This window comes from Corylus avellana, chromosome ca8 (genome assembly GCF_901000735.1).
Source record: "Corylus avellana chromosome ca8, CavTom2PMs-1.0".
Classification (NCBI taxonomy): Eukaryota; Viridiplantae; Streptophyta; class Magnoliopsida; order Fagales; family Betulaceae; genus Corylus; species Corylus avellana.
In genome coordinates this window covers 18,749,285-18,813,716 of record NC_081548.1, presented here as the reverse complement: position 1 = coordinate 18,813,716, position 64,432 = coordinate 18,749,285, and the positions used below count along the sequence as shown (strand labels likewise).

General features: G+C 34.0%; 3 protein-coding genes across 3 annotated transcripts; all 3 read left to right on the top strand.

Annotated features, from left to right (window-relative positions):
- Positions 1-18,666: 18,666 nt before the first annotated feature.
- Positions 18,667-24,291, top strand: LOC132189751 (very-long-chain aldehyde decarbonylase CER3). Its single transcript, XM_059604534.1, has 11 exons — positions 18,667-19,168; positions 19,266-19,498; positions 19,599-19,831; positions 19,912-20,131; positions 20,266-20,393; positions 21,113-21,369; positions 21,480-21,587; positions 22,937-23,143; positions 23,251-23,361; positions 23,566-23,739; positions 23,836-24,291. Exons 1-11 carry the CDS (start codon positions 19,118-19,120, stop codon positions 24,007-24,009), a joined length of 1,896 nt encoding a protein of 631 aa, XP_059460517.1. The 5' UTR covers positions 18,667-19,117; the 3' UTR covers positions 24,010-24,291.
- A 6,499-nt stretch (positions 24,292-30,790) lies between these two features.
- LOC132188996 (uncharacterized) lies at positions 30,791-36,145 on the top strand. Its single transcript, XM_059603461.1, has 4 exons — positions 30,791-31,292; positions 31,398-31,532; positions 35,153-35,371; positions 35,929-36,145. The coding sequence occupies exons 1-4, from the start codon at positions 31,133-31,135 to the stop codon at positions 35,970-35,972; spliced, it is 558 nt and encodes a 185-aa protein (XP_059459444.1). The 5' UTR covers positions 30,791-31,132; the 3' UTR covers positions 35,973-36,145.
- Positions 36,146-54,634: 18,489 nt separating this feature from the next.
- On the top strand, positions 54,635-55,669 carry LOC132190297 (transcription factor IBH1-like 1). Its single transcript, XM_059605244.1, has 2 exons — positions 54,635-54,756; positions 54,949-55,669. The coding sequence occupies exon 2, from the start codon at positions 54,950-54,952 to the stop codon at positions 55,514-55,516; it is 567 nt and encodes a 188-aa protein (XP_059461227.1). The 5' UTR covers positions 54,635-54,756; position 54,949; the 3' UTR covers positions 55,517-55,669.
- The last annotated feature ends 8,763 nt before the right edge of the window (positions 55,670-64,432 follow it).

Here is a 64,432-nt window from a genome sequence, read left to right as displayed (position 1 = left end):
TCCAAGCAATAAAGTCAAAATCACTTAGCCTAATACACAATTTCATACCTTGATGCCATGCAAATATCACAGCATTTGCTTCACCGCCTGACAATGTACTCTAATTGGATTGAATTTGAAACATACTTATCAATCCAATTGCATGACAAATATTATGTCTAATACTTGTCATAACATACATGAGGATGCCCATAGCCTGGGCATAGGGGATATTTCCATTTCTTTGTTATTATCTCCTCATTTCTCGAGCACATAGTTTCTTTGCCCTTCGCAGACAAGTTTGCTCAAAACTTTACAATTTTCCAAATTGTACCATTTGAACACTTTATCTAGATAATTTTCTATCCAAAAACAATAATCCTGAATTTCTATATCTAGAAATTTTTGTACCAAGAACATGAGTGTCACTACCCACATCTTTCATTTTAAATTTGAATCTTGAGAATGCATTTTATTTCATTCACCATATCCGGACAATTACCAGTTAATAATATATCATTAACATATAATGGCTATATTGTTAACTTATCTTGGCACCTCTATGTATAAACATAGTGATTTAACGAACTCATCTCATATCCTATTTCCAATATGATTTGGTGGAACTTCAAATACCACTGTCTAGAATACTATATGAGTTTATATATGGATCTTTTAACTTGTTGACTTATTTCATCTGCACTCAGAACATAATGATCCTTGACTCCTAAGTATACTTGATGGTTGCCTTTATTTCTTACTCCCTGACTCCTGAGTATCACAAGTGGTTGGCACATACAAGACATTATATAAGACAATAAAGGGACCATTAACAGAAATCTTACATTTTCCATCAGTAGTATCAGAGCCTTACGAACAATGGACAAAGGGAAACAACGAATTGAAGAACAATGTGCAAAAGAATCCAGACAATTTGAAGATCGTCGAACTTTTCTACAACAGATTATACAAACAATCAGCAGACAAGTAGTGGACTTGGCATCGACAATCACCTTCTACAATCTCCAACAAATGCTTGACAATCCAAATGTAAAACCCCTTACTGTTACTATGAGAGGTTTTCAATATACAAGCAATGTTGAAGTTTTGAAGAGACAATATGAGAAAAATTACTGTAATACTTATCTGGAGGTGCATCTCATAATTGATTTTAACCAAACCAATTAATAAATCATTTTCGAATCTGCGCTGTAAAGGTTCGAACCGGTGCCTTCTTCCTCTGAAATATTTTCTTTCTCCTACGATTCTTCCTCTGCTCAAACCGGTGCCTTCTCCTTGGCAGAAACTTAACCCTGTAGAATCTTAACCATTAGACCAGACGCCTCTAATGTTTGATTTTAACCAAATCAAATCTTAAATCGTGATTGAATTTGTTCGAATATGTTTACACAGATTACTTGCGATGTATATGCATCCGTTAACACAGATTTTTCTGACAATCACTGTGCAAATTTCAAACAACTGATCCGATAATTGATTTTAACCAAACAAATATTAAACCGTGTTTGAATCTATTAACACAGATTAACACAAATTTATAGCCAAAACAAAAGAACATAAAAGAAAACGGCCGGCTCTGTTTCTGTTTCATCCGAAAACAGAAGAATCATCATTTCTAGACCTAACCCATTGTTTTGTTTGATAAAGGAACCAAAAAATTCTTCAACTTTTTGGATTTTTCTTTGGTGGTGTGCGTGGGTTTTGTTTGTGGTCGTCTATCTTCCATCTCTTGATGGCTTAGTAGGGCAACCCTTTAGTTCTTGATGAATTTTTCTTTGGCCATTTAAATTGGTTCACCCGTTCACGTTCATAAGAAGAACCAACACATGAAGCAATTTTAAGAAGAACCAACACAGCAATTTCAAATTCTCTTCCTCTTTCAAAATTGCTCCTTCTCTTTACAAAGAGAAACACATTCACCAGTTCTGTGAGAAATCAGAACTGGTACTCGAGAAGTCAACATCAGACCATCAATCTTGCGTATCTGCAGGAGTATTTGCAGAATTTTCTTGATTCTCTTGATCTTCCACAACCTGGCTTTGATACCAAACTTTATTTATTACTCCGAATTTTTCATCACTTTTGCAATCATAGTTTTAAATTTTTATGAAGTGTCAATTTAGGATTACAATTGTTTGCTAGCTTGCAATGTCAACTACTTATCATCACCAACTGATGTCAACTGAATTTGATTGATGTATATAGTCATATACTTCTGTTTTTTATTCTGAAAAAAATCAAGTTAAAAATATTTGTTATTTAGTATGAAAAGTTTTTTCTGAGTGTTAACATGCTTTTACACTGACGAAAAGCGTTCTACTTGAGTTTTTTTTTAAAGAAATCTGCATAATTTCTTTTCAAAGAAATGATCTATTTTGAAAAAAGATAAAAAAGAGATGAGTTGCATAGTTAAGTATGGCCCACCTTACATACTTAACTAGTAGATTGATATTTACTTACTAGGTGGTGGACTGAATGTTTTCATCTGTAAAATTTTGATATTTTACAAACATGGGCGCGACCGGTAATTGTCTTCACGCTTTTTTACTGTTCACATGGTGATGTGTGAACAGTGCACACGTCGTTACCTCATTTCTAGTCTACCAGATTGAAGCCGTTTTAAAAAAAGTCACTACCGGCACGTAACTATCTCATTAATGACTTATTTTTGGCCAAAAAACTTCACTAATCGGTAGTCATTAAACATCAAAAATTTTGTACCGAGGAACTCTACTTTAGCTTCGGGCCTGTTTGGGATTGTGCAAAGAGTCTAAAAATGCTTTTCATACTTAAAATGTCCGTTTAAAGAAAAAAAAAAAAAAAAAAAAAAAAGTAATCGTTTGTTAAAAAAATTTAAAAAGCTTTTAAGTGTCCAAAAAACTTAAAAATTGTCAAAAAAACACTTTTGACAAAAGCTTAAAAATAAAGTTTTTATCCAAAAACTTTATTTTTTAAATGCAATCCCAACTACTACCCTTAAGATCCACATGCGATCTCATCTTTTGGAGTCAACTGAACATTTGAGGAGATTCAGCCTGTGCGTTAGTTGCCATAAAGTGGCACCTTTGTATTAGGCTAACTGTGTTAGGCTTAATATGTAAATAAGTTTGATATTATATATAAAGTTGTCAGTTTAGTAAGCTCTGGTGCTTGGTTCAATTTATATAAATAAATTTGTGGTTGGAAAAAAAAGATACATGCAATTTTTGCTGCATGAATCATAAGTCGGTGGTTGTGCTACTTGGAATATGGGATTGTTTAACTTAGTTGCTTAATATTTAAGGCTCTATTTGTTTTGGCATAAAATGATTTTTAAAAATTTTTTACTGTATTTTTAAGTGTTTGGTGCAATATTGTTTCCATTTTTAAAAACCATAAACCATTTTTCAAGTTTGAGCATCTCATTCTCAAATCAACAGACCTAACCGAGATATCATTAGAACCCGGCACAACTTAACTGAGACCATATTGGGACCCGATTGAGACCCCACTAGGAACCAGTCTGGACTTTGCCAAGACCTAGTCAGGACCCTACTAGGACTTAGTTGACCCATCGCCGAGACTCGACTGGGACCCCAAGGGCAACCACCTGGACTTCACGGGTACTCGATCGGGACTAGGTTGGGACTCTGCTTGTACCGCGCTAGGACCCGGTCAAGATACCGTCGGGACCTAGTCGGGACCTCGCCATGACTTTGTCGAGACACCGTCGGGACCTGATTGGGATTTGCCGAGACCTGATTGAGACTCAGCCGAGCTACCACCAAGACCTGATCGGGACTTGTCGAGACCCACCCGAGCCACCACCGGGACCTAGTCGGGACTCGCTGGGACCCAACCAGCCACTGTTGAGACTTCGTAGGGACCGAATCGAGACCACGCTTAGATCCGGCTAGGTCATCGTTGGAACTTAGTCAAGACATTATCGTAATTTAAAGTTTAATATATATATATTGTGATTTTTCATATGCGTTAAACACTGAAAAATGTTTTCCGCCGAGGACTAGTATGGGTGTAACACCAAGAATATCAGGACATTGGGTGTCCACATGGCATGCCTGCAATTTCCCATCCTAATACCTGTAAACTTGCTTTGTTGGGCTGGATTTGGCTTATCATTGTATGGATTCAGGTAATCTCTTATTGGGCTTACCTTGGGCCTGCAGGAGCTCAACATCTAGGAGGATTACCCCCGAGTACATCACAAATATTAATTAAATGAATAATAGATATTCAAAACACATTACTCCAAGCCAACCATTTTTGTTTTGCTCTTTTCTTTTTCTTTTTTCCACCGCACAAATAATTAGTACTTATTAGGTGCACGTAAGAAGTCACTAATGCAGTTGGAATTTGGTCACGTCCAAATCACTATTTTAATACAATGTTGAACTTTGCACATGTGACCAGTTAGGATAATGTAATAAAAAATCGATATTTTAATACAAATCCCAAAGGTTCATTAAATGATATTATGCCATATATATGTCATGCCAGCCCATTTTATATAAGCAGATAACAATTTGATTAATCTAGAGGCTCTCGTTTCTCTTCATGCTTATCAAATTAGTTGTGATCTCAAAGTGGGACATCAAATTGTGAGCAATGACACATGAAACCAGAATGGTATATGCCATGTACATGCCAACCCATCACACAACATGTCAAATGGACAATAATTTGGTTAAGGGATATGTTCGGTGTTATTATCCTCAACATCTCCGGTCCCTTCTTTTTTTAAAAAAAAAAAAAATTTAGAAGCTCTAATTTCTCTTTACACATATCAAACGCAAAATTAATTGTAATTAACTTTAAAATGAGACTTTGTTGCATGTGAAACCAACGACCTATGATAATTAATGATAGAAAACATAGAAACATACTTCTAGGATTTTGATTGATTAGGTCAATTAGGCCCTCTAATTTATAGAAAGCCTTAGAAAGCCCCAGAAGAAGGCATTTTATATTAAATTTATTAAAAATAAAAAGTTTTAAAAATAAAATGAGAGGAGACCATTTGACATGCTACACGGGTCTAGAAAAAAAGCAAAAATAAAAATAAAAATCATTAAAAATTTCAAACTAAAATATGACCCACTTGCTTTATATATATATATATATATATATATCTTATTTTCTTTCATAACTTTTGATCTTTTGCTTCTTGTTTCTATCATTCTTTATTCCTTTGATTTTTTATATGTTACTATCAGCTATCAGATGCCGTTGAATTTAGTTATTGTTTCGTGTAATTGATTTTAGTATATAATTAATTAAATCATACTTACAATCGTTTATCTTGAGAAAAACAAAAAGATGTTAAATTATCATTTATCTCAAAAGTTTAAACTAATAAGATTGGATGAATTTAATCATTTAATTTATATTTTAACAATGAACTAGTCATATTCTCTATTGAGATTTGAGAATAATATCTTAGCAAAACTTGAACGTGATAATATTTATATTATTTGTGATGAGCATATCTTGTAATCATAAATAATTTAATTTTGTTGATTTCTACTTTAAGCATTTACGAATTGAAATTTCCTATAATTCTTAAGAATTATTAATGAAAGCACGAGATTTCACCTTAAAAAAAAAAAAAAAAAAAAAAAAAAAAATTATAAAAACATGCAATTCTCACAATCTTAAATGAAGGGTTGAAAACAAGTCATGTTAATAAGGGAAATGCTAGGTGTTCTTCTACTGTTCTCCTGATGTCCTTCCAATTTTGATATGACTTTTAAAATCACCAATAGATTAAAAATCAATAATAATACTCTCAAATTCAAGTTAATATTAAAAGTCATATCATAGTTGAAAGAATACCAAGAGAATACTAAAAGAACACTTAACATTTCTCCGTTAATAAAGACCCAAAAAAAAGTCCAAAAATGTTATTTTGGAGGGCTTGTTTGGGACGCCCATCATTCCCAACTTATCTCTTTTTTTTTTTTTTTTTAAGTTGATTTGACAGTTGACACCACTAACTCAACTCAATTCAAAATTTTTTAACTTTACTCAAAAAATTTCAACCCAACTAATAAAAAAATTTTAAAAATCAAGAAATTTTTTTTAAAAAAAATCAAGAAAATTATGGGTGGTTGCCGGACCACCCCTAAGAGTCTCAGGGTGGTCGATCCACCCCCTGGGGGATGAATTGGCCATCCCCGACGCCACCAGTCTAAGTTTCTGAGGTTGTTCAAAAGCACCTTTTTAAAATTTTTTTTGTTTAATTTTTAATTTGATTTATTATTATTGTATATTATATTCTTCAAACGACTCAAACATAATCTCAACTATTTTTTGCCATCGATATTCACAATTTTGAGTTTAGTTGAACAAAATAGAAAAAAATGGCACACCCAAACCAGCTAGCCACCCCTATCAACTATAATCAGGTTGCCGCCCGGGCCTCCAAGGAAGTTGTCGACATCCTAAAATAGGGAGGGGGTGACGAACAAGCATTCGAAGGTGAGAGCAATGCTGGCTTCTCCATTAAGCCAATTAGGTAATTGCCAAGGCATCCAATAAAATAAGGCCCCAAATAGTAATACTATAATTAAGGCCTCTTTCATTTAAAAGAAAATGCCATAATTATGATAAAAATTGTACTCAATATTTTCTAATTAAGGCTCCAATTATAGTAAACAATGAATACCAATTGAAAAATGGAAAAATTCATTACCTAAGATATAAAGACTTTGAGAGAATGAGAAAGAGGTCTCCACCATGTTTTTGTTTTTGTTTTTTTTGTTTTTTTTTCCCTATTTTTTGTATTTGTTTTTGTATTTTTTGACATGTCTGCACAAGAAAAAGAAGATTCAAACTAGTAATCTCCGCTTCATGAGATGTAGTCTACTATCGATTGAGCACCCCTTAAAAATCTATGAAACCAACCCTAAGTGGGAATATGATCAAATCACCTTGAAAAACATGTTTGGAAATAGTCCGACCGGTGACCACCCCCAAGATATCTTAGGTGGAGGGAGTGGTGGAACATTCATCCCATGTGAACTTTGCCCTTTTTTGGTCTTCTATTTCTATGTTGAGTTCTCTCTAATCCATTTAGCCATGATTTTTGAGTGCCAATTTTGTGCGGGTTCTGTGGAAATCACAAGCATTAATCGAATATCTCCCCTAGGGTTTAAGATCTTGGCCATATGCATTAGCAAGTTTGGTGAAGTGTCCAATCAAATCGTGCGACCAAAGAAGTTAGAACAAGAAGTGAGATTGAGCACATGAAACTTCTTTGAGATGACATCTGTCATTAAACTTTAATGTTGTCCAAACCCAAAGATAACATCTGTCATTAAACTTTAAAGTTGTCCAAACCAAAGGGTTAGCAGGTGGACAGCAACAGATGCCACCTGCTTAATTATAACCCTTTGGATTATTAGAAGACACAACTGTTAACGACCTAGCTGTTGCATTAATTAATAATATGCCAAGCTAGCCTTCGTAATTGAGAAATGAGAGAAATATATTCATTTGAAAAAACCCCAATCACCCTAAGGGCATGCCTAGCTAACGGCTAACCCTAATTGTAGAAAGTGCATGTGGAACTTCTGAACAAGATATAACATGTGATTTGGAACTGAAAGTTGAGGGTGGGAAGAAAATATGTTTGTGTTTAAACGTAAATAATAGCTTAATTTTTTCATTTAAATAGTTTTGTTTTCCTTTTTTTTGAGGTTTTTTTTTTTTTTTTTTTTTTGAGTGTCAATCATGAAGTTTATATAAGTATATAACCATATGGAATAGAGTAATGCTATACATCACCTCTCATAATCTCTTTAGTCCTCGTCATTTTAAAGCCTATATGATGTAGTTCTCAAATCAAAAAATCAACTTGTCTTGGTGAGTGCCATGACTTGCCTTTGATGAATGCCATGGCATGCCACGACTTATATTGATAGGTGTCATGAAATGCTTTGGTGAGTGCATCTTTAAGCACTAGATGCTATGGAGGACTTTAGAGGAATGAAATTAAAGGCGATGCATATCATTATTCTATGGGATATCACAATTAAGGAGTCTTTGAAGGAGATGCTTTAGTGTTCTGACACCGATATAAATTAAACGCATTGGATTGGAATAATTTTTTCAAACTAATTGATGGCTTTATGGAGATTGAGATTCAGAGTATTATCAATGCAATAACTCTGAAAATGAATAGGTCAGGAGAGGAGAATTCGAACTAGTGACTTCCGTTTCATGAGGCATGATCGTCTAGTCGATTGAACTATCCCTTGAAGACGATTATTGAGATAGCTAAGGCACCATCTATGATTAAAAGGAATGGTCCAGTCACTCCGAACCACTCACGTTGCTTGCACGCCACTCCTACGATGTTTTTGTTTTGTTTTTTTTTTTTCCTTTTTCACAAATAAGGACCATTGCACCCGGTAGGGTATTTGCATTGAATTTAAATCCGATTCATCTGTGCTAATTTCGGTAGTTTCGGTGTACTATTTACCTAAACAACTTAAAATAAAAATTTATTGTACTCAAATATCCGGACTCTGAAATATAAAGGTGACCCTTAAATATAAAGCAATCAAACACTACTTTATTTATTTATTTTTCTATTCCATCAAACACTACTTAAATAACATTTCTTAGATATTAAGGTTCTGCGCGCAGGACATATTTAAGAATATATGATGAAACATTTTGTTAAGGTAGCAATGAACGCCTATAATAATTACATAAGAGGCTTAATTTGGTCATGAAAACTCCAGAGAAATAAGTGCAAATCACGTGGCCGGAAGACATGTTTAGTATATGTGGAACATGAATTACCATAATGTTCTTGGATAAATGCAAAATTAATCTTTGTGGTTGGCTTAAATTAGAAAAATTGCTTCCTACGATATAAAAAAAAATTCAAAATGACATATGTCATCATTTCATTGGTGTTAACGTGACACAGAATCCGTTAAGTGTTTTGACGGAATTTGACTGCAAATACTAAATTGTTATTTTGGCTTACCTTGATGACCTCTGGATAATTTTTTATATCGCCTGAAGCGATTTGTAATTTAGGCCAACTACAAAAATTGATTTGGTATTTATCCCCAATTCTTTTCACAAAAATTATATATACCTGAACCAGAATTAGAAGAAATGATGGATATATATATAAAATATGTTTATTTCACCTTCTGAGTCACTTATTTCTTCAAAATAAAATACGAAATTGATTTAAATGTTTGTTTTCTTAATTTAAAAGCATTAGATCATTATATAGTAGAAATGAACTTTGAGTATCTCAAAGGGATACTGATTTTAAGACACCTTCTCTATCTTTTAAACTGTTAATTATTTTGATTATTGTTGTGCCTTTTTTGGTCCAAGAATTTGCTACCTAGTGATTTTCTTGATGTCTGAACTGTGAAGAACCCCTTGTATGGCAATGAGACCTCTACAAGACAAAAACAGGGTCAAAGGATCTTCGCTTGTGGCTGAAAACTTTTTGATGCTTAAGTTAACATCTTTATTTGTGAATAAAAAAATATAATAAAAATTTGTCTCTAATATCTATGAATTAGTGTGTGTTGAGTGAACATACAAGAAATAAGAAGAGAGAGTCGTTAACGCTAGAGATATGCAAGAGAGAGAGAGAGAGAGAGAGAGAGTGTGTAGCTCTTTCGTGGAGGAAGGAGAAGCACCCCTTCTCCTTCTCTCTTATCTCCTTTTATCCTTAAGTGCAAAAGTGGTGTATACTAGGGGTGTCAACCCGATCCTAGTTCCCAGTTATTGGCTAAAACCGGGAACCAAAACTGGAGTATTCGGTTTTTAAATTTTAAAAAACTGAAAACAGAATTGGGTACCCAGTTACCCGGTTATACAATAACCGGCAAGTTCTGGTTGGTACTCGGTTATCTGGACCGGGTAACCGTTTTTTCTTTTTAAAAATTCATTTTGGGCTTATTTTAAGTATTAAGCCTAATTTTTGAGCTTATTTAAGGTATTGGGTCTAATTTTTGTGCTTAATTTAACAACTTTTTGCCCATTTTTAAAAAAACACAATTAACATCCTAAAAAAAAATTGGGCTTTGTTGTGATTATTCACAAAAAAAAAAAAAAAAAAAAAAAAATCCTAAAAAATAATTGTTTTTTTTGGCTTTTTGGGTCTAAAAGAAATAAAAATCCAATGTTTAAAAATGTCATAACACTTCATTGTTTAAAAATGCCCTAAAAATCTAATGTTTACAAATGCCATAAAAATTCAATGTTTAAAAATGTCATAACACTTCATTGTTTAAAAATGCCCTAAAAATCTAATGTTTACAAATGCCATAAAAATTCAATGTTTAAAAATGACTTAAAAAATTAAAAATTAAAAAAATATATATTTTATATATATACCCGATTACCTGGTTATCCGGTTGTAACCGGGTACTCGATTACCGGTTTTTTCCAACCGGTTTCCCAGTTGGTACCCGGTCCAGTGTGTACATGTGTCATCCAATGAGTAATAAGGGCAATGTTGTAAATAAGTGAGAAAAAAATAGGGCCCACTAGGAGATATTTTCTCCCCAACAATTATCATTTTTAAATTGGAAATGACTTTGAAATAGAAATTTTAATTCTTTTTTATGGAAAAGTAAAATAAAATTTTGTTTAGTAATGAATTTTTTATTTAAATAATAATAAAAAGTGATTTATGTGATATAAAAAGTAAAATTGTTATAAAGTTGAAAAAATTGAAATAGCCCATAATAACTATATTTAACTCTAAATGATCATTTAGATTATATGTTGGAGTTGGAGGGCTCACTTCTCTTTTGTTGCTTTAATTTTACACTTTTCGGTTAGAGTCGATATCAAATTTGAAAAGTTCCTACTACATACAACACCGAAAATTATCGGCTGTATTTGGCAAAGGGCCGGACCGGACCAGACCCAAAAACCCAAAAAATTCTTCTCAAAATTAACCATAACATTCTTACTTTTTACATCACATTAATCACTTTTTATTACTATTCAAATAAAAAAATCACTAAAAAACAAAATTTTTTTCACTTTTTTATACAAAATATTCTTATTTTTTTCTCTCATATTTATCAAATCTGCAACAATATCGTTCCACTCCATTTTTTTCATTCCATTGCCAAACACAGCCATTGATATCGGTTTTTCTTATTGCTAGATGCCGGGTCGAGATTCGGTGGCGGCCAAATAGGCGGCACTCTATTGATGTGCACTGTGCACACCCCTAGTTTGAAGTCAATATTGGGCTGTTACGCAGAGCGTAATTAAAGCTCATAGGTGGGTTGTTGGGCCCATACCCATCCCCATCCCACACACAATACACACGGACTCAGTCTCTTTCTAACTCATTCATTCAAGTGCCTAGGAACCCATGCCTTTTCGGTGCAAATGTTTCATACCAAATTTTCGGTGCAAATGTTTCGCGAGTACTAGAGAGTCGGCTAAGGATATTTTTTCATAAATTACGTAATTTGTTATTTTTAAGCATCAAAACATTTAAAAAAATACTACATATTAAAAATATGACGTGTTATGAAAGTAACTAAAAAAAATATTTCTTCTCAAAAGGCTTTTTCTTTACTACATATAGAGTATGGACCCATGAAAATATATCTAATTTTCAACTAAAGCATAGACGTAGCATTATTCAATTTGTCCATGCTACTCTAGTTAAAATTGCACAAGTCAATTGGTAATAATTATTCATTTATGAAGATGTGTACGCAAGTCAGTTTGGAGTTGGAACGTGGAAATAATCACACGTCAATTTGTTACAATTGTTAATGTATTCTTTCAATTTTGGTTCTGTTGCAATTAAAGGTCGGTTAACTACTTTCTTTTCTTTTCTTTTTTTTTCTTTTTTTTTTTTAATTGAAAAGGGGAAAAGGTTAAAGGGGGGTCGGTTAACTACTTAATACCATTAAATCAGTCGGTAATCATGACCGTGGTGCTGATTCAGAAATCTCAAGAAAGGCTTTGGGACATATTAAATGTATTGGGTTTTATTAATATTTTGATGGGACCAAATTAGGCTTAATTAGCACTTGGTATTAGGAAGAGTGAAACTAAAATAATAATTTTTTTAAAAAAAATTATTATTTTAGTTTCACTCTTCCTAAAAATAATAATTTTTTTTTAAAAAAATCACTTCTCTTTTGTTGCTCCCTTTATAGCCGCCACTACTAGCATCCTTGTTGGACCACGGCATGCGGTGCTCTTGGATCACATAATGTTATTAGGTGGCTCTCCTCTTATATCATTTGTAACGACATAGAGAAATTACTAGTTATATATATATATATATATATATATATATAATATCATTTGAGATAATATAAAGCAGAAATATAAAAACCATTTTTTTTCTCTATCATCACATTATATGCAAAAAGTAAATCCAAATTTGAAATTAGAATGGCAAAGTCTCCTAGCCTAGGGTTTAACTTCCTTTTTTTTTTTTTTTTTTTTTGAAAAAATTTATTTCTGATAAGGTTATCGAAATTCCATTGAATAAAATCTCTTGCCATCAAGATTTTAACAAACATTGTACACTAAAATGCACAATTTTTTACTTTAATTAAAATATTAATCTAATTTTAAAACTAAATCTAAAAAAAAAATTAAAAAATTAAAAAAAAATTGGCACACAAAGGACTACATTGAAACCCCTCAAAATGGTTAATGAGCCAAATTCCCATGGGTGGAAGGGTGGATGTGCATGCAGCCCCCCAGTCCCCAAATGGGTGGTCAAGGAGCCACCCTCGGGTGGTTTCACACCGGGTGGCTTCAAGCCACCTCCGTGGTTTGGGCTGGCTTCCACGCCACCCCAGCCACCCCTGAACTCCCAATGGGTGGTCGCGAGCCACCTCATGGGTGGTTAGGGGTGGCCGCAAGCCACCCCAAACCACCTGGGGGTGGCTTGCGGCCACCCCATAGGAGTTGGGGGGTGGTCAGGCCACCTTTCAAATTTTTGTTTTTATTATTTTTTTAAATTAAATTAATATTTTAATTAGGTAAAACAATGCGTTTTGAGTGGCTCTAATGGCTATTAAAAAATTTTCACGGTAAGGATTTTATTGTCATTTCAAATTACCGAGGGAGTAAATTTTCGAAAAAAAAAAAAAAAAAAAACTTAGGGAGTTTTAAATTTTAGAGGGTTAACTCAGGAACTTATTATACATTTTCCCTTGAAATTATGGGCAATTGAATGGATTATTCCATATTGAAGAGAGGGAGAGGGAGAGAGTATAATAATAGAATAATATATAGGACTGTTAAGGATATAAATCATTTTGATTAATAAGGATTTGATTTGTGATTATTGTTGATTTGAGTACATAACTCTATTTATAGACCTTTGACATAATTTCAAAGAGTAATGCTAGGTATCATCATTTTATCTTCCTAAAGTTAATGCGCCACAATATGAATTATACTTGAATTTTGATCAAATAGTGATTTTAAAAGCTACATTAGCTTTAGGACGATAAAAAGATGGTATCTAGCATTACTCAATTTCAAATACAAAACAAATCTCTTGAATTAAAAATAATTAATAACAAATCAAATCAATAATAATTACAAACCAAATCCTCATTAATCAAAATGATTTATATCCTTATATCCTTAACAAGGACGTACACACACACACATACATATATATATATATATATATATATATATATATAATGCCCAAAAGCATGAAAGCAATGGCAGACACACCATTGATAAGTGCCGGTGAAACACGTAAACGCACGAGAGGTGAAGAGGATCCTCCACGTCATTCTGAGCCTCATAGAGACGTGCCAAACAAAGGCATGAATGATGATGATATATAATGGACTGCAAAATCTTCGATATATTAATTTTGGCCATAGATAATCCAAAGGTAAATATACTCAACCAAATTTAATTCTATTGTATAAAAAAACTCCGTGATTTGAATCCTTTAAAGATCAATTTTTTTTTTTTTTTTTGGTAATTTTACTTACCCCATAAAGTTACGTGCATTTGCAAACACCCTCTCAATATTCAAAGTTTCTCACTTTGATGTATTGAACTTTATTTTCCTTCTACTTTTGCCATTCTATTAGGATTTTTTGTTAAATTTTAACGAAAATGTGTGAAATTATTAAAATATACTTACCGAAATTACTCATTCCACCATTTAATTTAACTGCAATATGTAACAGAAGGAAGAAAATGGAAGGAAATCAAAGTTCGATATACTAAAGTGAAGAGTAATGCTAGGTAGTATCTTTTTATTTTCTTAAAATCTTCTTATAACTGATGTGACTTTCAAAATCACAATTGGATCAAAATTCAAGTATGATTCATCTAAAATTTAATGGCGATTTTGAAAGTCATATCAGCTTTAGGAAGATAAAAAGATGATATTTAACATTACTCCAAAGTGAGAGACTTTGAATATTGAGAGGTGTTTGCAAAATGCGCGTAACTTCGTAGAAGAAAGCAAAATTATTATTTTTTTAAAAAAAAAAAAAAAGAAAAAGAAGAAGAAGAAGAGATACATTTTTGGTCCCCATGATTTAGATTTTAAACAAATAGCTCCCCAGTGGTTAATCACTTTTTGTGATAAGCAAAAAAGAAAAAATTAGTTCTTGTTAAAAAAAAATTGATAAAATCAGTTGATATGTAAAATGAGAGTGGTTTGGCCATTTCCTTTTCCTTGCATGATTCATGCTGATGTGATATAGTAACTGATTCTATCAATAAATGTTTAAGAGGTAAACCAATAAAAAATAAAAAATAAAAAATAAAAAAAAAATTTGAAGGGGCCTTTTTAATACTATTTATTAAGATATTTTATTTTTGAAGGAAGCATTTGAGCCGCCCATGACATGACATGACATGATCCCCATCTCCCAACGTCCAACTAATCACTGAAAATTGTACGAATTCCATTAACATCAACCCAAACAAGTTTAAAAATGTTCATGTAAGTTGGAAAGGTGATAAAAAATAGTTGTGAGCTCATCTTGCAACGTTTACATTAATAAAGAATAGGTGGTTTCGTGACGTTGGTTTTCAAGTGAAGCAAAATTGAACAATTAATATCATATGAGGTAAGAGCAATAAAACAAAGTGAAGATTCAAATAATAAATTAAAAATTAAAAATGCCTTGGACTCACCCAAGCAAAGTAAATTAATGTTAGCTAATTACGACGAGCTAACAACTGCAACTTGGCAAAGGCTCATTTGCAAGCTTTAGTCAAAAAGTTTTTTGAACATCATCAGAAGAAAATTCTCGAAACTTGAGCCATATTTGAACGAGTCATTTACTAAGTAATTTTAGGAGGTCTATTTCTATTTTATTTGTATTCTATTAAGAATGATGTGACTATTAAAATCACAAATAGCTTGTGATTGATCATTATTAAGTTTTGATCCAAAAATAATTTTAATAGTCATATCATTCTTAATAAGACACAAATAAAACACAAATATGCCATTTAAAATTATTCGTCAATTACTCATCGAGACACAACCAAAAAGCTGTTTTTTTAGGAAGATTGACTTGTATTAAAATGTCTTTTTTTTTCGGTATTGTGTAAGTCCTTTAGTACACGATTTTGAAAAGATCCTGGGCCCATTATTTTGTAAGCTAGAATTTAAGAGGGTGTTTCATTGTAGACAAACCCCACGGCTGTAGACCTTTGGTAGGGTGCCAAAAGATCAAGTACAATTTGAAAAATAAATAGACGGATGATGGCTAACAGGCTCGATTTGAAAATTAACATTGTAGATAATTCCTAGTTTGCCCCTTCAAACCAATGATGAACATTGGTTTTTTATTTTTCATAAGGGCATATTTGTCCTTCAAACGAAATTGGCTTCTCCAATACACACGATTTGCAGGTGTGTAACTGCAACATGGTCAGACTTTTTCAATCGAGAAACAGTGCCGTGGATGTGGGGGAACATGCTTTCACTTAACAAACAAGGCCTTATTGCACCCTTATCCTTCAATACATATGCAACTTTTCTTTATAGCATTAATATTGGTTTATGAATATTTTTATATAAAATGGTTAATTAAAACCTACTTTATCTAGTTTAGTTAATGAGTTTTAAACACAATTTATCTTTTTTTCTTTTCTTTTTTTATATTTTTATATATTTTTTTTTATCTATATCATTTAATTTTTTTTAAGAATTGTATTTTTCTTAAAGAACTTATTTTTCAACTTTTGGAAAAAAAAGAGATGTGGAGAGAAAAATAGTATAAGAAAATTTTGGAAAAAGAGAAATGTCAAAGAGAAATTGTAGGAGAAAATTTTGGTAAAAGAGAGATGTGGAGAGAGAAATAGTATATTAGTAAGAATGATATGTGAACAGTGCACCTCTAAAAATGTATTTTGCATTTGAGATGCATAATCCGATGTAGATGGTTTTTTAGTATTTTGCTTATATATTTTAGATGAAAATAAGAAATGGTTAAGCCATTGTGTGCTTTTAGAGTTTGATTAAACCACACAAGTTCTTAAACCTTCAAGCTACAAAAGTTATAGGTTGCAGAGGAGGCTGAATAGAAGATTTGTAATAAAGCGTTCTAAACAAGGATTTGTAATAAGGGTATCGAACTTTCAATTTCTTTCAATTACTGTCTTTCGTTAGAATTTTCTATTAAATCTTGTCAAAATTTTCAAAATACCTATGTTTTTAATTATAAAAAATAAATAAGTTTTTAAAGATTTAGGCATTTAATTTAATTTAAATTTTTTTTTTTTTTAAAAAAAAACATCTTTACAATATTTTTGCAACATCCTTACAATTATTTTTTTCTAATTTTTTTTTTTAAAAATCTGTATTTTGGGCATTTTGACAAAAATGAATGAAAAATATTAACATAAGGTGGTAATTGAAAGAAATTCTATTATTTATTTGAAAAACTATTTAAATGGTATAGGAAAAGAATAATGGAAGCTATTGTACAATTTATTTGAATATATTAGCACTTTTTAGATTTCTTTTTATTAAAAAAAAAAAAAAAATTGCTAATACTACTACTGTTAGAGGAAGGTGTAGCCATCAACTACATCTCGTCCTTTTAGATTAATGTACTTTGAAATTTGGATTTGACTTGAGGTAGTCTACTCCTTTTAACATTGGCTATGTTTGGCAAATGAGTGAATTTAAGAAGTGAGCCGAAATTATAACAGATTTGATTGATATGAGAAAAAAAAAATAAAAAAGAATATTTTGTATAAGAAAGTGAAAATTTTTGTTTTGTAGTGATTTTTTTATTTGAATAATAATAAAAAGTGATTGATGTGATGTAAAAAGTAATAATGTTGAGGTTGATTTTTAGAAGAATTTTTTGAAATTTTGGGTTCGGTCTGGCCCGGCCCACTCCATTGCCAAACACAGCCATAAACTCCAAGAAGGGAATCTCTACCTAGGGAATTTTAGTTGCTGGGAGGGTAAATTATAAAACTTAAAAAAAAAAAAAAAAAAAAAGACCCTCAACTTAACTTCAATTATTTTTGTAATAACCCTTCAAAATTCAAAAACTCCTAATTTAGTGTACCAAATTTTTAATTTTTTGCAATGTCATCCATTCGTTAAATTTTTCATTTAAATCGGGTCAAAATTCTCAATATATATAAAATAAAATGAATTAAATCAAGATTGCAAAGATTCAGGTGTGAATTTTTTGCAAATTTTGTAAGATCCTAACCAATGCTTAAATCTCTACAAATTGTTTTTTTTAAATGAAATATTTTGGTAATTTTGACACACATACGTTAGGATTTAACGGAAAAACCTAAAGGAATTGTGACGTTGCAAAAACTGAGAAGTTCGATACATTAAATTGAGAGTTTTTGAACTTTGAAGAGTAATTACAAAAGTGATGAAAGTTCAGGGGAATTAAAAAAAAAAAAAAAAAAAATCCTGAAAAAAAAGAGGATAAAAGAAAATGTTAGAGTTTTCCTCTAAACTTGGTTGAAGGAAATTCTTCAAACTTAATTTAGAAAAATTACGCGTCTATTTTTTAATAGCATGCGAGATGTACATGAGTTCTTAATACGATTTATTACAATATTGTCCCTGCTATTAAAAAAAAAAAATGCTAGAAGTCAATATTTTCTCTATATTTGACATATCTCCTCTTACAAATCAATTATTAGATTTGTGAATTTATGTTGACCCCACATAAGTCAATGAAAAAAACATTTATTTTTTACATGTTTAAGAGACATATGTCATTTTAAAAAATTAGATCAAAAAAAAATTCCTCAAACCTAGTTAAAAGAAAAACTCTATTGGAGATCGAGGAAATTAATTTTTGAAGTCTACCTCTTAAAAAGGAAACTAGCTTAGGGAAAAGTGTCATCAATGAACATAGTTGCCCAACCCGGCCACCTAGGTGCTTATTTACAAGTGTTTATGTACAATGAATAACCAAACCAATCTGTTGCTGAGCCTTTGTAGGAATGCTTCAGGGATGACTCGAAGAAGAAGCCGCCATCTTAATGAGAGGCAACCAACCCCGTAAACTCCTGTAGAATTAAGAAACTATTTATGCTATTCCACCCCAACTGCCAAACACCCCACCCCCAACCATACGAGGCATTAATTATAAATTTCTTTGCGGGGGATGGGAAGGAAATGCTTCACATAAATTTAGGCCATCCGTACAGCTGTTCATTTTTGAAGAGAAAGAGAGAGAGAGAGAGAGAGAGAGCCTGAAAGCTTAGAACGCGTTGAAAATTCACGCATAAATACAGCTTTCATGATTGGCGACCGCCCATGTCCACAGCAAGAGCTAACCACTGTACTTGTAATCTTCTCTTATAAGTTGAGGCCTCCCGGAGTTGCAGAGTAACACGACATATATACAAAGCAAATTACAAAACGCAACTCTCTCTCTCTCTCTCTCTCTCTCTCTCTCTTACCAGAGTTGCAGATTCCTTACATCTGGGATCTCTTGTTCACTCTTTTCAATTATATAGGTTCTTCCCACTTGCTCTTTTGGGCTACTTTTTATTATTAGATTATACAAGAGGAAGCATTCAGGAACAGGGGATATAAATAAATATTGTTATAATATTTAAAAAAGGGCAAGATTTTTCCTGTCTTGTCGGTAAAATGGTTGCTCCTTTGTCAGCTTGGCCTTGGGAGAACTTGGGCGTCTTTAAGGTATGAATTAACTGCTAACAATTTCATGTTTTTCGTTTTTTGATTGGTTTTTATGTACTGATATGGGTTTAAAAATGCTATCTTTATATGTGGGAAGTATCTGCTGTACGGACCTTTTGTTGCGAAAGTTTTGTATTCAAGATTTCATGATCAGGAAGATCAATCCCATGAGGATAGCAGCTGGTGCCTGCATCTTCTGATAGTATGTGCACTTCGAGGTTTGATTCATCAGCTATGGAGCTCCTACAATAACATGCTTTTCCTGACGCGAAATCGAAGGATTCTCCAGCAAGCTGTTGGTTTCAAGCAGATTGACAGCGAGTGGGATTGGTATATATGCTTTCCTGTTTTGAAGCATCGAAATGATTTGATCTTGTGGTTTATAAAATGAGTTTGCTTTAAATTAAATTAATGTCGTGTTAATTTACAGGGACAATTTCATAATTCTTCAAGCATTGATTGCCTCCATGGCGTCTTATATGTTTCCTTTCCTTGAAAATCTTCCCCTCTGGAACGCAAAAGGATTTATTGCTGTTCTGACACTCCATATGGCTGTTTCAGAGCCTCTGTATTATTGGGTGCATAGATTTGTCCATGGGAGCCCACTTTTTACTCATTACCATTCACTTCACCATTCATCTCCAGTACCCCATCCCTTCACAGGTTTCATTAATTAAAAAAACCCATCTCTAATATTTTATTTTTATTTTTTAATCTTAATATGATTCATTATTTCACTGCAGCTGGATATGCAACGTTTTTGGAGCATCTTATGTTGTCTGTTGTGATTGGAATTCCTATGCTGGGGGCTTCTGTAATGGGATATGGGTCAATAAGCATGATCTATGCCTATGTTTTAATCTTTGATTTTCTGAGATGCTTGGGGCACTGCAATGTGGAAGTTGTTCCGTATCAAATCTTCGAGGCCATTCCCTTTGCTAGATATCTTCTCTATACACCAACGTAAGCAACTCAAAATCTCCCTAAATCTAACAAAATGATTTCTTCATGTTGAAGGCAGTTACCATCTAATTTAGACAACCTTTTTTCATGTGCTGAGTTTTACCAACAATTTACTTCTTCTTCATGATGTGCAGATATCATAGCTTACATCACACAGAGATGGGGACCAATTTCTGCCTCTTTATGCCTCTCTTTGATGCATTAGGGAAAACACTCAATGGCAACTCATGGGAATTGCAGAAGCAAATAAGTTCAAGTCTAGGTGGGTCCAGCTCAATTAATGCCATCAAATTTAAGCAATTATCATTCATGTGTTGGTTGAGATCTAATTTTATGATCAAGAATTCTTGGATGGTTGAAATCATAAAAGCAAGTCTCAAAGTAAATGCTTCATTGATAAAAGATTGTCAAACTTGTATACTGTTGGTGCTTTTTTTGTCCAAGGATTCGCTCTCTCGGCGATTTTTCTTCATGGTTGCACCATGTGAGAATTTTTGTACGCCATTGATTGTCCTTCAAAACAAAGGCAGGGGCAAAAAACTGTCCGATATTTAAGTTAGCATCTTTACTTATAAAATAAGAAAAGCAATGGAAAAATAAGTTCTAATGAACGGATGTATGTGAATGTGAGAGATGTGAATTCCTGTGAGAGGGAGGAAGAAGAGAAATCCTCTTAGAAAGGTTCTCTCTCTCTCTCTCGGGAGGGAAAAAAATCCTCGAGAAAGGCTTTCCTTTCTCCTTTTATTCCTTGGTGCAACAAAGGTGAAATGTGTCAACTTTTGAGCGGGTGATAACATATGGTAAATAAATATAAGTAGGTGGGGCCCTATGGGAAGATATTTTCTCCCCAACATATACCACTTTATATAAAAGCTGACTACAATGTCCCACGTTATAAGTGATTCTAAGAAAACTCTAAATTAACTTGTTTTTTTAGGTGAAAGATAAGCTTTGACTTTATACTTGCAAATATATATGCAGAAAAACATGGAAGGGTGCCGGATTTTGTTTTCCTAGCCCATGTAGTGGATGTCTCCGCTGCTATGCACGCACCGTTCGTTTTTCGGTCGTTTTCGTCGCTGCCATTTTCGACGAGGCTCTTCTTGCTGCCGCTATGGCCCTTCACCTTTTTGGTGTTGATTGTGATGTGGGCATCGTCCAAAACCTTTCTTTACACTTTCTACAAGCTCAGGGGCCGGCTGCATCAAACATGGGCTGTGCCTCGATGTGGCTTTCAGGTCTGCTTACATTAATCAAACACTTTATAATTTGTGTAAGATTTGTGTTCAAAATTCAAATTAATCTCATTTATCCATTGCCTTTGTTGTTTTTTTTAAATGTTTTGCAGTATTTCTTACCATTTGCTGCAGAGGGCATCAACAAGCACATTGAAGAGGCCATTCTCAGGGCTGATAAACTTGGGGTTAAAGTCATTAGCCTTGCTGCACTAAATAAGGTGGGTACCTATGTTTATTATTTTACTATTTTAAATAATAAAAACTTGGATTTTTCTTTTTCTTTCTTGCTAAAATCAGAGCTTTAATTGAGCTCTGGTCATTTCTGATCATGGTAGGTAGAGGAATTAATGGTTGAAAGGTATAGTACTTCAGGGCTGGCGTAAAGGCTAGGCAGCAAAATAAATTTTGGTAGTATGCATTTCATGACATACAAATAAAGAAAGATGTGCAACAATTTATAGTAAAATTTAAACAAATAAACTTAAAATAAATGCTATTTAATAAATGGTTAAATATAAAAAAGTCTCATTTCTGTAAGAGAAATCATAAAAGCACAACTTTGGTCCAACTTTTTCTTTATGTAGTTTTTTTTTTAAACAAAATAATAAAAAAAAAAAATTCTTAAGCAATAACATCCTATGTGGTAATTTTTTTATTTGGTATTTTTTATTAAAAAATGGTATTTTTCTTCATAATAATGATCATTTTTTTTTTAAAAAAAAAAAAAAAAAAAAACCACATAGGATGTTATTGCTTCAGGAATTTTTTTATTTATTTTTTCAAAAAAAAAGAAAAGTTGGGCCAAAAAATTATGCCTTTATCATGCCTCTATATAGGATCAATATTTAAGTGTCTAAAGGAGATGTTTGCAATTGCACAGTATGGCTAGAAACGAATTTCCTTTTCCTTGAATTAATGTACATTTAAAGTCCATGAATGATTCAAAAAAAAAAAAAAAAACAAAAAAAAGGTCCATGAAAAGCAAGTTAACACAATTTTAAAAAAAATTATTGCACTCTTACTCAGTTTGCCAAACGGCCCTTTGTCGCAGGCCATTTCCACACGGGAAAACGATTTTATTTTGCTGTATTTAACGGCACATGGCACGTGGTGAATATGCTGCCGACTGCCGAGTTATTTGCTACGTGGAAAAATAATAATAATAATAATAATAATCATTAATGGCTAACAAAAGGTAAAGGCATAGACGAAACTGCCAGGTTTGAAAACGTGTCGTGAACGTAAAGAAGAAATAATCAGCAATTCATCAAGGGAGTATGCAGCTGAAAAAACTCAAAAAGGTCCCATTAATTGCTTCTCTTATAAAACGAACATTATACATCTCTTCTGGGCTCGTGTGGCAAAATCAGTCTCATTGTCTATATCACAATACCATCAATAATATTGGATTTGATTCATCAGTGAAATGGCAAACAAACAAGTCACTATATATTGAAAGGTTAAAAGTTTTAGTATATATATATATATATATATATATTTTTCATTATTTTAACTTGGAAAAGACCTTAAATATTCTCTCTAAAAAATACAAAATTATTGTGTGCAGAATGAAGCTTTGAATGGGGGTGGAACACTGTTTGTTAACAAACTCCCCAACCTTAAAGTTCGAGTTGTCCATGGGAACACTTTAACCACCGCAGTTATTCTGAACGACCTGCCAAAGGATGTTGACGAGGTTTTTCTGTCTGGGGCTACTTCCAAGCTGGGCCGAGCCATAGCACTCTACCTTTGCCGGAAGAGAGTAAGAGTCCTGGTATGTGTTCTTTCTCTTGTCCTTTTTCTAGTTTTCACTAAATTTTAAATGGTTGACACCGAAAATTCGAAAACATTGTGTTGAATATTGGATGGGAAAAATTGCAGATGCTAACTCTATCAGCAGAAAGATTTCAAAAGATTCAGAAGGAGGCACCGGTGGATTGTCAGAGCTATCTAGTCCAGGTGACAAAATACCAAGCAGCACGCAACTGTAAGGTATCATCATGTTTTCACCTCTCATTGGGTGACGTGTTTTTAAGTTGTTTTTATGTCAACCCCTTAAAAAAAGAAACGAAAGAGAAACTAAGGTCGACCAATATGAAATAGGCGCGAAAATGATTACTATTATTATTATTATTGTGATGCCATCTATAGTGGTAATACAAGAATTAAGTTATATGCTTAATGGTGAATGTGTAGACATGGATTGTTGGGAAATGGATCACACCAAGAGAACAAAGTTGGGCTCCATCAGGAACACATTTCCATCAATTCGTGGTACCCTCAATCTTGTCCTTCAGAAGAGACTGCACATATGGTGATCTTGCAGCCATGAGATTACCAGATGACGTCGAAGGGCTTGGATGCTGTGAGGTGAGACCATTAGATCTTCTTCCTGCTCTTCAACCACACATGCAGGAGTAATTATTTAATTAGATATTAATTATGGGTTAATTATTAATGAAACAGTATACGATGGATAGAGGAGTTGTTCATGCATGCCATGCCGGGGGCGTGGTTCATCTCCTAGAAGGTTGGAGCCACCACGAGGTCGGAGCGATTGACGTTGACAGGATCGACCTTGTTTGGGAAGCAGCATTAAGACATGGTCTTAAGCCAGTGACATCACCAAACAAAGTTTGAGGTTGCCGGCCGGGAAAGAAGGATCAACAAAATGTGGTTGTCGTTATTTTTCTCTTTCACTAGTTCATACATAAAAGAGTAGATCGAGCGAATTGTTTCTTTCCTTTGTGGAAGAATAATAACTTAATATATATATATAGCACAATCATATTCGCGTCCAATTGTCCAATTATATTGTTGCCACTCTATGTATATTTGTGATAATATCATCACTAAGTGATAGTCCAAAAGCGATCAAGTTATTTGAACATGATGGTGATCTGATTGATTACTTTTTCTCGATGCATATGGTACTTAATGTATTTGTTGTTATTGTTGTTGGACTTGTGGAGTCGATGTCCAGTTTGTCAATTAACCAATCAACCCGAGAACCTTTAAACAGCTCTACTTTAAATCTCTTCCTCAGCCACATCAGTGACTGTTCCCATGATTCTCGATCGGCATGAGGCAATATGCATGATGGTGTTGTTGGGTGCAGGGAATATTTACAATAGCTAGGAAAATCTCCAATGAAGGTGTAACATGTGGGCAGAAAAATCTGTTAGGAAGAGAGGCCGCAAACATTATGTAGAGAGGGACTTTCATCTCCTTCCTTTAGACCCTATTTTCCTTTTCCTACTATTATATATTCCCTTTGATTCATACTAACTTAAGCATCGGATATATCCTTTACTTCGGAATGCCCTTTTGCTAATTTCTTCTCTCTTTGCAAGCATTTTTGATCGATATCCTGGCACGCGGTTAATTATTCTAACAGTTTGGTGACATATGTGATAATCCTTTGGCAAGGCAACCAAAGACCTTGTCAGGAGGACTCCTTCAATAAGGCAACCAAAGATCTTGTCGAGAGGATTCTGACGTATTAGAGTATATGTGATGTCTACATTCCAGTTTACACTTTAGTATGCTTAATTTTCTTTTCCAAGTCTAAGTAGTTTTATTTTTCCTTTCTGAGTTGAAGTTGGATTAGCTTTCCTTGCCGCCCATCTTTCATCAACAACACATAAAGTACTAAAATGTACTAGGACATGAAGGAGCGCTATTGGTGGAATAACATGAAGAAGAGGGAGATTCCGAAGTAAGCGGAACGATGCTCTATTTGTTAGCAAGTGATGGCTAAACATCAACAGTTAGCAGGGGCCTCTTTAGCCATTTCACGGTAGGTCTGCCAAAGGTGCCGACCAAACAAGACTCCATATGGGTAGTAATTGATAGGCTAGCAAAGAGTGGCCACTTTATTCTTATCAAGATCATGAATTCGATGCAAAATCTAGCGGACTTGTACATCAAAGAGGTTGTTAAATTACATGCGATACCTGCTGCCATAGTCTCCGATGGAGACCCTCCCTTCAGCTTGTCGTTTTGGATGAGCTTGTAGAAATCAATGGAGACAAAGTTGAATTTTAGTACGGCCTACTGCTCACAAACTGATGGTCAGCCGAGGAGTTCCATCAAAATATTGGAAAACATGCGGAGGATGTGTGTACGTACTTGATTCAAGGGAAGCTAAATTCAATTCTTGTCCTTGATCAAGTTCGCTTATAACAATAGTTTTCAAGAAACTAGTGGGATAGCACTGTACAAAAGCATTGTATGTAGGCTGTTAAATATACAGAAAATATAATATTTTTTGTATATTCCATAATTAAGTTGATATTGAAATATTACCTATTTATGGGTTGATTGTAATCAAATCAAGGAGATTTGATTACTAAACTTGTATGTAGACACTACCGTATAAATATGGACCTTTGTATTGTGGACAAAAAAAAAAAAAAAAGTTAATGAGCACAATGTAATCCTTAGAGGTATTCCGAGTGGTGGACGTAGGTGTCTAACACCAAACCTCCTCCATCCCCCGTCCGTTGGCTTCCAGCCTCCCAAGCTCCATTGTTCTCAGCAGGCTTGTCTGTCCACAATACAACGGCTCCAAGCCATCACTGGCCGTCTACCGCTCAGATCTTGCTTCGTCACTATCGATCTACAGCAAACCCACCTCCATCCGGTCTTCACTGACTCACTAAGTCTAGCCCATCACACCGTCAACCACCAATCCACCACCACAACCCCGATACAGATGTTGCCAGATTTTCATCTCACGCCAGATTTCCACGATTTGTTTTGTGGAGAAGAAGATGTGTGTTTGGTTATGAGATTTCTTTACCCTTATTCGATTGTGTAGCTATTCCTATTCTAGTTTTAGGAATATGTTATCCTGGTTTAGATGTGTTTGGTAACGGGATTAAGGTATTTCTTATCCCAGTTTATGTAATCTGGGAACGAGATATTTGTTGAAAAAAAAAAAGAAGGGAGAAGAAGAAGAAGAAAAAAAAAAAAACAAAAAAAAAGAAGAAGAAGAATCGGTCCAAGTGGACCACATCACGCGCGCCATGCGCCGGTTAGGTTTGGTGCGCCGATATGATAATCGCCCAAATGGGCTCAATATCCTTTTATATTTGGCTAAAGTCGGCCCCTTTTATTTTTGGCTCATTGTCAACCCTAGCCCATTATCGCCCCCTTTTGGATTTTGGCCCGTCATTGGCCTCTTTTGAAGTTTGACTCATTGTCAGTCCCCTTTTATTTTTGGCTCATTGTCAGCCTTGGCCCATTGTCGGCCCCTTTTGGATTTTGGCCCATCGTCGACCTTTGAAGTTTGACTCATTGTCAGTCCTGGCTCGCTGTCGGCCCATTTTGAAGTTTAGCTCGTTGTCGGCCTGGCCAGTTGTCGGCCCTTTTTTGAATCTGCATTCACCAGCCACTTGTTGCCATCATTTGCCGCCCCGCAGCCTCTATCTCCTTTGGTAGTCATCACCATCTACGGCTCATTCCAGGCCTCTGCCACCGTCGTCTTCATTTCAGATTTCAAACTTAAGGTTCCATAATATTCCACCTTGTATGTAGGCAAGTGTCACTCACCACCCTTATACTAGGATGAGATTGGTGAGCAGCAACAAGTGAGACCAAATTTGGTACAAGAAACATGGGAGAAGGTAGCCCTTATTCGATAGATGATGTTGGTAGTTGAGAGTAGACAGAATAGCTATGTGGACGAACGCCATTGGGAGTTTGAATTCGAAGCGAGCAATAAAGTGCTCTTGAAGGTCTCGTCCATAAAGGACGTTGTCCAATTTGGCAAGAAAAGAAAGTGATATTCTCAGTTTGTCAAACCATTTGACATGGTAGAAAAGGTTGCTCTTCCAACAAACTTGGTTGGAGTTCACGACGTATTCAGTAATACATCTAATGGCTCATAAAGATTGGATTTTTATCTCAAACATTCTAGGTTATTTATAACTCTATTTTGAAAAAAGTTTTGTCTTCTTAATTTTACAACTCTAATTCTCCTATTTTACTTACTTATTCCCTAATTTATTTTTCTGCAATGTTTCTATATATATATATATTCTTTGAGATAGTGTTAATAATTTATCATCAAGTATCAGAATATCATTGACAATACTCACAACAATGACTTCTCTAGAAAGAAGTTTTAAAATTGAAATTGATTCAATCCTATTTTCAATCTAATATATCACAAGAAATATTAAAACAAATGATTTATTATTTTTTTATCCATACTTCATATTTAATGTTGTTAGAACAATTTTCGACTGGTATGATCAACACGTTCTCCAAGGCAAAGTAAATCTTTAATCACATTCTCTGATGCGTTCTTACGTTCCCTTGATTCTAATTCCTGCAAAACAACAACAATTAAAGCGGGTGCAGGCGGGGTCTTCCTTCGATGCCTAAATCAATATCTCTGAGTAATATATGTTGAATACACAACAATTCAGTCTAAAGTTATACCTGAGGTCCATGCCTATTTATAGGCCTATGAGGCGTAATTAGACCTGGACTAGGTCGTCTACTTCGAATAGGATGAGACTGTTGAGAGTTTGATTTGGACCCAAGGTCTACCTCTAATTCAGTGAAGAGTTAGACCATTGGCCGGATTCTTCAATGAGACCTAATTGGACCCGGATTGAGACTCCTATTCCAATTCAGCTTGGAATTGATATCTAATTCGGATTTTATGGAATAAGATTGGTCCCCAATATTTAGGGGATGAGACCCAACTGCACAATCCTTTATTCCTTCCGTGACAGAGTGGTTGTCTAACTCCCAGAGAGATACCTGTAACGCTCTCAAAATTGGCATTAACCAGTCGGGTAGGGTTACTGGCAAGTTTAGCTAACTGGTAACTAAATGAGAAATCGTCCCTCAAAGCATCACCAGAGTTAATGCATAGGAATATGAAATAAGTCTGAGAAGTATATTCATCATCAAAGGAACAAGTATAAACCTTAATACATAGACACAAAGCAACTAATAATAACTTAAGCAGACCTGATAACAATGTGAAGATCTTTCTTAGACAAGGTCTGTGGTAGCTGCCATGCCACTCTTTGGTTCTAAGAACTGGTTCCCTACAGAGTAATAACCGCGTAAGTCTAACAATTTAGTAAGTACACCTCATAATGGAGTATGACATGAGCCAGTTATCATTAAGCAGGAATAAACATGCAATTTTTTGTAAACGTTTGAAGATGTGTTGTCTTTGTTAATACACTGTAAAAGTATTGTTTGGTTAATAAAATGTGGTGTACTTCCGGCGGCAATAGCCTAGGTGTTTTAATGCAGAAAACTAATGTTTTATAGGTTATAGCTATCATATATGGTTTACCTGAAATATTACCCATTTTCAGCAAGGTTGACGTTGTCCCGATGGACCTGTAATACAATGTCGGTGCCCCGACCATTGTACGCTAATGCCCATAATACTAGTAGCCCGACTAAGTCCGACCTCGGGTGGCCTACGTTACTAATGATGTACGTCCTATAGTGACCTGCTCGTTAAGGCTGCGCTGGTCACAAAATAACCATTGGATCCAAGGCCCTCATAACACATCCACACACAGTTTGACCATACATTCAACTGATTCAAGTCTATATAGTAAACCCATGACCATTATACCACACATACCGGTGTACTATATCATACAATGCATCTTATCAACTAGTTATTAAAGCAGTTACCAAGTTGTACAAAATATAGGCATGCTCATATCATACGCTTGCTCAGTTAGTTGACATATCACACGTTTTAAGGAAAGTGTACGTAAGTGTCTACTTACCTTGTGTGCTTGCTTGAGTCCTCCGATATCATGAATCCCTACTATAATGAAATATGACCCATCGTTGTAAGCAATACTAGAGAACTCTACGAGGTTTCATTTAACGAAAAGAGCTACTAGAAACCCCAGTGTCACATATTTGGGCTAAGGGGCGTTTGCCTTGCTCTCTGGGCGAGCTCACGATCTTGAGGGCGAGTGAAGGCTCTCGGCCAAAAACTCCGAACTGTGTTTTAGGCTTCTATCTAGAACTATGGGTTGATACATCTCTCCCTAGGCTCTAAATAGACACATTTAGATACAAAACATACTATCATGCAACTTTAAAGAAAACAAAGGCGAGTTGAAAACTTTTTAAAATCATTCTTGGTTTTGTAAGAAAATGGGTGCGCAAGAGTTTGCCAAGACATTCTTAAAAATGTGTCACACTAAGAAAGCAATAATAATAGCATGAAGAATAAGAAATAAACTATAAATCACCTTGAGGATGGCAAGACTCCACCAAGGCTTCCTCCTTCTCTCTCAAAAATCACTCTTCACTCTAAGGTTAAGATTTCTTGGTGTAAGAAGAGGCTGAAGTCGAAGGGCATGGCTTATATAGGAGTATGGGGCGTGCTTTGGTCTGAAAAAGTGGAGCATGGGTTAAAATTGTTTTTCAGAAATGTTAGGAAGCGCTCAGGTACTGTTGGGCGAGCGTTCAGGTACTATTACACAATGGGTAAAAAGGTTCATATGTATGTTTGGGTATTGCCCAATGGTTTGAAGACTGGTTAGCGAGCGCTCGTGTGGTCCCATAACGTGCGCTTGCACCTAGGCCAAGAGCGTACGCTCGGTGGTCCCTAGCACGCACTCACCCAGTGAGGGTGATTTTGGGTTTTTGCTTCCAAAAGTTTCAAGGAGTTGGGTTATATGAAAAATGTTTAGGTCTTTTGGTTTAAAGGAGCCTTGTTTAATAAAATCATTAACGTTCACAAGAGATAGCTCAATTGGCTAAGGCCACGCCTAATGAAGCGGAGGTCACTAGTTCGAATTTTTCTCCCCCTCTTATGTGAACATATAAAAAATAAAAAATAAAAAATAAAATAAAATCATTAACCAAATCTATAACCTTTTAAAACGGATGTTTTGTTGGCTATTACAATACCAGCCCGAGCTTGGCATGTGGCAGATGAACTTTGGTCCTGGAATATATCCAATCCCGAGACCCAATCTATTCATTACTTGTCATGTTCTCCCGAGATAATTCCATTCCTGAGAGTGATCGTTCTTCGAGTCCTCCTAGCATATACCAATCTCAGGGCCTTGGTTTCTGCCTTTATGGGCCTTGGATAGGTAGTTCTTCGTGGGCCAATGTTGATATTGGAGCTTGTTAATCTTCTGGTGGGCGGATTATTCCCGACAAATATAAAAAAAATTATTAAAAGAACTTTTGGTTTTCTTAAGATTTCAATTGAGCCATTAGATTTTCAATTTTAATAACTAAGTTCTTTAAGTCTTCCTTGTTTTCTAAATTGGTTCTGTCAACTTGTTGTCCAAGTAATCAACGGTCCGGATGCTACATGGACAAGTTACCAATCACACCCCCACCAATACCACGTCGCGTCACACTTGTGTGCCACTATCACGCCACATCGCGCGCAGAAAAGTTTACAATGGTCCAAGTGGTCACCCCCCTGTGACCCTGTCGCAGGTTCGTTGTAACGACAGGCCCCAAGTGGGGTGGTGGTGGTGGTGGTCCGGCCGCCATGACCTAAGTGTTCACCCCGTTATTAGATTTTCAATTTAGCCATTGGGTTTCCTCTCGCCACATGTCGCAGTGTCTTTGAAACCTTAAAAGCCAAAACGACACGCACGACGCAAAATTCTCTTAGCAACGGACACCTGTTCCTAACGTTCCAACCGCCACAACTTTCTCACAAAGACGTGCGTTTCCGAAGGCCATTTTCCCACTCAGTGTTGTCAAAACGCAATCAAAGACGAAGCGGAAAATGGAGAAGAGAGCGTCTCTGGGGGTACAGAGGAGAAAGCCCATTAAGCGTAGCAAGAAGAAGTTGCTTAAGAGAGTAGTAGACTATCTCAGATCGGATTCTTACATGTTTGCTCCTCTCGTCTCTCCCCGATCTAAGACTTTTCGTTCTTCTGCTATAGGTAATTAATATTGTTTTTTTTTTTTAATCAAAATTTTGTTTTCTAATGTTTTTGCTGGTGGGTTTTTCCTTATCTGCTTTAATGGAGTGGAATTTGTTCTCGTAGGAGTGGAAGTAAAAGAACCCATCAAGGAACCCAACAACAACAGGTTGCTCAAGAAGATTGGGGAGTATCTGAAGTCTGATTCTTACATGTATGCTTCCTTGGTTGCTTCTTCTCAATCAATTAGTCCTCCTATAGGTACTTTTACTTCCGATTCCTTTTATTGTTTCTTTTGGTTTTAGTTTGAATTATGAGTAAGTTGCAAATATTTATTCATGAGTTTCGAATGTTTCGTGAAGAATCACATTCTTTTGTTTTGGGTATTCTTATGCTACAAGTGCACAAATTTCTGTCATTTTCTTCTGTGTCATACTTTCCAACTCTCTATGAATTCTAAGAATCTTAGTTTGGAGTGAAATTGGATTTGGACAACTTGAAATGCTTGTATTTGTGGATTTTCTAGTGTGATTGACTTATTTAGAAGTATCTCTTAGGGCTGTGGAGGGGGTTGTGGGTGGATTGTCTTTTAGTCATGATACTATTTCGTTACGTTAAGAGGAACCTCTTGTTTTTTTAGGTGAAGTCATTGGGAAACAAAATGCTTACATTATGGCCATTTGTATTGATAAAAGAAATGTGGAAGATGTCATTAATGATACTAAAAAATGGTTTTGCATAACGACTCTCTATCAAAAGAGCCCTCACTTTTTAACTATTTGGGTCAGCTAAATAAGTTACGATTCTTTCTAGCCTAAATGGTGCCACCTCTTTAGTTGACTCTTTCTTCCCCAATTTTCTTGTCACAACCATGATTAGAATTTTTTATATTTATTTAATTGTGTTCCATTTTTCTGGCATTCTCACTGTTCTTATTGTACTTCCATTTAAACCATATAGCTTCTGCTTTCTGATTTACTCATGAATAAATCATTCCAAGTTGGAGGGAAATGAATGATAGAAGTTTGAGGACACGACTTGCGAGAGGATGTTGGAGGAGCTTGTCTTTTTTTCTTCAATATTTGGTGCTTAGTTATTATGATTTCTTTATTCTTTTTTCTTCTAGTTAGGTTTTTTCTTCTGAATACTTTCTGTGTGCTCCTTATGCTTCTTAATAATATCTTGATTACTTATTAAATAAATAAATCATCCCAAGTTACTTGCTCTATTCTTGTTTTAATTCCATTATATAAAAAAAAAAAAAAAAAATGTTCACCATCTTTATGACTCTTTTATTTCTTTTCTTTGCACTCAGAGTTATTGGCTTCCCACCTTTTTTTGTAAGAACCTGATAGAATGCTTAACAAAATGAGTCATTAAAGCTTAGAGAGGAAGAGAGTGATGCCCAAAATTTTGGGGTTATGTTAAAAACTATATACAGGGCAATGCAGTGTTAATTTTGAAATAATGAACCCAGTTTCAGATTTCTGAAAACGAGATTGCAGATGATTATTTTGAATTAATGGCTAAACTTGAGAAGGATTAAGCAATATTGAATGTTAAGCTTAACATATGTTAGTAAAACCTATGATTGTCAAGGCAAAAAGACTTGGTCTCTGATATAAGTGGAAGTGCTACTCTTAAATAGTAGGATTTGTGTTATTTGAGGCATGATATCAAACAAGCAAATGAAAAATAAGAAGAATAATGGAACTCAGGAAATCTCTGTTAAATGGCAGTCAAGAATGAAAAGGGAACAAGACACTTTCTGCAAGAAGGAAAATACTGTTAGAAACCAATTGTAACCCCAGCTATACCAACAAGAGAACCTATATTTGGTTTGAGAGGGAGGGTGAGCATGGCAGTCGAGAGTGAAAGGGAAACAAGATATTATTTGTCAGAATACTAAATTTGGTGGGATTTTGGGTGCTGCCATTAGCTGGTGCTATATCTTTGTCGGTATACAATCTTAGGAAAATAATGTAAGAAAAGTAACTGTAACCCCAGCACCTGGGGTACCTAGGATTCAGCCAAATCTGAAAAAAAATCTCACCCATATCTGATGAACGGTAGGAAATATATTCCACAGGGCACCTAGGATTCAGCCAAATTATCCAGAGCTTCTGGTCATGCAGGTCTACTTAGTTTTGTAATGGAGCATGGTTCTTGTTCTGTCATGTTATTGAATTTCATACTATCTTGAAACCTTACTTTAGCACTTCACCTAATGAGACTGCTTTGTAGAAAGTGACCTCACTATGAGATTCTGTTGATGATAATAAATGTTTTTTTTATCTGAGGTTGAAACTTGCCTAAATTGAAAATTATATTTGTTCAGTTTTTTTTTCCCTTCTTAGTAACCTAGTAACTTTTCAAAAAGGATGAGAACAATGTCACGATTGGAAGGGAGTAGAGTATCAATTTGAAAAGGAGAAGCATGTTAAGAGAACAGCTAAGATGGATTAGATGCGGCTGCAACTAGAAACTCTACATTGCATTTGTCGTAAATGTTAAAGATTCTGTAAGTTTTGAGACTTGCTGACATGTAAATAGTTCCATGGATGATGAAAACATTACTTTCCTGTTTCACAAAATGCATAAAGTCCCATTCCAGAATTAATCTTCTACAAATTTATGAATATGGCTTTCTTGATACCACTAAGAAATGCGGAGAGCTTTTTCATCTTTGATAATTAACAGAAGGGGAAAAAAGGTAGTCCATGCTGATGTGCATAGTTGACCAAGTCTCCATGAAGTGAGGTGATATTTACAATTCCAATTAAACAGATACATGGCTTATCTGAATCATGGGAAAAAGATGGTGATGAATTTTTATATTTCTTTGAAGTTACTTGACAGTATCATGACAGCAGACGCGGGGCAAGTACACGTCTGATGCTAACTACGCTTTTAAATCCACAACAAGGTTTGGGATTGGGACACACTATGAGAGACAATGATGATATGAAATGTCAATTGATAATTGACTGTTGAATCAGTCTGAACATTACATATTTGTAGGGGATGGAAAATTTAATTCTGGAGATCTAGAAATAGAGGAAAATCACATAGGATCCTCCAACTACAAAAGTCGAAAATCATATAGTGGCTTAACATTACATATTTGAATAGATATCATATCCTTTTCTTATCCCTTCTTTTGTTTTCTCCTTCACTTTCCTCTTCCTTACTTCTTCCAACACTGGTATTCTTCATTGTATTGGGAGCGTAATCGAATTATGAGGAGTTATGATTGTAAATTTTCATATTCTTTGAAGTTACTTGACGTAGTGTGATAGTGGAAGCAAGGGAAGTTCATGACTATCCTTCACAACATGTTGACCTCACGTAAGGGATTAGGAATATGATATAAGATATATTGAACAGACTACATATAACTAATAATACACTGCTGAATGAGTTTGCATGTTACATATTTATAGGTTCTAGAAACTTAAATAGAAAATAAAGTTCAGAGATTAGAAATAAAGGAATATCGCATATGACACTTGTCGTAATAAAAGTCTAATAGACAGCTGAAAGTAGGGAACTGAAATAAAAGACATAAAAATGACATTGGGCTGAAGAACAGTCCAGAGAGAGTGAAAATAGGGGAGATGTAAATCAGGTCTGAAAGGGAACGTGTTGTTGTACTCATTGAGATGGTCATTTTGACAGGTCATAGGCCTTGTAGACCCTCGCCAATCAGGAGTTATGCTTGTTTGAAGTTTTGCCCTAAAACTAAACCCTATTATTGGATGGAGCGTTTGGCCTTTTGCCTATCTGTCAGCTCTAAAAAAATCCATAGAAACTTGTTCCGCGTCATTAACTTTCTTTAAAAAACATGTCATTATTTAAGTATTTGTTCTATTCAATTCCAGGACCTTCACAGTGCATGAATAGGGTCACAATGGCCGTTTTCAAAAGGAGAGTGACTATGGTAGAGAATGAACCAACGGATCATTCGACTGATGAAGTAGCAGAGGATCAAATGGCCAAGAGCTTTCTTCACAAAACAAGAATTTCTGAAGAACACAATTTTCACAGAGAAACTGTGAAGCGCATGGTTTTCCGAAACTGTCGTTCTATATCTGTATCAGGTCACATTCTTTAGCACATGACATGCTTTGTTGTCTTTCCTTTGGCTCATTATTTGATTCCTTGTACTGCAATATGTGTAACTTGGAGCTGCCGTTTGGTGCTTTTTCAACTGTCAGTGCTGTATTTGTTTATTTGTGACGAGTCTTATTGGCAAAGAGCATAAGAAGACTGTGGCTACAGCAGTCAATTTGATGCTTGTGCATCTCGTGATGACAGTCAAGACAGACTTCTCAATTACTTAAATATAACTTCACCAAATTTATGGAACATTTGTAGTAATTCACAAAATTGCTGATTAAATATGTGGTGTTGCAACAAAATGCATGCGGCATTGATTTCTTATAAGCAATTCATTTGACCTTAGCGTTCATGGTGTTTAATATGTCTCTACTTTTGTTGGAAACAAATTGGTTGCTAAAATGATTTTTTTTTTTTTTTTTTTTTGTGATATGGGGTTCGTTAAAATTTTACAGGAACTTGGCCTTTTGTACAGCTTTGTTTCTTTTAATGTTGCAAAGAGCTCTGATTGAGGAACTGGTTTTGTTTTGTGTTGCAGGAAAGGAGAGGCTCAACTCACGGCTAAGGAAAGTTGTCGACTGAAAAGTTGGTACATCAATGAGAAATATACATCATAGTTATTAGTTGTATTCTGTTGCAAGTGGGATAATGAAAGCTGTAGCTAAAACATATGCTGATGTGGTGTTCATGAGTTTGTATAGTTTCTTAATTTTGAAGCATAATGTTTTTTATATTTGAACTTGGCAAGCTTTAGTCATTGTTTGGTCTCTTTCAACTTGAAGACGAGTTGCACCAGCAAATGCTATAATTACTCCCATCTCCTCAAAGCTTATGCAGCGTGGTCTCCTATATGAGTTAGCATATAATTTTTTTTTTTTTTTTGGGAAAATTATGCCACATAAGCTTTGAGAGGACGGAAGTGATGTATAACATTACTCATTGCATCGTAGGTGTTAATCGTCAGAGTCCTAGATCCATCCCCATTTTAGATTCATCTCCATTGTGGGTGTTCAGATTGGAACATTATTGAATGCCTTCTAGAAACATGGTCTTGCTGTTGAGTCAATTTGCTATTGAAATCACTTCCAAATTGGACGTTGCGGCACAATTATAGCAGTTTATGATTGAATTAGCTATGCTGAAACAGTGAATAGGAAAGTGAAAGGGGAAGGGAAAAAAAAACAAAAATTTCAGGGATTGTTCATACTTTTTGGCAACTACAGATTTTAAGTGTTTCTTTGAATGATTGAACTTAGCGGCGAGACATCGATCATGCATTGGAGCCTAAGACAGAAAATGAATGTATGTTCTTTTTGTGCTTAAATGATGTCTATAATGATTAGAATGAACGACAGGGTGACGTGGATTAGGGGCTGATTATGCCCTTGCCTCGACTGAAGGGAGTCATCAATGGGTACTGATTGCCTTCTTTGTCTGTCAGAACCATGTGTAGTGCTTTGATACAGAACTCCACCATTAATAGACGTTGAAATGACACGAGAATGTAACCTGTAATTAAACAGGTCATATTTTTTGCTAGCTAATTTTGTTTTGTGGGTCATGTCAAGAATTGACATTTCTTACGTTGCGTGTAAGGTTTGAGCCATATTATTAAAATCAATGTTTGAGGTTTTGATGCATTGGGGAAGATGTAGAAGCAAATGAGTCGAGTAAAGTTAAAACTCATCAACCAATCTCTAAATTCTTGAGAGAAAATCTCTTAAACCGTTTCTTTACTTTTCCATCTCGTGAGACTCGAAGACTCCTTCCGGAGGAGAAATAACGAAACTTATTTCCTAACAATGATGGAATTGTTAGCGTGATAAAACATGTTATCGCGAAGGGGTTTTACTAACTTGCACTTAATTTGGTGGGGCTGTGGTGATGAATTCGCATTCTCAAGCAGTAGGTATAGTTCAAACCAAACATTCCACAGCCAGTGAGAACCCCGATGGTCACGCCTAAGAGGGGAAATTATGTCACCCCTTCCCGCCTTTTTTATCAAAAAAAAAAAAAAAAAAAAAAGGTTAGTTATATTTCTTTTTTCTAAAAACAAAAATGTCGTCGCCAAAACTCTCATACACTGGTGAGAATATTTCCTGCCACATGGATGTAAGAAGCGGAAAGAGTAATAATAATAAGATTTGTCACAATAGCGATGTTGTCGTGAAAGTTCATACAAGTGAATTTTTTAACGACCAACATAGCCGCCGCTAAAGTAGAAATATTTGAGTTTTAACAACAAAAAATGTTGTTGTTGAAGATCTTTTAAATTAATGTTTTAACAATCAACGCTACTAGCAATGGCACTAAAAAGTCTCTTAACAAATAAGTTTTGTAAAGCTATCGAAATTAATTAACTAAGTAGCACACTCAAGTATTTGTTAAACTAATGATTAAGTGATTAAATATATCTCTTCCTACCAACTTAAGCTTTTAGGATAACTGGTAAGGGAAAATAATTGTCTCAAAAGCATAATAGAATCTAATCATCTGATTCATTCAGGCCTATTATAGATAACCAATCTTTTACATCCGTACGACACAAATGTACATAGTGTACTAAAAACAAAACCTCTATGAATTCATTAAGATCGATGTCCCTCAAACTCAAACTACATGTGATATCGATGCCCCAAGCCAGGGTTTAACTCCTCAAAAACCATCAAACCCGTGGAGTTGGCCGGCACACATGTTTTTCACACTTGTTTCTCTTTCCTTAGACACCAAACCCTAGCTTTGATAGCATTTTTGAATTTTGAAGATGGTGATATATCTCCCATGAGGGTGCAAATCTCCCGGGGAAATGGATCCTCGGACAAATTTGTCCAAAAAATTTGCCCCTAAAAAAACAAGGACAATATTATCTTCCTAAATGCACTAAATGGAAATGAAATGGAGATGATCATTTTTTCCAAATCTCGAGGGACAACCTATTGAGCGAAACAAAACTGTGTTTAGACTCACCACCATTAATGCATCTATAAAATTTGCAATGATGTCTCTTCACAAAAAGTGTAACTCTTCTAAGAATTATATTTGTTCATGGTAAAGAGACATCTCCCATAAAAATTCTATTACCATGGGAGGTTAATGTAAGTAGGATTTGGCTTAAAAAAAAAAAAAAAAAAGTTTACGTGAAATTTATTATATTTTTTTTCAATGATTCAGATTTAATTACACATATAATATATTTCGTACCCAAATTTGGCTGAAAACTTAGAAATATTTGATTCATCACATGTGGACATGTGTATCAATTTGAATGTGTAATTTGGTTAAAACACCCTATACAACATCTCTTCATTGGCTAATTTCTCCCTAAAACATTCCCGTTATTAATTTCTCTTTTTTTTTTTTTAAAGAAATTAATTAGTTTCCATTAATTTTATATTGGGATATTATTTGATTAGATTAGATTAAGTGAGTGGGAGTTGAAGCAAACTTTGAAAGCTCATTTTCAACCACACTTGACTCATAAGTAATTGGTTTGAAGACTGGTCACTGTGTCGGTCGGTCGGTGGTGGTGCTGATGATATATACTGGCATATACAGAAAATTCAACGCCTCGTAACTTGTTTGAGTCGTCTAATAAGAATTTCACAACATTTTCAACTTTTCCACGGTTGGGCACCCATGTCTCCAAAGTGATCATGATTGACTTAATTGGATTTAAAGTGTCATTTTGGACCACATGTTATTTGTATTTTAACTATGTTTCATGTTTTGACATGTTAACTTAATTTTCTTATTTAGAAACTGATGAGTACATACATAGGAGAATAACATATCAAACTTTTCCTTTGTCTCCCATCAAATTTAATGGTCCTCATCTATTTGTGTATACATCAAAATTGTTTAAATATATCTTCCAACTATGGTTTGAATTAGTAATAGGTGTATACTAGAACGCTCTCCGGCAATTTTTAACATGATCTCCGACCCCGACATGAAATAATTAAATAAAAAGTCTCTCTGACCCTTTATTTACGGGAAAGGAAGGGAGAGAGAATCCAAGACATCCAATTTTTGTGGTATAATAATGCAAGTGTGCAGCAGATGGGACCAAAGGGAGAAAGCACGACCACATATTTCCAATCAAAGACAACTCTTTTGAACTCCCCAATGGTATGCAATGATGCAACAGTCTATACCCATGAAGATGAAGATGTCAGTGTAGTACTAAGAATCCCATTAAGCCGTGCACGTGTGTGGCATTCAATTTAGACCCCTCTACAAGAAAAGAAAAAGACTTTTCTCTCTTTCTCTCTCTCTCTTTCTCTCACATATCACTTCAGTCTTTCTCTGGGCTAGGCTGGTTTTCTTGGCCTCTTTTAAATACAACCCCACGTTAGAAAAAGACCTCAAGTGTCGATATACAGACATGCACAGCATTTTACGAAAACCGTCACTGCTCAGGAGCAAGAGGAAGTCAAGCAAGCCACCATTGGCCCTACTACACTTACTATGCACCACCATACATGATGCATGAATAATTGGAGAGGATCCTAGGGATTTCTAATTAAGACTACAAGGCAAATTACCCTTACAAGAGAAACCTTAAAAGACAGGGTTAAAATAGTAGGCGGCTAATACCTGTTGGGTGGTCTTGAGTCTATCTCATCCCCAAAAGTTAACTCAAGAAATGATTAGGCCTTCTCTTACACTTATAAACCAAGAACCAGCTCCTTCTACAACCGATGTGGAATAATTTCAACAATCTCTCTCTCATACTCGAGTCTTAGGTCGGAGCAGAAATAACTCATTTCTCTCGTAGACTATTGAGCCGAGACATGTTAGTTGAACTTAGGCTCTGATACTGATGTTTGGTGGTCTTAGACTTCCCTTAACCCAAAAGTTAGCTCAAGACTTTCACTCATACTTATAAATTGACTACCGGCCATTTTCACAATTAACTTGCCTCTAATCGCTAATTGCATAACCACTTTTGAAGACAAAAAAATTAAAAAAAAAAACTGTTAATTGCTTAGAATAATATAATTAGCGATTTTAGAATTTGAAAAGAAAATTCCGATTTCGTGTATGGCTACATTAAAAGGGTTAGGCCCCCATCCTTTTCCTTTAAAGGAGCTCCTCCAATCACGATAATTAGTCACACGGGGAAACTGACATCATGTTAAGACCACTAGTCAATCTGTCCCACACCTATACTTTGAACTTGAAGATTATCAGGATCTTAACTTATATATCAATTTATGTTGAAGACAAAATTCGATCGGTCTATTAATTTGGAAAGATTGGGGGAGAAGATTTGGATAATAATTCATGCATGTATCCAAAGCATTTTTGGCCTCGTTTATTGCAGTGTAAAATATTTTTTTGAAATGGCTTACATTTCTCGTTTGTATATGCTATACTTCACCGCTAGTGTTCTCCTAGACTCCAAGTAGGGTAATTAATATAGAAAGGCTTTTTATTTCTTCTCTCTTTCCTCTAATATTTATTTGAAAAAATATTTAAATGATTTTTTTTCTCTCCTTTTGGTACTATTTAATTTAAAGAATATTTAAATAGTATATACAAATGATAAGGAAAGTTATTATGGAGTTTATTTGAATATAAAAATAAAATATAATTTAGTTTCCTAAATTTAAGATAAATCTAGGGGAAGTTGTTCTTAGTATTCAAAGAACCCTCTCATAATTGTCTACCCAAATTGCAAACAATATAAGAAGCAATTGCACTGAATATCAATCTCCTTTTTTCCTTTTTTTTGGAAGAAAAAAGTTATAACTTGTATTAATCAATCAAGAGATAGAGCAATTTGTTCTATCAAGAATTGCTTCCCTCCATGTATGATCAGGGACTTGGTGGATGCCTTAGCCAATTTGTGAGCTGCATTATTTACAGCTCTAGTCACATGATCACAGCACCGCCACTGGGGAAAAGATTGCAGTACCATCCGCAAGTCGGCTACAAGGTGCCCAAAGCGACTCCAATTTGGCTCTGCCGAATTCATTGCATTCATCACTGGGAGTGCATCTCCCTCGAAGTAGATGGCATGCCCTCCTATGTCTTAGCACAGGCTGACTGCGTAACAAGTTGCCATAACCTCTCCCACAATCGGTTCTACAGTACCAAACTGAGTAAGATTCCTAGCCGCTATCAATCTCACTATTGATTAAAGGCCTTTTGTTTTCATGTTGGGGTTGTTTGTTAACGACCTCCCCTCAATACTATTCCATTCATTTTCCAAAAAAAAAAAAAAAAAATCGACATTAAAACATTTTCACTTTTTATATTATATAATTTACTTTTTACAACTATTCAAATAAAAAAATCACTACGAAACAATTTTTTTTTTTTCATTTTTCAATATGACTTTATGAAATAAGAGGGTGTTTAACAAACACTCCTAATATATCTTTCTCGCAACTCTTCATAATCGATGATTTTTTTATATAAGCTAAATGCCAAAAATTATTTTCCAACCATTTTTTAGAGTTGAGTAGGGCTTAGAGAAGCAGGCAGTACAAAATCTTTTAGCCTTTCGGTAGGAATCACCCAACCAATTATTATGAACTTCTCTCTCACACACACACATGGAGAAAGTGTGAAAAATTTGCCTGTGACAAAGATAGGGTACCCGATCTCTTGTGCCTATATAAACATTCACCTCTCCCCTTATCAACCCATCTCCCTCTCTCTCTCTCTCTCTCACACGGAGAAAGTGTGAAAAATTTGCGTGTGACAGAGATAGGGTACCCTCCTATCTCTTGTGCCTATATAAACATTCACCTCTCCCCCTTATCAATCCATCTCTTTCTCTCTCTATCTCCCAATGAGGTGTTCTTTGCAGTGGAGAAGAAGGGCCAGGCGTATGGGGGCAAGGAAGAAAAGGCTTAGGCTTCCTTTGGCCGAAAACAGAAAGGCCATGGAAACTTCGATTCAAAGGAAGCTCAGGCAGCTTCAGAGGATGATTCCCAGCTGCCATGAAATGGACCTCGAAACCTTGTATCCGAGGATTGCAATTTACATTCTCTTCCTACAAGTCAAAGTGGATATTCTCAAGAATCTATCCATTTTACATGGCGTCTAATTAAGGAGACACATGCAATTCAAAACAATTCCTCAACTTGTTCAAAATGTAGTGCAAGGTTGAGGGCAATGGGAACGCAGTTATTTGGTGTATTATTTTTATTTGTATTTCATGTTTTACGTCTAATTATTAAATAAAATGAAATTGTGGGAAGCACATATTTTATATATTATTTATGGTATGTAAAAATGATGTGGGGTTTCGACAAAGCTCATCCAATATTATTTATTTATTTATAGAAAAACAAAGTCAAAAGCACGTTAGAAAGGTACAATCAAATCAATGTATTTTCCGCCATTCGTACGCATGCATTGCAAGCCATCACGCAAAAGCCAATTGCTGATTTGATAGTGGTCCTCCGGATAAGAATCACATCCATGTATGTCTCTTGTAATAACTATTTCAGATTTTCACCAATTTTGTTCTAATTGTTAATAATTCATGTAAAAAATATGTGAGAAAATTTTTACGTAGTTTATTGTTCTAATGAGCAGGTGGGTGGGTGTTCGAAATCATTCGGGTTTTTTTTTTTTCATATTTGTTGTTTAAAATTATAACAAGTAGAAGAATAAAATTGTTAAACAATATTAGTTGAAATAGAAAAGATGGTCTTATCTAAAACAAGAACAACTCAATGGCTGTGTTTGGGAAAGGGCGGGATGGGACCCAAAAATTCAAAAAATTTATTTTAAAATCAATCCCAACATTCTTATTTTTACATCACATTAATCACTTTTTATTATTATTCAAATAAAAAATTATTACAAAACAAATTTTTTCACTTTTCTTATACAAAACATTTTTACTTTTTTTTTTTATATCAATCAAATCTGCTACAGTACTATTGCACTCACCTTTTTCATTTCATTGCCAAACATATCCAATTATATCCAAACAATGCCTGGAGTGGAGTCTGTTTGGAGTGAATCCCATCAGGAACAGTATAGTAGCTCCCCCACCCCTCCAAAATTAGGCCATTTTTGTGAGTAGCCCTTGACATTCATGTCGTACCATTTTGGATAAGGAACCTAGACTTTCAAATCTCTCTCTCTCTCTCTCTCTCACACACACACACACACACACACACACACACACACACACATATATATATATATATATATATATATATATATATATATTTGAACTAAGGTTGAACTGATCATTAAATTAGTTTAATTAAGAACATTTAATTATAATTCAATAATTTTCCTTATGTATAATTTCATTAAGTCCAAAAATTTAATTTACGGCATTATTTTTTCAAAATTTGTTGCTTTCCAAAACTATATAAAGACAACATTTGGAATTTAAAAACATACTACATTAATTAAGTACTCATAATCGCCAAATATATATATATATCGGCCTTATAGCCCATTTTTTTAAAAGGCTTTTTTTTTTTTTTTTTTTTTCCTTTGTACTTTTCATTTTAAACCATGTATAGCTATAGGAACAATTTTTTATTAAAAAACAAAATTGGTTATTTTTCTCAGTATTTTTTTTTTCAAATTATCAAAATTATAATCCATGTCTTCTTCTTAATTGCTTTATATATATATAACCATACATAGGATTTTTTTAAATTTTCACCATATATAGGATTTGGTCCTAGGAAATTGGAAATAGATTACCAAAGTGCTCATATGTTTTTTTCAATGGATATCACACTAAAAATATTAAATATTCATACTAATTTTTTATATTATAATTCATGTATTTTTCTTGCCTTTTTTTATTTTTTATTTTTAGACTTTTTCATTTTAAATCATATATACTTATACGAACAAAAATTTAATCATGTTTTAAGATATATGAATTAAACTAAAATAAAGGCTCTTATGTTTTACATAATTTTTTGTTTTGTTTATGTGATTTAGTCGATTTTCGACCATTTTTGAAAGTGTTTTTATGCTTTTGAAATCAAAACAAGGCAAACATTTATCTGATTAATAAGCATAAATCGAACATAAATACTTTAGAAACACCAAAGAAATGTTAAGCATTGCACCTTATGTGAGGATTGATTTGATTGCGTTAAAGGTTTAGTGAAAGATTTTGTTTTATTTTGTATTCATAAAAAAATATTTTGTTTAGTTTGCTTTGTATTTTTTTAGAATGTTTAGAATTATATGAATTTTAATTTTTATTGAAATATAATAGGTATCAGACCAATAATATTAAAAACTAATGCTTTGATAATCAAAATCCACACATGTTTTCTTCTTGCTATTATTTTCATTTTAAACTACTCACATGAGAACAAATATTTTAACATTTTTTTAATTTATATGGAATAAATTAAAATTTGGAGTCTTATTTTTTAATTCATTTGAATGGTTTTATCATTTAGGGAATTCATTTTTTCATTTGTATGATTTACTTGAACATTTTTTGGAATTTTTTGCTTTTGAAAGCAAAATAAGACAAAAATGTATTTGATTGTTGTCTAGAAAAGGAGTAAAAACATAGAAGCCATCTCTCGGCCCTTCTTCTCGGAAAACAGTTTTGAGAGGAGGAGGGAGCATACCCTTCCGCTTCTACTCCCCACTCCTACCCTCCCCCTCCCTTTCTGGTTTTCGTTTTCTTTTTTTCTTTATGTTTGTAGGTGTTCTCCAATTATATCAGCAACTTCGGCCTTTCCGTTATGCGTTTGTTCATCTTCCATCGTATTGTGCCGTTCATCTCCTCCCCGGCCACTGCTGTTGTTTGTTGGTTGTTTGTTTGTGTGTTTTTTTTTTTTTGGTCTTGAATAAGATGTTTTTTCTCTCTAGATATGCCCTCATGAGTGAGGATGAATAATTAGGTGTGAAGGGTCATTTCTCACGTCCTAGATAATTAGGTGTAAAGAATTATCTCTCAAAAACGGTTTAAATAAATTTTGTTAGGAAATTTGACTACTCACATCTTAGATCTAGTCTGCTCGGAGCAGATTTACTTTTTAACTGTATTTATACATGGGTTAGCAGAAGATTGAAGTCATAGATAACACCTGAGTGTAAGAATTTTTGTTTGTATCTATAGCACCTAAGTGTAAGAATTTTTGTTTGTATCTAGGACTTTGTAACCTCATAGCATGTGGGTATGATTTTTGCAGAGCTTTATGTTTTGTGCTGTAAGAACTTTTTGCTCTGCTTTATAAGAGCTTTATGCTGGTGATCTTTAATGAATGAAATCCTCAGATTTCCGTTCAAAAAAAGAAAAGGAATAAAAACGCTTTCAAAACACGAAAGAGATAATTAAGCATTAAATATGACGCGAAATGATTTATTTGATTGCATTAAATATTGAGTGAAAGATTCTGTTTTATTTTATAAAAAAAAAAATAATAATAAATAAATAAATAAATTGTTATTTTGCTATGTATTAATTTTTTAAATGTTCATAATTATATGAGTTTTATTTGTATTGAAATAAAATAGGTATCATAAAAATATCATAACAAATTTCTTCTAATTTTCTATTCATGTTTTAATAATGATAATTCAAATTTCCTTCTTGCTATTTTTTTCTTTATACTTCTTTTCATTATAAATTACACATATGGGAACAAATATTTTAATATGTTTTAATTTTTATGAATTAAAATAAAATTAAGTGTTTTATGATATATATATATATATATATATATATATATATATTGTTATTTACACATTCATGCAATGTTTTGTGTAATTTTGTGCCACTATGTTTAGTGATATACATACTAGTGTATAAATTTAAATGTTTTATTTATTTATTTATTTAAAGATGTGAGATATATTTTTATATATCTTTTTTAACCTGTAATGAAAGTGCAATATTTACAAATATTTTTATATGTCTTCTTTTATTAATAAAGATACATTTAAATTTTAAAATTAAATTATAACGAAGAATCTTGCGCATAGCGCGAGTTATGAGCTAGTTATATATCATAGTACTGGAAATTCCGCCCAGAGCCAACGGCTAAAACCCTTCACAGGCAGCTCCTAGTATATATATATATATATATTTCAAAGACCTTGTGAAAGATTACAAGGCATCGGGCAGGTTTGCAGACAATTGGGCCGATGATAAAGCTTTCTCCTGTAAAACAAGAAAGTGGTCGTGGTCGTAAAAAGAATGTCAATTCGTGAAAATCAAAGGCATTCCGACCCCCGAGTTAATAAAACCTCGTTCAAGAAGTAATGATAAGTAAAAATGGCCTCGGTAAGACTATTTATGTGCATACCTAGTAATCAAGGAAGAATTCTCTCTTTTTATAGCTATGTTGCTCTCGCCATTGTTTTCTTGGTTTTTATGGACTCCCACCAATAGTTTTTAGTGAGCTAGCAATTGGTAAATAGACTACAAGAGCGTTGCGCCTGAGTGATGGTGTACTTGGGTCTAAGCCTACTAGCTAGGTTGGGGCGTCGGTTTTTGTCTCCGGTATGGACATCTTTTCGGGGCTCCGTGAATTTCTTAGTAGTCATGTCTTAGAGGCCGGTCGGTAATATGGTCCTCCCAATATATAGCCCCTTAATTATCTTTGCACATGCAATTAACCTAGCTATCAACCAGTCCATAAAAACTTGATTGAATTATTTATGAGAGTTGACGAACAGCTAAAGTTAGACCCTGAGAATCCGGAGGTAATATGGTCCTCCACCAAGATGGCAATCAAAATGTAGCTCTCCTTGTCGTCTGTCCTTTAAAAGTATATTTTGATGGTTTGAAACTTCTAATCTATTTAGACAATGACGTGTAACCATCTAATTACGGGTTTATATATAATCATTACACCAGATTAACACACACTATTAAACAAGTTTGCTCCTCAAACTTCAGCCACAATGGACCGCCATTAATATTATAATTATTCCATTACTGCACCGGATTTGTGTTATAATTATTCCATTATTGCACCGAAATTAAAGTTTTATAAGCATGATGTGTCATGTCAAAATTTGCTAACAATTATGTCACGTGTCAGTTTCAGGTCGTGTCGAGTTATATGTATAATACTATATGGGTCAACTCTAACCAGATCTATTTAATTAAATTGGTTAGACTCCTTAACCTTAACCCTTTAATTTTGTATTGAGTTTATGTGGAGTTCCCAGGTCATGTCAAAAGTTGATAGTCCTAATATATTACACATTTCTTTTTTATTTTTTTAATTCTTTTTTCTAATCACCGAGTTGAAGGGGCAATGCTCATCAACCACTTAATCTATTTTTATTAAAAAATAAAAAATTTAAGAGCTAATGGGCATTACTACACAAACCGATCGAGAAGTATAAGAGTGAAATAGGATCGATATGAGTGAATACCAAACTACTTCTAGATTATACATAAATTTTTAAGAAATTGAAGAATAATTAACTAGAATGTAAAACCATTAAATCTTTGATTAATCGGACCCCTATGATGAGTGATCAAATTCACATCTAAATTAAATGTAAATTAATCAAAAATATCATATTTTAAAGTGAGGTGGTGGCATTTTCCTTTTAGCATACTTGCCATCTCCTACATGGGAATATCTGCAATCTCAGTTGCCCAAGTTTATTGATATACTTTAATCACAGTTTATCATAATTAATTGCTTGATCAAGAAGAAGTTGTACTAAGAGTGCGGTGGAAGCGACCAAAACCCTTGATTTCAGGGCATAATATATAAGTAGAAAAGGTATCACTTATATTGCCAATCAAATTGGAGCCTTATTGGACTTCTAGCTGTAAAGTTAATTTGAACAATAAATAAACAAAAACTAGGGCATGCATTGACTCTGCTACTCCTGCTAATTAATTACTACACATGCCTAATGATGTTTTATTATATGTGTACTCATATATATATATATATATATATATATATATTATCCCTTCATGGTAAAATCCCAAAAATAGATAATTGAAGTCTTAGATGATTAGCAGGATCAATTCTTAATCCCTTCCATTTCAATTAAAAGCAAAATGAACAATCAATTTTTAAATTTATAAATTTATAAATCTAATTGTATATACGATGCTAAATGATAAATAAATTTATCGTCACATCGTTTAAAATTTGCAAATAATATAATACTAATAAAGTCAGAGGTTACCATTTAACACTAACAAAAATTACAAAATTACAAAATGTCGCAGGCCGGAGGCACTCAATTAGGTGGAACGAAATTCTCATTAGTTATAGTATCCATTTCTTGTGCCAAATGAGTAGCTCAATTTGCTCGAAATTACACCTAATTGAGTGCCTCTGGCCTTCAACATTTTGTAATTTTCTTCCCTATTTTTTTTTTCTTGTGCAGATATGTCAAAAAAAATAAATAAATTCTTCATTAGGACTTAAATAGTAGTACATTTAAATGTTAAATATACTATTATGTAAACAGTTAAATACATGAATTTTAAATAATGAACATAAATTTAATACTATCCAATTAGCTAGGCACGCATGAAACATGAGAAAAATGATTATCTTCATTTTAAATCTCATCTATTTTTTTCGGTAAGTGTATTTAGAAGGATAGTATTGTCTAAATATTTTAACCTCAAAAACATTTAGACAATTTTACCCTTTTAAATGCGTTAAGGGAATGGGCTTAGTAAATAATAAATTCACCACTTTTTTTTTTTTTTTTTAATTTTTTTAATTTTGCTTAAAGGGTTGGAGTAGGGGCCATCAGAAGGGTTGGTTTGTTTGACAACGAGGGCTAGTAGTGAGTTGTAGACTTGTAGCATATATAGGAGCTATGAAAGGAGGGGGTTTTTGTGGTTACACATTGACACGGCTGTAAACCTTTGTTAGGACACTGTGGGTCCCATCCATGTGTGCACATGCGTATGGTCCGTGTGTACGTGCGTGCACAAGCACGGCAACTTAATCAATGCCTCTTGTCCGCACTCAATCTCATGCGCTCATGCTGTGCCTTTCCCTACTCTCAACTCTCCACACGCGTGCCCACACTAACAATCATGCCACTAATTAATCGGTTCAACCATAACCAAAATTATGTCCCCGGATCAAGCGATACTAGACAAACATATATAATTCGCCCTTCTCCAAAGTTATTTGAGTATATGCTTTACCGCTACCTAATGAAGTTGTTAAAGCATTAGGAACCAATCTCATCTGGACGTGTTGTAGGACGCGGTTCTTTTTAAAGAGGAGCTCCGTGCCTGAAGGGAATCCATTCATTACAAAAATTTGTTTGTACATGTGGTTTTGAATAAGCCTAACATCCTATTTTTTTTCAATCTCGCCAAAGCTTGATCACTAAGACGTAGATTGCTTCTCGTAAAAGTCTTACATATATATATCTAACTGGTTAGACAATAATATCTTGACCGCTGCTAACACTCCCACATCATTTCAATGAGTCATCAACACATAGAACTAAGAAAGTTCGTTGTTCAAGAACATAAAACTTTTCAAAAAATTTACGAAACTATATTTTTTTTTATGGACGTCTCCACATATAAAAGGTTTTTTTTTTAAATGTAGCTCATTCAAAACAATTCTCAATTTTCACCAATTCTTTGAAAAAAAAAAAAAAACCCTCTTTTCAAAACTCAAAACTTAACAAGCCAACCCATTTAATTAGGATCAAATCACTATTAATGCTTACAATTTTTTTTTTTTTCTTTTTAAGAGAAATTCATTTCTGATTTCATTGGTGAATAATTAAGAGTATAAAAGTTCTTACAATTATAGAATATTATAAAGCTCTAAAATTCATAGACGAAGTTAAAGGGTTACATGACACAGAGGTCAAAAACAAACAAATCTTACATTAAAATCCTATGTTCTCTACGTTTGCTAACCCATGCCTAATTTTTAGCTTATAGAACAGATCTGCTTGGTATAGACTCAGTGCTTACAAAAATTATGTTAGAACGGTAAAACCTATATATTTATACGAAAGAATTGTAGAGTAAAGAAAAAAGATTTGTGTGTCAAAGTGTGTACATTAATAATATTGGCTACTTACTGCAATATTGATTAATTTATAGCAACATTGTATATATTAATTAACTATTCAAAAAGCATAATTATCTACTTTAATTACTATTTTTTTCTCATATAAAAAAGAAAAAGAAAAAGATTAAAAAGAAAAAGAGAAATGCAGGGAAAGAAAGACAATCAAATCATTTCAATTCACGAGCTAGTGTTTAATATATTCCTGGCAATGCTTCAACCGCCTCTTAAGGCGCGTGGGATAGTTTGTAAGGACAGATGGAGAGGTGGACCCAAAGATATTTCAGTCACAAAATCCAGTTCCATGTTGTACTGCTACTGACAGCGGGTCAATTGTAAGGTTAGCCGTAAATCACGGGGGGGCGGACTGCCTTGTTCACATATACTTTTTGGACCTTTAATTTCATATGTTTCATTTTCAATCATATTATTTATTATTATTTTTTTAATCTTAAATATAATTCATTTTTGTTTTGAAATTGTTCCAAAAGAACAACATGTTAAAAGTGAATATATATATATATATATATATATATATATATTTTCAAACAACAATTAAGAATCTCATTTTGGATCTTGTCGCCTCTAACGTAGGGGTGTTAGAATATATGAAAAATATATTATATTTTTGGTATATTTTATAATTACGCTGATATCAAATATTATTTATTTATGAGTTGATTGTAATTATCAAATATTGAGATTGTAATCAAATTAAGGAGATTTGATTACTATACTTATATTAAAACATTTTAGACATTTAAAATGCATTTAAAAAGAGATTATCACATTTTTATTCTTTTTAATAATCATGTCATTTCAAATGAAATTCTCTATTTTAAAACAAAATAAGTAATAAGTTTTTTTTTTTTTTTTTTTTTTTTTAAGAAAGAGCATGAATAGTAACTTCTTCTTATATTTTTAGTAATACCAGTTATTATTTCTAAAGTCCTCAAGAGGTAGCTCAATTGGTTGAGACCACGCCTAGATAAGCGGAAGTCACTAGTTCGAATCCCCCTCTCCCCTCTTGTGCGGACATATCAAAAAAAAAAATTATTATTTCTAAAGAATCACCATCTAAGTGTGTAATTTTCTTTGCCGCTTCCTTTTATCCCCGCTTCGTTCTTTTGTGATTTTACTCGGAAAATAAAATGTTTCATACTAATGGATTCTGTTTTTTTGTTACTAGTATGATTGAGGTGAAAATGTTACCCACAAAATTTTAAGGGAAAAGATTTGTAAAAGCCCGAAGAGGTGTAATAATTTTATTGAACATCTTTAATTTTTGGGGATGAATGTTCGTATAATTGTATGTAGATTTCTTCATGGGAGTAAAAAAGGCCAGAGAAGACAATTTGAGGGTAACCATAGTAGCATTTGTACTCAATTAAGAATTAATGACAAAAAATGTGTAAATGGTGATAACGATAAGTACTCTTTCAAATCTAGTTATGTCATATAGTCTAATCTCAGGATTATCAGGATATTAGTAAGACTTGAATTTATGATTTACACTAATTAAATATAAAAAATCTTATTATTAGAGTCAAACTCATGACTTTAATATTTATTTAATCACAAAAAAAATTGCCTTAACCTTAAGGGCACTATACTGCCACCCTAGATGGTGGTAAGTAAGATATATGGAGTGGGAAAGATGAAATTGAGAAAGAGAAAGGGAAAGAGAAAGGGAGAGGGAACAAAATTTTAGTCGTTGACAAAAAGGACCCACCAGTCCACATGATAGAAAAATGCCACAAATTATGGTACGACTGATTCAAAAAGAGGAAATCTCAAAAACCAAGAAGATAAATGTCAAATGAAATTGGGACGCATGCAGGGTGTTAGTCCCACATGATTTTTGTAAACACTCCCTTATTAATATAATTAATAATAATAATAATAATAAAAAAGTTAGTTAAATATCCATCCCATCCGATCCTGCCCTACCCACAAGCTAGCTAGCTACCCATCTTTGTACGGCTATGATTCTCTGGATTGGATTGGATCATCTCTCTTACAATCTCAGCTACTTTGAAAACCTCTTTCATTTTTTCTTTCTCCTTCAATGAAATCTCTCTCTCTCTCTCTCTCTCTCTCTCTCTCTGTCTCTCTCTGTGTCCTTGAAGAGCCTTCACAAATGTGATATTTAAAAACTCCCATGTGGAAGCCATGTGGGGGCTTTTTACTCTTTTGCAAAACCCAAAGCCAAAGCCTCATGCATGCCCTAGAATTTTTCTTCTTATGGGACCCCTTTGGCAACTCAGCATCAGCATCAGCATTTTTTCCGGATCCACCCAATTTCCCTCCTCGATCCCTTAATTTAACCCAATCTCCTCAATCTTCCATCACACACTTGCAACCCTAAACCCTACTTTATCACTCAAATTATAAAACTTTTTTTTTTTTTTTAATCACCCGCGACCCTAATATCTATCAAATTAATTAATGAACATACTTAAGGCGGTAAACACATTGAATCGCTCATAAATGAGTTTGGATTCAGCTTGGATAAACTCGACTCGGCTCAGTTCATTTAATAAATGTGTCGACCGTAATAACAAAATTAAGCTCGATTATTAAACAAGCCATGCATACTCGTATATATATAAGTTTATAGCACTAGAAAATTAGTTACTTCAAAACAAATTTCAAACTTTTCTCTTTCCATTAAATATATGTCGAGCTCAATATTTGTTCTTGTTTGAGTATTCTATTTTCTGTAGACGTTTTAAATCTAGCACCATATTTCTCCATCCTAGAAGTCATCAATGGTTATGTTATTGTACATATATGGTTGTTTAAAATAGTAGAGATGTCTTATACCTTCGACTAAATCCAAAGGCCTTTTGGTATATAAATTATGTGGATATTGAAATATTATGGAATTTGTGGTAAGGAGATTAACGCATTGTGGAGTCTTTTAGTGAGATCATAATATTATTCATTGGTACACCATTCAAATTTAAGCCAATGGGTTCGGGCCAAACCATGCTATATTAACTACTCATACATATGACACATTTTGTCATTTTCAATGTGAGACTTAATCTTTTATACTCACAAGTGTATACTCAAAAATATTCTCTCACGTGTGCGTCCATTACCACATTGTTACACTTTCCCTTAAAAATGAAGCTTTATCAATTTTATGGGCTTTCTTTAGGATCACTCATGTACTATGTGGATTTGCTTGTGCCATGCACCTTTGCCCCCACTCTAGGGACTTGTTTGTGCTAGTGCCATGAACCTTTTTCCCTTACTTTAAGGATCATCATCCATTGTAATACCCTAGTCTCATATTGAGAAGATGAGGAGTAGCCCACATATAATGGGTGATGAGTGCTAAGTTCAACATTGCATAGTTATTTGGTGAAATTGGGCTTTATAAGAAATTCTAAAAAAGCTCCAAATTGATTAGTCATTTTGGAGTGATAGTGCAGATATGACTAGTGTTTTTTTCCATGTCATTATACTACATCTCTAGTTTTGATTTTCTTCCAATTTTCCAAATCCAATAGCGTGTAGCCAAATTCGGCATCTTCATAGCCAACAAATATGCAAGGAATGACCTTATTATCAACAAATATAAAAGAAATGGCATCTGAGGTCAAACAAACTCATGATATTGTCATTTCTCTTTTCTCTCTTTTCCAAAACTTGCTTCCCTTATTTTCTATGTATCAACTACTAATAACTACATAACCGCTTTAATGGGCGGTTGGCAAAAACCATATAGTCGCTTAGGGTGGTGCGGTTAGTAGTTTCAGGAATAGGCGGAAGCGGTTAATAACCACTAATTGCAAAACCGACGGTTATTTCAAAATTTCTAACTACCTAATGTGGTGTAATTAGCGGTCAGACGTAATAACCGATACCCGTAATCACTTGTACATCCTTATTACTAATTAGAGATTTAAAGATAATATCTGTAAAAAAATTTGAGTGAGCCAAAATTGTATGAAATTTTGTTTTTCTTTTTCCATAAACTTGACTCTTTTTTTTTTTTTGTTTGTATTCGATGTTAGGTTTGCATTACATTAAGGGAACCTTTATTCTTTATACTAAAAATACATAATAATTATTTTTATTTTTATTATTCTCTAGAGTTGGGATGGTGGGCCATTGACACCATGTGCATGCATGTGCTGTGTCTTTCTCTCAAAGGCCCACCACTCCCTTCCTGGAGAACATAAATTGGATTTCTTGACATTCTTCTTTTTCTCATTCCACTCTTCTCTTTTTCTCTATGTGTTTCTGATACGCTTTCTGGGATCTCTACAACTGCATCACCCTGCAAAACTTGTCCCTCATTTACTTGTTATGATTTTCTCTCCTCTCATCCAATAGAAGAATTTCAGCAAGTAAGTTTGCTTTTTTCTCTCTTGTGTTCATTTTTCTTTCCGCAAAAACCCTAGCATTATTAGAACTTATAATTTAGGGAAGAGATATAAGAACAAGGAATAAGGTGGTTCGGCCTCATGATGATCATCAGAAACCTTAATAATCTTGGTTAAAATCTTGCCAAAATATGATGTTATTCTTTCATTCTACAGAATGCGCAGCTCTAGCTCATTGAAGCAAGAATTCCTCAAGAAATGGATAATGGGTCTCCAAAGATGCACTTCTTCAAATAAAAACATGAGCATCTTGGAGAGAAAGAAGGCTATAAAGCTGTCAGCAGACCTAGCCATGGCTGCTGCGAGAAACGGGAGAACTTCTTGGAGCCGAGCCGTCATTGCCAATGCTGCAAGAGAGAGTGACAAGAGATTGCTTGCTGAGAAAATCTTGCAGGGCCAGGAGTCAGAAATGTTGCTGAAGAAAGTTTCAAACATGTCAGCTGTGATACGCAACAGGAGGATTATAAGAAGCAAGAAGATCCTGAAAAGGAGCCGAAGAAGAACAACTAGCGAGCCTCAAAAGGTTCTTGCCAGCTCCATTGCAAAAAGATTAGTTCAAAAAAGAACACATATTCTCAAGAGTCTTGTTCCCGGGGGAGAGTTTATGGATGAGATATCTTTGATTGAAGAAACCCTTGATTATATTGCATATCTCCGAGCTCAGGTTGATGTAATGCGATGTATTGCAACTTCTCCCCACCTTATGGCGCTTAATAGCGAGTAACTTTTTTGTTGTTATATAATTTAATTATTTAATTTTTCTTCTATTTTTCATTTTCGCAAAGACTAGATATCATGAAGGAGAAAAGAAGCTGGTATAGATAGTAAAAGACAATGTATATACAGATGAATTATCATATGTAAGTCAATCGATATATCCAAAGCTTTTCTTTCCCTCTTCTCCTATTTGTCTATTATTGCATGTATTATTGCTTAATTTGTTTTTTCATGGGGGATTCAATGGTATTTACAATGCCAAACAAAAGGGTCGACTTTTTTTTTTTTTTTTTGTTTCTCAAATACAAAATTAACAATAATTTCAGCAAATTATTTCCTTAGGTTATACAATTTAATGTATACCAATTGTGGTATTTCTTACACAGGCTGTGTTTTTCTACTGATCTCCATTTTTGAGCAAGAAAATATTAACTGATGTGGATTTAGCATTATTGAGCCATGTAAGAGAGCAAGATGCAATTAGACATGATTAACTTTAATCTCAGTGGTTCTTGATGGGTTTTTGCTACTTTTTATTCCAATATTGTTGCTTATTATTTCAATGGTTCTTGATGGGTTTTTGAAGAGATTGAAAAAGAAATAAGTAGGCCAATCTTATTGATTGCCTGCATAAGCTGATCTCAAATTCTGATAAAAGTTTGTGTACATCAACTTCTGCTCATCTCTAGATGTGCACTGAGTGGCATATTTTTATCAAATTCACACTCTTAAAGTTGTGCTAGAAAGTGTCCGTTTACATAATCATTTCAAATTCATGATGGAAAAGGCAGTCAGTGCAACTGGATTTGTCGTACTGGAATGCTCACAGTTAGCACTGCAGGCTAGGCTACACATTCGGCCACCCTTTTCAGCAAATTATAAGTTGGATTGAAAAGGTTGTGAGAATTAGGGCTGCCAGTGAAAGATATAACTCTAACTTCAGTGTCTAAACAGCATCAAAAGATAGACGATATTCTCATATTGCTGCTAATCGATTTTATATATACATCAAGCAACCAAAGATCCTTCTTTTTTCTTTTCTTTTCTTTTCTTTTTTTATTTTTTTTAATTTTTAATTTTTAATTTTATTTTTTGTTATTTTTAAATTCTTAAATGATAGGAAGACTTTTCCTCATTTCTCTTCCCATTTCTATTTAAGGTTAGGCCCAAGACCACCCTCTTAAAGAGTAGAGAGGTACTACTTCACTACAAACTCCAAAGTGATTGTCCTCTCTTGCAATTTTCTGCTTAAATTGCGAGAAATTGGATCCCAAAATGCCAAATAAGTGGTTAGGTTGCAATTGTGAGAGAGTTCATATGAAACTCAGCTACTCAAATAGATTTTAGGCTACTTAGCCACCTACTCGAAGATGTATATTTCATAGAGGCTTTCTCACAGTAATTACCAATTTGGACCACAAGATTGTTTGCGATTTACCTCCAATCCAAAGAGGTCAGAGAAAACGAGTTAATTGAAATTACAATTTTGTTAGAAAAACATTAACCTACTTAAAGCTATCGTTTAATAGAAGTAGATTAATTCTGGTGGTTGTTATTAATTTAATACAATTCTACTTTGAGGAGTAGGTTTTCGTAAAGTAACTATATATAGAGATAGTTATTAGATTAATATATATCAAAAACATGCCCTTGAGTAATCTTTAAGTAGAAGCAGATTTCTAATTAATGATTCTTACTTGTACGTTGGTACTCTTTCTTTCCTTTCTTAATCTTTCTTATACGAGTTTTGAGAGCTATGAACCTTGGGGTTATTCTTTTGTTTGGCATAAATTTAGAAATATAATAAATATAATATATAGCCCCTTTTGTTTTTCAAATTTTTTTCTCCCCCCATTTTATGATAGATAAGAAAAAGATTGAGGCAATGAGGCTTAGGGCATGTTTGGGCGTGTGTTTGAGGGGTCTAAAAGTGCGTTTAATACTCAAAAAGTTCATTTGAAGAAAAAAGTACCCGTTTGGTAAAAAAAAATTGAAAACGCTGTTAAGGGTTCAAAAAGCCAAAAAATGGCTAAAAAGCACTTTTGACAAAAGTTTAAAAATAAAGTTTTTGTCAAAAAGCATTTTTTTGACTTAAAAACTCTATTTTTTAAACACAATCCTATGTAGGCTCTTAATATATACACACTGACAACATGTACCTCAGTGTTTCTTGAGGAAGAAGAGAAAAAGCAAGCCTCTTTTTCAGTCTTAAAAGAGTAAAAGAGTAGGGACCATCAAGGATCGATAGTGGTTTAGTCGTCTTAAGGTAATACCAATGTGATTAGGCAAATACTAAGGCATGAGCTCGACTCCCGTAATAATAATCCTCATGAATAAGACGGTTCCACCGTCTAGAGAAAGTAGGTACCTAGCTAGCATAGGGGAATTAACCCATTTTGTCGCCGGAAAAAGCTCAGTAAACATAAAAAAGTAAGGTTTCTTTTCCCCTTTTCTCTTTAGCCAATGAAGGTTGGATTGGTATTAACCTTTATATGATTTGTTCTGCATGGTTGGCACTTGACATTTTATATATGTGTCCCATATATATGGACATGACATATCGAAGGGGCCCAAGTCTCACTAGTAAGCCTTTCTAGTCCCTCAAATTCAGGTTGATTTCCTAACAACACTCAGATGTCATCAGAGTCTACTGCTAATCCTCTCTCTCTCTAGCTTGAGAAGATATATATATATATATATATATATATATATATTTTACATGTCCACACAAGGATTAAAAAAAGGAAGAAGGAGATTCGATCTAGTGACCTTTGCTTCGTGAAGCGTGGTCTCTAGCCAATTGAGTTACTCATTTGGGACGTTTGAAAGGGTCTTTTGACCTAACATAAATATTGTAAATGTGTGTTTGAGTTTGTTGTTAATATATATCAACCACTTAAGATACGATATGTTAGTCGGTGTGCCATGAATAATAAACATTTCTTACAAACAGCCTTTAAAAGTAACATGCATGTATCCTTAGCATGCAAGAAGTACATTGTTTTTCTAATGGCATGTATTTTCATATGCTTTTTTAATAGATTAATTAAAGAACACATATTGCTTTTAGAGACTGATTTGTAAAAAATTTCTACAGCAACGTGAATGTAATAAATGGGTACAAAATATAGTATTTCTCGTGCCTTAAATGAAAATTTAAATATAAAAGATATTAGTTTTAGTTTTTTTTAATTATTTTATTAAGGGTATTTTCATCATTGAGGGAAATTGACAATTTTTTGTAGTTTAGGGGATATTGTTTCAATTAAAAATTTAGAAAAAAATTGTAAATTGGATAGTAATTTGAGGAGAAAATGTTGACTTTTCTCTTTTATTTATTTAAATAGTAAGACACTTAAAACATATTACGTAGCAGTGTGATATATTATTCTATGGGTGTTATAAATTGTTATGAGTAGTAGCAATATTCTTTAAGATACTAAGTATACTGGGATAATGTGGGCTTGAATATCTAGGCCCAGCCTAAATCCAAATGGGCCAGAGATGCGTGCAAATCCCCTGGCCTATTTCTTCCCAAATCAAAAGGCTATTATTAATGCACCAAAATTACAGTTTGTTCTATTTCAATGACAATAATTTTCGAAAACAACACGAAGCCTTGCAAAACGATTTCAAAGTTCATAAAAGAGAGGAAAACAAAAAAACAAAAAAGTGACGCCCAATAAACGATCCATGCAAGCCCAGATTAAGCATGCGAGCCCAGATTAAGCAATTAATGCCCAGTATCATATTTTAGGTTCCATTTTTTGTTAACGGAAAAAGATTTTTTAGTTCATACGGAAAATGAGCAACGACAGAAAACGGTCAGCAAGTTCCGACAATCTAAGGTGAAGTCTCTGGTTTGAAAAAGAGAAACTCAAATTTGAAAAAGGGTTTACGAAATTTTATAAAGACAACTATTTTCCAAAACTAAAAAAAATAATTTACTAAACCTAAAATAATTCGATTTGATTATTATTTTCGGTCGTAATAAATATTGAAAAATAAAAAATTATTTTTTAAGTCGAAAAATAAAATAAAAAAAATCTCATATTAATGCAACAGTAGGTAATAATTGATTATTGTTTTTTAACATTTATAATAATTTTTTTTTTCTAGCATTTATAATACTTGAATTAACTTTCTCTGTTATATGTAGTATGTAGGACATGCATCACCATAAAAAGTGTAGGCATGTATGTATTGACTAAACCCACCTTGTGCATTTGACATATGAGCATGTCATAATACAGAAATGAGAAAGAAGAAAAGGAAGAAGATGATGATGATGGAATTTAAAAGTAGCATTTGGTTTTCTTGTATCCAAATTCAGCGTTAAATCCTAACAAAGAAAGGGAAATACCCAAAATACATCCATCCAAATTCAAGGTATTTTTATGATTTTATAAATATCTTAAAGGTATTTTGAGAATTTCATTTATCAATCGTTTGATTTAACATTGAATTTTGACAGGAGGGTTGACATTGCAGACTTCTGAAAGATGGCAACTGTAAATTAATAATTTTTAAAGTTGAAATGTATGATTGCAAAAGTGATTTAAAAAAAAAAAAAAAATCAAGAGTGGTAAATGAATTTTTTTCCAAAAAATATTTATGGTTATTTTTGTCTTTTTACTTGCCATTGGATTTGGGGGGACATTAACATTTTTTGATAGTTTATGGAAAATATTGACACAATTTGTAGTTTTGAGGGGGAATGAGGACATTGACAATGATGTGGTAATTTGAGAGGGATACGTGTAACTTTCCCTATGTATATATATAATCGCTAAAAACTACTAGCTAGGATTGTTAGAGGTTAATATCAATGACATACACAATGAAATGTTTTCTACCATTGTTTGTGCAAATCAAATAGCCAAACCAATTCACAAATATTGCAGAAAAATAAATCAAGCAACCCACAGTTAAGGCACCAAAATTTTTATTAATTGGAAAATCCTCCAATATGTATGGAAAAACCATGGGACGTACTAGTCTAGTTAATCATCAACTATCAGCAATAATGGGTTTACGAATATCTTTTGTAAAACAATTTCTATAGAATACCAACTCATTAAGAACAAATACATTGCTGGATAACAACATCAATTGATTACCTTAAGGTGGATTTTAACACAAATAATGAAGGATCTCACCAAGTGGTATAAGCAACCAATGCAGGGATGACAAGCTCTCCTGACACCTTCACGATGTGATGTAGGACGATATTTACCTTTATTTTTGGTAAAAACGAAAATACAGAAAATATCAAAAATAATATTAGAGCAACGCCGCTTGATCAGAATTTTATTCATTCTCAGACAATGGAAGTACAAAAGGAAAGATTGTCACGATTCTCGCTAATTGTCAATTTTATTAGGATTTTGTTTCATTTCCTTAATAGGTTTAGATTTTCTTTAATTATTTTCTTTTCTTTATTAGGATTAGGTTTACTATTGTTACTAGGATTATGTTTACTTTCCTACTAGGATTAGATTTACTTTCTTTACTAGGATTAGATTTACTTTCTCTACTAGAAGTAGGTTTACCTTCTCTACAAGTATTTCTCTTCTATAAATAGGTTTGCTTATTATGTAAAACTAGAACTCATTAAATTATTATCAAATCAAAGAATTCTCTCTCAAATACTCTGTGGAGTTTTATCTTTCTTTTAGCCTGCGGGCTTGTTTTATCTTTTTAGGTAAAAGACGAAGACGCTTCTCCTTGCAGAATCAAAGACGCTGCTCTTTGATTAGTTACCTTAGTCTTTCGCTACGTCAGTTGGTATCAAAGCAGGCTTTATCCTGATCATGGCCAATCAGTGCAACGGTGACAAACTTCTCCAACAACGCCGCTTGTAGGGGAGGGACTCTTTCGAGAGCCAAATTCATGGGGTATCCGAGCTGGCATTATTCGGATTCGATGGCCAACTTATACTACAACAACATCAACTTCTATAACGACACCGCTCGTGAGAGAGATGTTGTTTCGAGATCCGACTACCAGCGATACATTAAGCGATCAGAGGCTCCTTTGTGAGCCGAGTTCCAAGAGCTCCAGCAGACGATGCAAATGATGCAACATGAGGTGCGCCAGTTGTGTGAGTCGTTTGAATGCAAGCAGATGCGTGCCCATTGGAATCCCAAAGACACCCGGGAGTACCTGATGAATATCGATCTCCCTTCATTTGATGGTTATCTTCACATTGAAGATGACCTTGACTGGATAATGGAGGTAGAAAGATTCTTTGAGTACATGTGTATTCCAGAAGAAAAGAAGGTGAAGTTGGTGGCTTATAAGCTCAAAGGTGGAGCATCCGCTTGGTGGGAATGGTTGAAGCTCTTTCGATCCAGGGAAGGGAAAAGACCCGTGACATCTTGGCCCAAGATGAAGCGGTTACTCAATGCCCGGTTCCTACCACCAGATGACTATGGGATCCGAAGGGAACCCGTTTGGTATTCTTATGTTGACCAATTCCGTGAGGATGACATAAGCCACTTTTGTTATGTCCATAATCATCTTCATAACTCTTCAAATAGGCCCTTCGCCTATGAAGTGAATTTTAATTATGGTGAAGAAGTTGTGGAAGATGTTAAGTTGGTTGACGAAGTGGAGTTGCCGTCAGAGAAAACATATGTGCAGCCACCATCATTGATTCCAACGACTACGTCCATGGAGGAACATCTACTGCCTCTTCCACTACAAGTGCAACCTCCTCTACCACAGGTGCAACTCATCACGATCACCACAAAAATTGGCGATCCTTTGGAAGATAACAGTGAAGTTGAAGATGACGTCCATGAAGATATCGTTGGGGGAATTTTTATGGAAAAGGACGAAAAGGAGGAAACGTGTCTTGGTGAAATCTATGTAGATTTCTCCAAATATACTTCTACGGAGGAGTTACGCGTGCCATGTCCCAAAGAAAACTCGGGGATGAGTTTTTTTTTCAAGTGGGGGCGTTTGATGTAGGACGATATTTACCTTTATTTTCGGTAAAAACGAAAAATAAAGAAAATATCAAAAATAATATCGGAGCAGCGCCGCTTAATCAGAATTTTATCCATTCTCAGACAATGGAAGTACAAAAGGAAAGATTGTCACGATTCCCGCTAATTGTTTTATTAGGACTTTATTTCATTTCCTTAATAGGGTTATATTTGCTTTAATTATTTTCTTTTCTTTATTAGGATTAGGTTTACTATTGTTACTAGGATTATGTTTACTTTCCTACTAGGATTAGATTTACTTTCTCTACTAGAAGTAGATTTACTTTCTCTACAAGTATTTCTCTTCTATAAATAGGCTTGCTTATTATGTAAAACTAGAACTCATTGAATTATTATCAAATCAGAGAATTCTCTCTCAAATACTCTGGGAAGTTTTATCTTTTTTTTAGCCTGCGGGCTTGCTTTGTCTTTTTGGGTAGAAGACGAAGATGAAGACGCTTCTCCTTGCAGAATCAAAGATGCTGCTCTTTGATTAGTTACCTTAGTCTTCCGCTACGTCATGATGGCAGGCTCCAATGCACATGACTCACTTGCTGATCCATCTGAAATGGAAAGTGGGAAAACTATTTTTGGTTACTTGATACCAAAACAGAACAATTGTATTTCTATTTGTAGTCTGTTTACAGAGATCAAATAAAGGAAAAACACTAATTACATGGATTAACAAAGGAAAGAAAAGATCATACTCCTAACATGTATAGCTAACAGGAAAGTCTGTATGGAAAGAATATTACTCCTAGTCTATACAAGTAAAGGGATTTAAATAAATCCCAATAAAGCAAACGTAGCACAAGACTAGGAATTGCTGGCTAAAGTTGTTCATTGTATTTGGACTATAAAGTATCACTACTCACTTTGGCAGGACAATCAGTAGCATCTCTATCTTCTTCATTTACGGGATCCTCAATATCACTCTGCTGGATCATCTAAGGAATATTCTTGGACTGTAGAGACTTCACTAACACTCCCTCGCAAGCGTCTAGGGGGAGGGCACACCATGAGCTTGGATTTTAATTCAGCAAAGCGTGTAGATGGTAAAGCTTTGGTGAACACATTGGCAATTTGATCCTTTATAGAGATGAACTTGACCAAAATATCTTTATTGACAACTTTTTCGCAAATAAAGTGATAGGCAACTTCAATGTGTTTTATTCTAGCATGATATACCGGATTTGAGGCTAGAGCAAGAGCTCTTACATTGTCACACCAAATGACTAGAGTTGAGAGGAGAGGGATGCATAATTCTTTGAAGAGCATTCGTAGCCAACAGAGTTTGACAGTGGCTATGGCCATTGATCGATATTCAGCTTCAATGCTAGACCTGGCCACAACTGCTTGTTTCTTTGCACTGCAAGAGACTAGACAATTGTCAAGAAAGACTCCAAGCCCTGATGTGGATCTCCGGTCATCATGACTACCAGCCCAATCTGAGTCACAATATGCCATAAGGTTTAGATTTCCTTTGATACAGGTTAAACCGTGATCAATGGTCCCTTTCAAATACCTCAATACTCGTTTGGCAGCACTCCAATGAGATGAAGTTGGTGTGTGCATGTGCTGGCAGAGTTGGTTCACTGAGAATGCAATATCTGGCCTTGTTAAAGTGCAATATTGGAGAGCACCAACTATATGCTGATATGCAGTTGGGTCCTCAAGTAATTCACCATCAAATTTTAACAATTTGGAACCAGTGGAGCAGGGAGATTTGAAGGGTTTTGCACCTTGCATTCTGATTCTGTGGAGCAAATCTGATATATATTTTGCTTGACAGAGGTTGTGTAGCACCCCAGATTTTTAAAGTCTTATTTTAGAGATATTAAATTGATGCTATGATTATATCAATATTCATATTAGGTAATGACATTTACTTTGAGGTTGAGATATTTATTGATGATATTAGGTAATAATAT

Coding starts and splice junctions, on each gene's coding strand:
- LOC132189751 (XM_059604534.1), top strand. CDS start 19,118: ATGGTTGCTCCTTTGTCAGCTTGGCCTTGGGAGAACTTGGGCGTCTTT. Junction 21,370..21,479: donor TGCCTCGATGTGGCTTTCAG/GTCTGCTTACAT, acceptor AATGTTTTGCAG/TATTTCTTACCATTTGCTGC. Junction 21,588..22,936: donor GCCTTGCTGCACTAAATAAG/GTGGGTACCTAT, acceptor TATTGTGTGCAG/AATGAAGCTTTGAATGGGGG.
- LOC132188996 (XM_059603461.1), top strand. CDS start 31,133: ATGGAGAAGAGAGCGTCTCTGGGGGTACAGAGGAGAAAGCCCATTAAG. Junction 31,533..35,152: donor ATCAATTAGTCCTCCTATAG/GTACTTTTACTT, acceptor ATTCAATTCCAG/GACCTTCACAGTGCATGAAT. Junction 35,372..35,928: donor TCGTTCTATATCTGTATCAG/GTCACATTCTTT, acceptor TTTGTGTTGCAG/GAAAGGAGAGGCTCAACTCA.
- LOC132190297 (XM_059605244.1), top strand. CDS start 54,950: ATGCGCAGCTCTAGCTCATTGAAGCAAGAATTCCTCAAGAAATGGATA.